Source organism: Pelobates fuscus, chromosome 8 (genome assembly GCF_036172605.1).
Source record: "Pelobates fuscus isolate aPelFus1 chromosome 8, aPelFus1.pri, whole genome shotgun sequence".
Classification (NCBI taxonomy): domain Eukaryota; kingdom Metazoa; phylum Chordata; class Amphibia; order Anura; family Pelobatidae; genus Pelobates; species Pelobates fuscus.
This window is the reverse complement of record NC_086324.1, coordinates 82,042,860-82,114,948: the sequence shown is the minus strand read 5'-3', so window position 1 is coordinate 82,114,948 and position 72,089 is coordinate 82,042,860. Positions and strand designations below refer to the sequence as shown.

Sequence of the window (72,089 nt, the reverse complement as noted above, 5' to 3'; positions counted from 1 at the left end):
AAAATACGTTTTATACAGCGGACCCAGTCTGCTACTCGAGAGTACGTTTATATAACTTCAGAATAGGTACGCACAACTGAATGAGATAATACAGGGTCAACCACAATGAAAACAAACCAAAATCAAACACAAATATTCTTGTGATAATGTAAATAGTGTTCTAAGTGAAGAAAGCACACAGTAAGGTGGGGGGAGAGAGTAATCAACAATTATTCTCAAAAAAGTCTGTATTAACAGAGTCTGATTCCTTTTAACGGGACACTATGGGCACCCAGATCACTTCATCTCATTGAAGTTGTCGGGATGCAGTGCCCCTGTCCCCCTTAGTCCTGCAATGTAAAACATTGCAGTTTTTGATAAACTGCAATGTTTATATTGCAGTACTAAAGGGACACTATAGTCACCAGAACAACTACAGCTTAATGAGGATGTCAGCCAAGGAGGCAGATCAGGGACAATGGTTTCCTGTTGGAATTTCCTTGTTGTTGGATGTCCTCATGAAGAGCATTAGGATGTCCAGCATTGTTTAAGGGGCTCTGAATCCGGTAAACTTCCAGATGCACCTCTAGTTACTGCCTAGTAGACAGCCACTAGTAAAGAGACACTATAGTCACTTGAAAACTTCAGCTTAATGAGGTTGTTCAGGTGAGAACAATAGCAGCCTTTCTCATGTTTACCTTGGAAGCTAGGAACACCTCCAGTGGCAGTCACTCAGACGGCCACCAGAGGGACTTCCGAGTTCAGGGCTGCCTAACTCGCATTCATTATGTTTGACGTCTTCACTCTTGGGTTGCAAGTGATATCTGGAGACAGGAGGCACTGTGAATGCGCCTCCTGTGCCTGTCAGCAATCAGAGCCAACAGTGTGTGAGATAACGATCTCCTGCACACAGCGTGGGCTCGGGCTGACAGGCTGAAGGCAGAAGGCAGGAGACCGAGCAGGAGGATCTACTGACTTCAAACAGTAAGTACACTTATTTTCAAAATTGAGTGTGTGAGTGAGAGTGAGTGTGAGTGTGTGAGAGTGAGTGTTTGTGTGTGTGATAGAGAGTGTGTGAGTTTGAGAGAATGAGAGTGAGTGAAAGATTAAAAGAGTGAATGTGAGTGAGATTGAGAGAGAGAGTGAGTGTGTGAGAGTGAGTGAGATTGAGAGAGTGAGTGTGAGAGGGAGTGAGTGTGTGAGAGTGAGATTGAGAGAGTAAGTGTGAGAGAGTGAAAGAAGTAAATAGATAGCTAGCAATAGATAGATAGAAATAGATAGGTAGATAGAAATAGATGGAAATAGAGAGAGATAGACAGAAATAGAAAGATAGAGATAGGAGGGGGCGGGCATGGACAGCAAGCTGAGCTGTTAGTCAGCTCAGCTCGCGACTGCACACAATGCGCACATTCGCGGTAGAGCGCTCAGTTCATTCATAGAGCAGCATTCAATGCCTCTCTATGAAGAACCTGATTGGTGCAGGCGCGCATGTATACAACAGAGCGATGACGCTTCTCAAAGAGAAGCGTCTGATTGAGCCTTTCTATTTCATCATTTTGATGAAAAAGGGGGCGTGGCCTGCCGAGGAGCTCGGCGCTGGAACGGTGGTAAGTTTATATGATAAAAAAGGCTCAAATGTATTTCTTATTTCTTACCTGTCTTTCTTGATTTTAAATGTTGACTATAGTGATCCTTTAAGCTCCCCATATCACCCCAAACTAACGGTCTGTGCGAGTGCTTTAATGGCACGTTGAAGCAGATGCTCCGTACCTTTGCAGAGACTCACAAAGACTGGATGAGATTCTTGAGACCTTAGATGAGACCTTGTCCGGGAACACTGGGAGGGCTCTAGGGAACAGGGAGGGTCCCCCATCATTCCATATGTGCTGGAGTTTAGGGACCAGCTGGAGGAACTCACTCACCTGGTACGCGGTAACCTCCAGGCGGGGAGCCAGTAGACGTAGCTTTCAAGTCGGTCAGAAGGCTTTGGTTTTGAAACCCATCCAACATAATAGGCTACAGGCTGCCTGGCAAGGCCCATAACAGGTAGTTGAACAAAAGTGTGACAGAACGTTTGCACTTGCAACATAAGTGTGAAACCGCAAGGGAAGTAATTAATGTATGCTCCCCTGGGTGGCCGCCATTTCGTACAGACGGATGCCATGCATTGGGAGCATTCAAGTCCCGAAAGGAGACGCTTTCCTTGCAGGGTTTCACACCTTGCGAGCCTGGTCAAGGAAGGTACCGCCGCGAGGGTCCCTGAGATTGGTGTGGCCATTTCTGGGGCACTGGCGAGTTTGGCGGGCTTTGCGTTGCCTGCTGGGACAAAGAGATAAGCTTTTCTCCCCCGGGTGGGCTCTCTGTGCCTGGGAGACAAAGGAACAGTCTTTTTTTCCTGCGCTTGGTCTCCCAGGTACAGAGGCTCCTGGGATGAATACCCCCCGGATATGGGAAACTGTGTGTTTTAGAGACTTTTAGAGACAGAGTGACAAGGCCAGTGGCCAGTGGTGTATCCTGCTTTTGTGATGCCCTAGGCATGACAAAACTCAGGTGTCCCCCCCTCCGCGCCACCCCACCCTTCCCCCCTGCCCTGCCTTCTAAATACACACACACATTCACTGACAGACACGCATACACTAGCTAACAGACATACACACTCACTAACAGACACGCATACACTCTCACTAACAGACATACACATAGTAACACACTCCCTAACAGACACACTCCCTGACATACATGCACTCACTAACACACACACACTCACTAACAGACACACAAACACACACTAACACAGACACACACACACTAACACAGACACACACACTCACTAACAGACACACACTCACTCACTAAAAGACACACACTCACTCACTAACAGACACACACTCACTCACTAAAAGACACACACTCACTCACTAACAGACACACACACACTCACTAAAAGACACACACTCACTCACTAACAGACACACACACTCAATAACAGACACACACACACTAAGAGACACACACACTCACTCACATTAACACACACTTTTTTTTTTTTTAATCCTCCCAGCCTCCTTACCTTTGGGAATGCTGGGGGGGAGGGTTATCCCTTTCCCTAGGGTCCAGTGGGGCTGCTGGGCGGGTGGGCGGGCGGCGCTGGCGAGGGAGCACTGATTTGTGAGCTCTCTGCTCAGCTCCCTTGCGCGCTGCAGAGTGATGCCAGGAGCCGGAATATGACATTGCCCGCCCGATCGGATTTTTAGTTAGCCGCCAGGCTAACAAGACATTTGCCCTGGGCATTTGGGGCGGCTTTTTTTGGTGCCCCCTGGAAAATGCGCTCAAGGCAAATGTCTTGTTTGCCTCGCAGCTAATACGTCCCTGGACAAGGCCCTTTCCCGTGTTGGGTTCCCGGGAAGAGGGAGGGTCCTGGAGGGGATATTTGTATGCTGTGTGTTACACCCCTTGCATGGGGTTATGTTTAAAATCCGTGTGTGGGGGGGGCGGAGCTTGACTGCCGAGCAAAGCGGTCGCATGGAAGGAGAGCTCTGCGGCAAAAACGAGGAAAATCGGAAAAATATCCAGACTGCAAACCCCCAAACTACAAAAACGACATTACATACCCCCCTGCATATCATGGGGCGAAAAACGCGAAAAATTCCCAAGGAAAAACCCACTCTAGGACTCACAATTGGGGATATGTGGAGACAGGCCCGCGAGGCAAATGAGACCACTATGGCGACGCTTCACGGCGGCTGCTCCGATTTTTCTGATGATCTATCCGGGGAGGAATATCTGCCAGCCCCCACACGGAACAAGCCGACACAGCCGATTAACAGTGACCCAGACACCGCCCCAGTAACTATAGCGGTCCTCACGAGGCTACTGGCAGGCCACCACAAAGATTTACGTGACAATATCACGGCCTTAAGGGGTGACCTGAAGGGTCTGACAACCCGCCTAAATGCACTTGAATGCACAACCGGCACCAACACGCAGGACCTTGGGGAACTTAAACAGGCTGTCCGAGATCTCCAACGGCAGCAAAAATTACACGAACATAGGATGGCGGAACAGGAGGACGTCGGAAGGCGTGATAATTTGAAAATCAGGGGGATCTCTGAATCGATACCCGACTCGGACTTACCACAGGCGGTCCAGCGTTTACTTGCCACTATTCTACCACCCGCAAAGGCTACCAAGATGGCCCTCACCAGCATTTTTAGAATCCCAAAACCACCTAAAGCGCCAACCGAAGCCACGCGAGACGTTATACTCACATTCCAGGCCAGGAAGGACAAGATGGCGGTCCAAGCCGCCCTGCCGGGCAAGACACCACACCGATTTGAAGGGATGGCGGTGAGCTTCTTTGCCGACCTCTCGAGAGACACCCTGGCCTGGCGGCGTTCCCTCCAGCCACTCACTACACTTCTCCGCCAACGGGACCTTAAATACAGATGGCAGCCCACACACCTACTCACTGTGCAACTAGGACCAGATTCCCACAGGATCCGTGAATTGGACGACGCAGCCCCGCTCCTGCAAGCGCTAGGTCTACCGCCAGACTCCCTCAATCCGGCAGACCCTGAGAGGGTACCTCAACAACAACTCTCGTGGGACCCGGAGAGATCCATCCCATTCGTACCAGCGGGAGGCACGCCTGACCCGTATGTAGCGATCACCACCTAAAGGAATACACGGTGCCGTACGGAAGAAATACCGAACTGACACCCAGCTTGCCTCTGCGACACCGCCACCTGCTGAGGGACTTTGCTAAAGAGACTCTAGTTTTAAAGGACTCTAATAGTCACTCCGAGGGGGCCTCAAATCCGACTCCAAACCACCACCTTCATAAACATACCCCAGCTGACACATGCACCTAACCATGGCCTTCATCCCCCCCAACACTAACACTAGGACACGAGACCCCCCTCCCGCCTTACCCACCGAAGATGCACAGCAGTGCTTCCCCTCCAATTAAACCGCCTCTCCAGCGTTACCTAATACCCACACTAGCAGTATTAGAGAAATCCACTTTCCCACAAGGTATGATGTCTCCATACAGGCCCCGCTACTATTAAGCTTGACTATACCAACCTATTCCCTTACATATTCAGGGCTCTCTTAATCAGATGTTTTCCCACATTAACATGACATTTCTGTCATCTAGAGTTATACGAAAGTGACACACAGTGCTACTATTTTAACATAATGCACGCTACCCTAGACTCATGCTCGGTTTAGCTAAAAAGTACCCATGACCACCACTTTTAATGCGCCTGCTATAGCTGTTGTGGCTCCGCAGGATAATATGACATGTACATTCATATGCACAAGAAAAATAAAGAATGGAAAAAAAAAAAAAAAAGTACCCATGACCAAGCAGCGTAAGCAATGCCGACCTACTCAACAGCGTTTTCTTTGCTTTTTGTTTTTTTAACTATGATACCGAAGGTTTGTCATCCTATGTTTTTTTTTATGTTCCACCTAACCACACACTATGCCTTGCTACTGTAATGCTAACTCATATAACAAATGTTTAATGATACAAGATTGTTGACCTAACCATGCCACACTGCATTAGACAGACTAATTCAGCTTGCACGGTGCCTACATCTCGTATAGCATGCTTATTTTACTATAATTCCCGTGTGAGAAGCAGTTTACGTATTTTTTCACCTTTACTTTGTTAATTTCACGTAAAAGATCAACCTAGCCTGTATTAAATTGCCCACATATTATAAAACTGAGGCAGTCTCTCCTAGGAGTCAACTCCAAACATTGCTGATACCGTTCTTTTGTTTTAACCATGTAATAACGCTCCTTTTAACTTTGCTCTTTTGTACTTTGTGACGCAAATGCCATTCATTACGAATAACATACTCCTGTAACATAAGCGTACTATAACAACAGTTTAGCTTTCCATGTAATGTTAAATTTGACTAAATACTCTCCATGTATACAATCTATAGACTTCTAATGTTGAACCTGTTATACCTGTTAAAAAATGTGCAAGGAAAATATGCCACTACCTAATATGTATACTCAAGCATATATGTACGCTGTTGTGGCGTCCCGACAACGATACTGTACTCACCTGCACGAAAAATTAAAAATAAAGAATTTAAAAAATCCGTGTGTAGCAAATAAAGTGGTTGTTTTACCTCCATAACTGTGTTTCGTCCAGATACTGGGGGGGGGGGGGGGGGTCTCTTTGTATTCCCCCGCTACATCCCTGTAGACTTTTTAGTGTAAACACTGCCTTTTCAGCGAGAATTACGTTTTTATATTACTGCCTAGTGGCATTTACTCAGACCATAACTTGAGGTGCTTCCTGGGTCAGTGCTGAATAATGTGAAGCACTGATGTAAAGCATCTCCATGCTTTGCATGAAGACACGGAACGTTCCTCATAGAGTTGTATTGATTCAGTGCATCTCTATAAGGAGATGCATCCTCTATGAGGAGATGTCGATTGGCGCAGCACAGAGTTTTGCTGCGCTTTTGCAATAGCCTCTTAATGCTTATCTATAGGAAAGCATTGGATTGGCTGAGATCATCAAATTTGATTATCTCCGCCAAGGAGGCAGCCACAAGGAGATCCATAAGGTGCTGCAAAAAAAGTGAGCAAATCATCTTTTTAACGGGGAGGTAAGGGGTGCTGGTGAACTAAATGGCTATTTTAAACATACAGTGTCAGTAATACGTTTGTATTCCTGACACCATAGTGTTCCTTTAATTATATCAGATTCCAGTCAATTCTTTATAGTTGTGAGCACTGGCAGTGATTGAGAAATGTGTCTGTTTTAAATTGATGTGTAGTGTTTAATTAACATACCTAGAGTTGCACTGTATCAGTTGATATCTCCCTTGCCATTTTAGACTCACTGACTTGAAAGAAGAAAAGGACAAGAGGATTTGAAATGTTAGGTAAACCAAAGGTAGTGGAAGTAAAGAAGTTTTTCAATTTAGCAAGAACTTAGCTTTTACTAACTAAAAAGGTAATATATACCTGTACAATATCAAACAAAATCAGACTACAAAAGACAAAGGTAACTGCAAAAATCCATGGTAGACAGCCTGTCAAAAAATAATAGATAAAACATTAATGATAAAAGGACTTCTCTTTTTGTATTTGTATTTACTTTGTATCACACAGCCTGGTTACAATGCTGCCGCCCATCCCATGTGTTCCCTATTTAGGCTTAATAAGTATATAGGGTGTATATAAAAAATACCCCTCTCTGTCTCATTAGAGATATATTTGCCAGAAGCTCAAGGAAGCAGGCTGAAGGGTCACTGTTAGGACCCGCTTAGGGGGGTCTGCCTTAACATTGGCAGGCAGGCATTTCCTCCAATGGCCATTGGAGCAACTAAATGACCTCCATTTGTCTAAATATACATAGGGATTAAAGAGAGAGCGCAGGTAACTTTTTCTTTTCTTTGGTTTTTACTATAAAAAAGGTAATATATACCTGTACAATATCAAACAAAATCAGACTACAAAAGACAAAGATAACTGCGAAAATCCATGGTAGACAGCCTGCCAAAAAATAATAGATAAAACATTAATGATAAAAAAGAGGTAAGAGAACCTCTACCTAATCTCATAGTTCACTCCATACAGCAGACAATCTCTTACTGCAGGCAGTATGATACAGCTTCTATTGTGAACCGATACTATAGTTAGAAAATATGAAACAATGTGTCAGGCTGGACAAAAGTGGTAAGTGGTGTCCCTCAGGGTTCTGTTTTGGGACTGCTTCTATTTAACATGTTTATAAATGATCTTGAAATAGGCATTGAAAGCCATGTATCAGTGTTTGCAGATCACACAAAACTTTGTAAAGTAATAAAATCTGAGCAGGATATTGCTTTGCTGCAGAGGGATTTGGATAGATTGGGGGACTGGGCACTAAAATGGCAGATGAAATTTAACGTAGAGAAATGCAAAGTTATGCACTTCGGGGTCAAAAATGCAGAAACAACTTACACCCGAAACGGTAGTGAATTAGGGATAACCACACATGAGAAGGATTTGGGAATTGTTATAGACAACAAATTAGGCAGCAATATGCAATGTCAATCTGCAGTTGCTAATGCCATTAAGGTTTTGTCATGTATAAAATTCTTGGGATGAAAATATAATTTTGCCTCTTTAAAAATCGCTGGTAAGACCACACCTTGAATATGCTGTGCAATTTTGGGCACCTGTTCTAAAGAAGGATATCATGGCACTATAAAAAGTGCAGAGACGAGCTACAAAATTGATAAAAGGAATGGAGCATTTTAGTTACGAAGAAAGGTTAAAAAATGTAAATCTCTTTAGTTTAGAAAAACGTCGCCTGAGAGGGGATATGATAACATTATACAAACATATTCGGGGCCAGTACAAACCATTATCTGGAAATCTATTCATAAACAGGGCTATACATAGGACACGAGGTCACACATTTAGGCTGGAAGAAAGGAGATTTCATCTAAGGCAAAGAAAAGGTTTTTTTTACAGTAAGGATATGGAATGCTCTACCTGAAGAGGTGGTTTTATCAGAGTCCATACAGATGTTTAAACTGCAATTGGATAAATACTTGCAAAAACAAAACATACAGGGATATAATTTCTAATTAGTGGGTTAATAGCTGCTTGATCCAAGGAGACATCTGACTGCTATTTTGGGGTCAAGAAGGAATTTTTTTCCTAGTGTGTTGCAAAATTGGAAGCGCTTCAGACTAGGTTTGTTGCCTTCTTTTGGATCAACAGCAAAAACATATGTGAGGGATCGCAAGTCTCTTTTCAGCTATGTAACTATGTAACTATATGTGTCTATCCAAATACCTAGTATCAGTTCAGAAATGTGCTCTGGTAATTAACGGAAGAGGAAGCAATGAGGCAATGGTTCAAACAGTGATACCTTTTATCTGAGAGACCGTTTTGGTCCACAGTTCAGGAGAAAATTGCATATCCAGTCCCTTTTCCTGTTGAGACTTGTAGTTCAGTTTTGGGCCAATAAAGGTGGTGAAAAGCACCAGCACCCAGGCCTTTATGCATGATTTCTATAAGGTCCAAGTTGCTTCCCCACTTGACACCGGAACACACCCTCCTTGTTTCGCAAACAACTATAAGGTAAGTAAGGGTTTTAGACGATTAACAATCACTTTAGCATAGAATTTCATGCCTGGCGTTGTGGAAGTTTAGATGGGTCTCTCATTCATATATGGTGGTATTGTAACTTAGTTAAATGCCTTTGGAATTGGTGTTTTGATATGTTGAATTCTTTGTTTAATATTTCAATTGGAAAGGGCCCAGATATTGCTCTTTTGCACTTAAATTGGAATGTTTCCTCTCCTGTATCCAAATGTCTAATAATTCACTGCTTTTTAGCTGTTAGAATTATAATTGCAAGACAATGGAAGTCCCGTTCACTATTTTAAAGGAGACAATTTAATGACCAATTATAATCCGGCTGCGTATGGAAAAAGATCTGATGGGTTCCTCATCCCATTTTATAGATAAACATCAACATTTTATTAAATGGATTGAGATGCTAGAAAATATATGATTATTGTTTATTGACCTATGATATAATCTAACTCCATATGTATTAGAACCATGTTTATATCTGGATTATTTTATTGTAACTCAACACATTAGTCGATCTTGTATAGAATCTCTAATGCTAATAACTTAACTTTTGATGTAATAGTAATGTTACCACATATGGTTATAATTAACAACATTGTGAAATTTATGTAAGCACTGTCTTTTCAATGTTTGATTTTATGTTGTCCATTTTTGTCTAATTTTAAGAAAAAACTAATAAAAAATATTTGTGTAAAAAAAAAAAAAGAGAGATATAGGTCTATAGTTTGTGCAGCAGTCTGGAGTTTTACCTGGTTTCTGGAGAATGATAATGTTGGCTTCTTAGAATTCCAGATGTACATTCCCAATGTCACTGCTGTGATTAAAGAGATTTGTTAAATGGGACAGTAAGATGTCTGCAAATGTATAAAATAAAACGTTCGATAATCCATCAGTTATTTTACATTGACAATTGGTATCTGGAGAGGGATCTAGCACACAATTAAAATCATGATAAATCGAATGTGGTGAGGCACATTAGAGTAATAATTTTAAAACATAACTTTTATTTAATATGGTTAAAAATATCCTAAAAATGGATATACAACTACAATCCAAATATTGTGTATTCCCAAATAATAGGAGGACATGAAGGTATAAACTAGAATAGATATTGGAAATGTTGAGAAGGAAAAATAGATATATAAGAAATATGGAGTAAAAAAAGACTATAGTAGCAGAATACTTTGTCCCAAAACAGGGTGGTATATACTGGGACTTAGTATAAGTGCTTGCTTGTTTCTCCTAAGGGGTGGTGTACTCCAAATCGCTAGAGTCAATTGATACAAAATATATAAAGTAAAAATTCAATTGGAGTGTGTTAGTATTCCAAAGAAAGTATCCATAAATTGGACAGTTGGTGATGATGTACCAAATCCACCACTGGATACCTATGCGCAACACAATCTAAGGAAACCCTATAGGGAATAGATAATATACCATGTAGGTTAAAATGTTATCCCCAAAAAATAAATCAGTTATTGCAGGTATTGGAACAGTTCAAAATTACAGCCAAACATCTATCAGCTCGTATGTGGGATAACAGGGAAGGTGCATGTGCCGGTTGATCCCTGTACTAATCTAAGTGTTAAAAAGGAGATTTCTAAACCCTACATATTTGACAACCGGCACATGTCCCTTCCATGTCAGAAGCCCAAAATAAAAAGTTGCCTGAAGTTGATCAATTGATAATACCCCAATGCCCAAATGTAATTTGTTCAGGAGACAAAAAGTTCATTAGGTCCATGTAGAGTCCCGAGCTGAAGGAGTGAAGTTACACTATATTTGAGTCATAAGTAAAAAAAAAAACCTCTAACCCAAGAGACACCAAAGTGTGCCCTCGATGCGCGTTTCACCCGGCAACCGTTGCTGGGATCATCAGGATAATTAAAATCACCACACAGATAAAGATGACCTTCCTTCACTTATCTATCTTGCTAAATCTTTCTGTAAGACATCAATTTAACAGGAGTTAGGCAGGTAAAGATTTGCTATAGTTATCGAGTATCATTTAAGGCTTCTCTTAGAATCAAGAGTCTGCTCTCCTCATTTGCAAAGTGTGACTTACATCAGAAAACTCAGTGTTATGAATCAATACAGCCACCCCTCTTGCTTTATTCAAGGCATAAGCAGGGCTGGATTTCCCATTAGGCAGAGTAGACACCACTAGGGGGCACTGGTTTCAGCAGTAGTATTGTGGCTTTTTGAGCTTAATATGATGGTGGAGAGATAGGCAGGGCCAGATTAAGAACCCAGTAGGCCTGGTGCTGACAATTACTCCCAAGCATCATGTATCTTATGGAGATGGTGCTGGAGGGAAAGAAAACAGCAGCTATAAGAAAACACATACCCTATGCTAATCCATACCCCCTAACAGCAGTGTCCAGTGAAGCAGGAAGTCAATGGGCAAGGTAAAAGGGTGTGCCACTGACGCAAATCACGTAACCTGCCAAAAGCGGCAAACATGCCCAAAAAAGGGAAATGTCTGCCCAAAGAATTTGAAGGCCAGCCTGGCATGAATGCATGTCAGGCTGCCTGCCAATCATGCAAGCTGGGCAACTAAGGGCATAATGCAGACAGCACCCTGAGCTTGGCATAAATGTGTCTAATGATGCATCTAATGATCCACTTGTCTCCTTACTTTCTTACTAGCAGGCAGAAGCTCCTGGTATATAGTTTGGGACAGAGAAAAACTGTATGTAGTGAGTGTAGAAGAAAGGGAACATGTCACAGTGTTAGAGAGACCAAAGTCAGCATTACCTTAACTAATGTAATTGTCAGCCAGTCCACACACTTTTCGTTTCGATACTTAAGCAAGAATATGTGAAAAGTTAGAGTTAGAGTTGACACCCTTCTTGGAAAAACATACAGGCCTACCTAATTTGCATAATTAATTATGAATGGGTGAGATCGCAATAAGGTAAATCACAAGGAGTGACATAAGAAAAAATGCTGTAAAATCACCAAAAAGCTACTTACAGTTTGATTCTGCTATATAGATGGATTGCTCCAAGTGTCTCCCTGCCCCCCCCCAGTGTCTCAAGTCTCCCACTGTCTCAGTGTCCCCATGTCGCCCAGTGTCTTAGTATCCACTAGTCTCCCAGTGCCCCCATGTCTCTCAGTGCCCTCATGACTCAGTGTCCCCATGTGTCGATTACCCCAGGTCTCACAGTGTCCCTATGTATGACAGTGTCTCAGTGCCCCATGTGTCCCCATGTGTCGTGTCCCCATATCTCCAAGTGACCCTATGTGTCAGTGTCCCTATGTATCACAGTGTCTCAATGTCCCATGTCTCCCAGTGTCCTCTTGTGTCACCATGAGACCCAGGGTCCCCATGTCTCTCAGTGTCCCCTATTGTCTATGTCCCCATGTCACCCAGTGTCCCCTAGTGTATGTGTCCCCATGTCACTAGGACACTAGGAGCACAGAGAAATGAGGACACTGTGAGGTATGGGGACACTGAGACAGGGGACATTGGGAGACCTGGGGGCACTGAGAGAAATGGGGACATTGAGACATTTGGGACACTGGGAAACATGGTAACACAGACACTAGGGACATTGGAAGACATGGGGACTCTGAGGCACTTGGGGATACTGGGAGACATGGAGACACTGTGACACCAGTGACACTGGGAGACTAAGGGACACTGGGAAAATAGGGGACACTTGAATACATGGGGACAGAGACACCAGGGACATAGCCACTAGGGACACTGGCTGGGAGACATGGAGACATTTAGACACTTGGGGCACTGGGAGACATGGGGACCCTTGGAGACATGGGGACAGTGAGCCACTTGAGGACAGTGAGACATCAAGGACACTTGGAGACATGGGTACATTGAGACACTAGGGACACTGGCTGGGAGACATGGGGACACTGTGTCCCTAGTGTCTCAGTGTCCCCATGTCTTCCAGTGTTCCCAAGTGTCTCTGTGTCATAATGTCTCCCAATGTCCCTTAGTGTCTTAGTGTCACCATATCTCCCAGTGCCCCCATGTCTCCTTGCAGCCTTTCCCCGATCCCTCACTTCCCTGAGCTGTAGGCTGTCTCTGCAGGGGCTACACTATATATACATTGCAATGTGCTTTTTCCTTGATGCTTGTCATTAAGCTCAGTCTGATTTTGTCTCCATCTAGTAACATTTGAGATTGTTTCCACTTTTATATTTCCTTATCTCTCCCCATTTTTTGTACATATTAAAAGTTACATTTTACTTATTCTTTCACCATACTCTTGGGCCAAGAGCTAGTTCCTTTCGCCTCTCAATATCCTATCCAGGTTGTCAATATCTTGTTTTGCGCAGCCATAGATCCCTTGACTGTGGTCATCACTTTGTCCGTCAGACAAGTGCCACATAATATACAAATGACACTGGACCATAGAGGGGGATCCTGATTTTGCAAAGCTTCTGCAATTGCTCTCCCTGCAGGGAGAGTAATATTACTTACTAATTTGTTCTCACATCAGGAGTCCTCCAGTTTAGACATTTTTCTTTTAATATTAAATGATAATACAACAAAATTGGATGGGTGTGTCACTGCACTGTTTTGGATAGGGTGCCCTGAGCAGCATTCTCCACTGATTGCTTTGTAGTGATGTCGCGAACATAGCATTTTCTGTTTGCGAATGGTGAATGCAAACTTCCACAAATGTACGCGAACGGGCGAACCGGGCAAACCGCCATAGACTTCAATGGGCAGGCGAATTTTAAAACCCACAGGGACTCTTTCTGGCCACAATAGTGATGGAAAAGTAGTTTCAAGGGGACTAACACCTGGACTGTGGCATGCCGGAGGGGGATCCATGGCAAAACTCCCATGGAAAATTACATGCAGAGTCTGGTTTTAATCCATAAAGGGCATAAATCACCTAACATTCCTAAATTGTTTGGAATAACGTGCTTTAAAACATCAGGTATGATGTTGTATCTAACAGGTAGTGTAAGGGTTACACCCGCTTCACAGTGACAGACCAAACTCCCCGTTTAACGCACCTCAAACAACCGCGAACAGTCCATTTGCACAAACACAAACTCCCCATTTGCACAAGGTTGGATACCAAGCTAGCCATGTCCCGTTCCTTGTCCTCATGTGTACACTACTGTTACACCAGATATGAGTTGCACTGGTGTGACACTGTGCCCTGGCAGGCCCTGAAGCGCACACTCGTGAAGGAAACTGACTGCTATTATATTACAGTCCAAAGAGTTTTTCTTTTGTTAAATGCAAGCTATTGTGACACCAGTGAGTGAGTGGTGGCACTGGGCAAGTGGGCACAGTATATGCTGTGAGCCTGACACACAGGCTGGCAAGCAGGCAACTGCAATTACATTACACAGAAGAAAAAAAAAAGCAGACTGATGTTCTAGCCCTAAAAAAGGCTTTTTGGGGTGCTGTCCTTACAGCAGAGATCAGATGAGTACTTCAGGACTGTAGTGGACACTGAATACACTAGCCTAGCTATCAATTTCCCTATCAAATCAGCAGCAGCTACACTGTCCCTACTCTCACTAAGAATGCAGCTTCACAATTAATGTAAAATAGATGCTGTCCAGGAGGTGGGAGGGTCTGGGAGGGAGGGTCTGCTGCTAATTGGATGGAATGTGTCTGCTGACTGTGAGGTACAGGCAGGGTCAAAGTTTACTCAATGATGACGAATAGGGGGCGGACCGAACAACGCATGTGTTCGCCATCCGTGGCGAACACGAACAAGCGATGTTCGCCAGGAACTATGCGCCAGCGAACAGTTCGGGACATCACTATTGCTTTGTCAATTCAGATATCTGTGATGACTATACTTCTCGGTCAGAAGAAACTCATTCACCATGAATATCATTGATATTATGCATCACTTAGCGTGGGATGGCTTTTAATTCATTTGAAATTTATTTGCAATTAAAAAATAAACATGAGAAAATAGGGGATTTGTTTCAAGTAAATGTCAATCTTTGGCAAAGGGCAAAGTTTCTGCTGCCATTTCCATCAGCCATTAGAAAACTACAGGTATCATCTCAGGCAATGTGCGATTTATAATAGACAAAAAAAAAAAAGAATAGGTCACGCCACAATAAACTGTAATGTAATATAAACTGCAGTAATGTACTTACATATAACAGACAAAGCAAGGAAATGTATATTACATAGGTCCTGATATAGAATGGTCAGGAAGAGGACCAGGTGGGCTTGCAAGCGCTTGAGTTTGATGCAAATCTGAATGGATTGTAGGTCTTCAGATAGTCAAATTTTCTCTGTGCAGGTTTGGATATGCGGACACAAAAAAAGAGATTCCAATAGTGCAGATGGCAAGTGACCGAAACAGGAAAAACTTCACAACAGGGTGATATTTCCACTTACCTATTTGAGAGCTAGGACTAGCTCAGGTATAACTGGCAGTCAGTGGTGTCGATCCCCCACTGGTAGGATATGGGTGTTATTGGTCAAAGGAGATCCTTGGTGTTGAGAAGAAATAAAATAAAATATAGTGCTCACTGTATTACTTATAAAGTGGGTTTATAAGGGGCGTGTCCTAGCGGCGGACGAGAACGGACGCGTGAGGAAGGAGCTCCTCCGATCCACGGTGTTCACAGCGTGACACACAGCGACTGACCGGCTCAAAACCGGCATAATTACCAGCAGTACACCGGGTATCACCCGAAGACACGCATGGCAGCAAAAACCTGCAAGAAAATGAAGCAGCGAATGCTTCAACTGCAGGCAACACCAGCTCACTCACAGGATAGAGAAGGTCAAAATGGCGCCGAAGCCCAAGCTCTCCAGCCTCCTTCTCAGATGTAAGTGACAGCGTCCACAGCATGTCAGACCCCACTCATCCAGTCACTAACGCTACACTCAAAGCCTTACTAACTGACCTTAAAGCTACTTTCCACACTGACTTGCTGCAGCTGACATACGGTCAGACATACAACAGGTGGGAGAAAGGACAGCTAAACTAGAGGAGAGGGCATATGAAATAGTAGATGCCCATAACAATCTAGCTGAAGCCTACTCTAAAGTGGGTTTATATAGAAAAGTAAAGTACTCACATATGGGTGAGCAGGAAAATACTGCTCACTGTAATAGTGTAGGTGTTACAATCCCCACCTGGGATTCTTGAGCAGGTAACTTCTCCAAAACAGCTGATGACCAGGTTAAAATAAAATAAAATAGTACTAAAAAATAAACTATTTTTAAAATGGTAATTAAGAAAAAGGTATATGGCACATGTAAATTTAAAAGGCCAATATTCCTTTACTAATACACATAGAATAATGTTAAAAACAGCCAAAACGCATTTCGCAACACAGGGTTTTATCAACTGGCAATCAACCCTCTTTTGATTTTTTCAACTCGTTTAGTGTATCTTGTCTCCAATTTTTCTCCTTTGTGTCTCTTTGTAGCGGTACTTACCTTATCCGGGGGCCGGCAGAGGTCCTCAGTGCCGGCTAAGACGTATCTCTGCTCTATATTGTCATTGTTGGACTAAATCTTGCGAGTTGGGGTAAACTACTGTGACACTCTTACAACCCCCTTGTGTGTTTTTCAACTCCCCTTGTGTATCTTTTACTTCATCCCAGCCCCTGTGTGTCTCTTTTTACCCTTCTCCAGCCCTCTGTATGTCTCTTCCCCAGCCCCTTTTGTGTGTGTCTATGTCCCCCCCCAGCAAATCTTCTGTGTGTCTCTTTGTCTCCCCCAGTAACCTTGCGTGCATCTTTCTACCCCAGTCCAACTTTGCCCCCCACAAACCTTTTGTGTGACACTTTGTCCCCTTCCCTTCTGTATGTCTCTTTGTCCCCCAGCAAACCTTCTGTGTGTCTCTTTTCTTCCCCCCCAGTCCCTCTGTTGCCTCTTTCTTCCCGCAGACCCTCTGTGTGCCTCTCTTCCCCCTCTGTCTCATTCTCCCCCCCTCCTCCTGTCTCTCTCTCTTCCTCCTCTGTCTCCCTCTCCCCCTTTGTCCATTTCTCCCCTCCCCCTTCTCTCTCTCTTCCCCCTCTGTCTCTTTCTCGCCCCCTCTACCTGTCTCTCTCTCTTCCTCCTCTGTCTCTTTCTCTCCACTATTTCTCCCCTTCACCCCCTGAGGCTGACCTTGTCTGAAATCGGGTCTGGAGGTCTGCTAGAACGGCAGGGGCAGCAATGTGCTGTTGTCTCTCTCTTTCCATCATGCTCCCACAATTCCCTGCATGCAGTGGCGTACATACCGGGGGCGACCCTCTTCTCCTGGGGGGCTCTGGCATCAGTAAGCGGCACGCAAGGGAGCTGAACAGAAGGATCTCAGTACTCCCTCTCGCGCCCGCAGGACCGGCCGCCCAGCAACACCACTGGACCCCAGGGAATCCCCACAGCACTCCCAAAGGTAGGGAGGCTGGGGGATCACTATTTAAAAAAACATGTGTATGTATGTTAGTGTTAGTTTTTGTGTCAGTGTGTGTGTTACTGTGTGTGTGTCTGCTAGTGAGTGTTACTGAGTGTGTTAGTTTTTGTGTGTGTTAGTTTGTGTGTCTGTTATTGAGTGTGTGTTAGTGAGTGTGTTACTGTGTGTGTCTGTTACTGAGTGTGTTAGTTTGTGTGTGTCTGTTAGTGAGTCTGTTTGTCTGTTAGTGAGTGTGTGTTTGTCAGTGAGAGTGTATGTTTTTTAAGTGAGTGTGTATGTGTGTCTGTCCGTCAGTGAGTGTGTATATATGTATGTCGCTGAGTGTGTCTCTGTCAGTAAATGTGTCTGTTAGCTAGTGTGTATGTGTATGCGTCTGTTCGTGAGAGTGTGTGTGTTTAAAACCCCTTCAGCACTTAACTTTCTCCAGCGCCGGACTCCCTTGGAGTGACTGGTGGCACACTCACTGATACTGACAGCCGTGCCGCTGTCAGAAAGCATAGAAGGACTGAGGATGGGGGCAGAGCTGACTATCATGCTCCCATGCGGTACCCACAATTCCCAGCACAGCCACATCATAGAGTAGTGATTACTCTATAATGTGTCCATGCAGGCAGTGGCGTACACACGACCCATGGGGAAAATTGGGTGCGAAAATTGATCTGTGGTCCCCCCCCCTGTGATTTTCACAGTGAGAATCGAGGAAGCGCCTCTAGCGGCTGTCAGTGAGACAGCCACTAGAGGCTGGATTAACCCTCAGTGAAACATAGCAGTTTATCTGAAACTGCAATGTTTTCAACTGCAGGGTTAAAACTAGAGGGACCTGGCACCCAGACCACTTCATTGAGCTGATGAGATCTGGGTGTTTGCAGTGGTCCTTTAAGTGTGTGTATCTGCATGTACCGGCGACCGACAACCGTCATGTGTTGCGGCCCCGGCCCACGCAGAGTAAGCACGGGGGGAGGGGGGCACAGATCAATTTTCGCACCGGGGCCCCATGGGTCGTGTGTACGCTACTGCCTGCATGGACACATTGTAGAGTAATCACTACTCTATGATGTGACTGTGCTGGGAATTGTGGGTACTGCATGGGAGCATGATAGTCAGCTCTGCCCCCATCCTCAGTCCTTCTATGCTTTCTGACAGCTGCACGGCTGTCAGTATCAGTGAGTGTGCCGCCAGTCACTACAGGCCGGCCGCAAGGTAACTATTAAATGCAGCTGGCCCCCTCAGAGTGTGCCAACCCGACGGCACCTACATAAGGCCAGCGGCCGCCGCCGCTTTGATACTCAAGCTGGCCGCAGGACTACCTCTCTATAAGAGGGAAGAATTAGAGCTGTGCGGCCCACTGGAAATTTTCCGGTATCCCGGTGGGCCAGTCCGGCTCTGTCTGTCTTCAAAACTGTTCAGTCTATTTCCTCCAGTGAAACCCTTGGAAAATACTGGCATCATTTAGCCACCATTTTAAATCTGTCTTCACATCCACGTCTACTGGCTTCCTGACAGCTACTAGAATTGCTTCCACTGCACTGACCGAGTAAATCTCAGTTGCCTGACATGGAAGTTCACAGGAAAGTATTAAAAACAATGCTTTTCTACGGGGAAGCTTGGACGTGGGCACACTGCTCACAGTGAATGCACACCAAGTCCCCAATGCCCTGAGGAACATTGATAGAACCCCCAATGGAGGAAGCCATGAATCCATGACAATGTCACAGGATGTGGAGAGGTGAGTAGCACTGAGGAAGTCTCAACGCTGGAAAATAGGATTGAGGGGAAGCTGAATACAGCAAAATACCAGAGATGTCCTTAATGAAAACCTGGTCCTGAGTTCTCTGCACCTCAGACTGGGTCAAAGGCAGTGGTGTATCCTGGTTTTGTGCTGCCCTAGGCAGGACAAAACTCAGGCGCCCCCTTCTCCCCCCACCCAACCCTTCCCGCCCCGCCTTTTAATACACACACACACACACATTCACTGACAGATACGCATACATTAGCTAACAGACACACACACTCACTAACAGACACACTCACACTCACTAACAGACATACACACACACTCACACACTAACAGACACACTCACACTCACTGACATACATACACACACTCACACTCACTAACAGACACACTCACACTCACTAACAGACATACACACTCACACACTAACAGACACACTCACACTCACTGACATACATACACACACTCACACTAACAGACACACTCACACTCACTAACAGACATACACACACTCATACACTAACAGACACTCACTAACAGACATACACACACTCACACACTAACAGACTGACACACACACACACTAACAGACACTCACACTCACTAACAGACATACACACACTCACTAACAGATATACACACACACTCACTAACAGACATACACACACACACTCACACACTAACAGACTGACACACACTAACAGACACACTCACACTCACTAACAGACAGACAGACATATACACACACACAGACACACACACACTCACTCACTAACAGACACACTCACACACTCACTCACTAACAGACACACTCACACACTAACAGGCTGACACACACTAACAGACACACACTAATAGGCTGACACACACTAACAGACACACTCACTAACAGACAGATATATACACACACACACACTCACATTAACACATTTTTATTTATTTTTTTATTTACCCCCCCCAGCCTCTTTACCTTGCTGGGTGGAATGCTGGGTGGGTTCTCTATCTCCCTGGGGTCTAGTGGGGCTGCCGGTCGGGCTGCTGGGCTGTCTGCTGGGCGGGCGGGCGGCTGGCGAGGGAGCACTTCCCCATAGCTGTCTGCTCAGCTCCCTCACGCGTCGCAGATTGAGGCTTTGAGCCGGAAGATGACATCATATGACATCAGGCTGGGGCCTCACTCTGCGGCGCACGAGGGAGCTGAGCAGGCAGCTCAGAGGAAGTGCTCCCTCGCCAGCCACCCACCAGCGCCGCCCGCCTGGCATGTCAGTTAGCCGCAAGGCTAACAAGACATTTGCCCTGGGCATTTGGGGGCGGCTTTTTTTGCCGCCCCCTGGAAAATGCCGCCCAAGGCAAATGCCTTGTTTGCCTCGCGGCTAAAACGTCCCTGGTCAAAGGTTTACCTTTCAACAGGAGAATGACCCTAAGCACACACTGAAGACAACAATAGAGTGGTGTAGGGACAACTATGTGAATGTCCATGAGTTGCCCAGTCAGAGCCCAGACTTAACCCAATTGAACATCTCTAGAGAGAGAGAGAAATGTAAATGTCTGTCTAGTGATATTCCCTATTCAGGGCTGACAGGTGCCCTGTGCGAAAAATCTTCACAGTGCCCTACTCTGGCCACACCCCCTCCCAGGTCACACCCTCTCATTACTACTTCTGACCATTTAAAACCTCCTTATTACTCCCCCAAAAGAAAAATTTAAAAGCTGTATCAAAATACAAATTTTAAATAGTTGCAATGTAAATATAGCTCTATATAGGTGTCCCCAGTTAAAATTAGAAAATAATAAAGATTTATTCACCTTTTTCCAGCACATCCCACAATGTCATGGAGGAGACATTGCCTACCGCGCCAATGTCCAATCCATTGCTTCTCATACAGGAGAAGCAAGCCATGTGCACCCAGTAAAACGTTCCTATAGAAAAGCATTGAATCAATGCTTTCCTATGGGGCTCCTGCATCACGTGACTGAGTTTTACTCAATCAGTGTAGCGGAAGCACCTCTAGTGAAATAATTATAATTTAAAACAAAAGGACAGCACTGTTATTTAACCTGCACCTTCACAAACCCTGGCAGAGACATGCAAGGGAGGGTTATTGCTGTAAATGTCTCATTTTCTAAGCAGTCCGGGAGCAAAGCCCTGCATTGCTAAATTCCTAAGTAATGTGCTCTGAGTCTACCAGTATAATATCCATGCTCCTCTATGTGCCTAGACACACTTCACCTCCCAGCATGCCAATCTGCTATTCCTTTGACAGTCAGCGCTCTTGCAAATAAAGCTGGTGTTCTATCAAATTTCCCTACCCGAACACCGGTACCCCGGCACAAATCACTTCACGAGCACAGGACGCCACGCCCAGCCAATGCCCACGGGGTGCCCCTTGTTGAAGCCACGCCCATCTCCTCAGGTCCGCCAGCCGCTCCCGATCCTCGAGCTGTCAGAAACCGAACCATGGCGCATCAGACCGGGATCCACCATACAACCCGCGCTCTCTGTATGCTCTGTGTCCCCTCCTCCCTGACTGCCGGCCATAGCTAGCTCAACATAGGGATAGGGATAGATTGCTGAACTGCTACAAGCATTGCTCTCCCAACAGCCACCTAGAGTTTTATACACAGTGCTCTCCATGTATAGATTCCTATATATACAGCTACAGACTGCACAATGTACATGATCATCTATAAAGAGCTGTCTGTATATAGACTCCTACTGACTGAGCCCTCTCCCAGAGCCTGCTCACTGTATTTCTAAAGGTAGGTGTACATAGAGAGCTGTCTGAAAACATAGAAACATAGAATTTGACGGCAGATAAGAATCATTCGGCCCATCAAGTCTGTATATGTAAATCTTTTCTCTCATCTATAGGTAGCTGTCCATATTTAGGAAGTTATCTCTCTCTACATATGTACATCTACAGACACCCTCTGCCAGACTGCTCAGTGTACAGCTGTAAGTAGCAATCTGTCACGACTCTCAGCTCTTCTGCCTGCATGGCTGCACATAAACTAGACAGCCACGCCGACAGAAAGGTTTCTAACTTACCTTGGTCGCGGCAGGCAGCTGCCTGGTTGCCCTCCGTTCCGATCCCCATCGGTTGCGACGTTCTTAGGAACGCCGGCCGCTGCGGTTCAGGATTTTATAATAAACTTACCTCTGCCCAAATTAAAGATGGCGCCAACGTGCATGCGACTTCACGTCATTGATGTGCACGCACATTTTGGGGTCAGAGGTCGGAGACAGCCAATTACAGCCTAAAGAGGGTTATTTAAATCCAAATGACCTTTTTGCCAGTGCCCTGTTGTGGTTTCCACTAGCTGGTTATCTGAGAGTGTGTTCCTGATCGTGTGTTCCTGATCGATTTTTTCTGGTATTTGAGAGTGTGTTCCTGATCGATTTTTTCTGGTATTTGACTTTGGCTTTGTTTTGACTTCCTTGACTTTTGTCTTTCTTCATCGTTGCGTCTCATTCTGTGTCCCTGACTTCGGCGAGTATTCTAAGGTCCGGTTAGACGTTATCCTTAGTCTTTAGGTGTGATGCAATTCTGCGTGCTGGATCAACTATAATCCTGACACAGTCCCTATATAGACAGCTCTCTCTATATTTATCTACTGACCCCCACTGCCAGAATCTGCTCAGTATACATCTATAGGTATCTGGCCATATACTGGAAGTTCTCTCTCTGTCTCTCTCTATATATATATTCTATATATATTTCTTGTGTAATGTCCTTTGGGCCATCTTCACCTCTTGTCTTTTAATTTTATATGTCAAATGTCTCCATTTTATAAAGCGCTGTGTAATATGTTGGCACTATATAAATGCTAATAGTAATAGCTAACATATATGTATCTACAGAGACTTGTCATTGTACACCTACAGGTAGCTGTCTAAATATGTACAATGTTTTTCTCTCTACACACACACTTTATTTTTCACATATATGCATCTACAGAGACTTATTGTACACTTTTAGGAAGCTATATCAAGTTTTCTATACATATGAAGGTGTCTCAAAGCCTCACTTTCACCGCAAGATCACAAGATCCTACATAGATCATGTTTATTTCTCTTCAGCCGGCGGAAATGACAAAACTTGACAGAGGTAGGTCTGTCTTTTGTCAATTTTTGTCAGGCATAGATAACATACTAATGCGTAGTCCCCTTTTTTGTCTTAGTATATCTGTTGACTGTGTATACAGTCTACGTGAGTATTTGGTAAATATTTTATCTTTATGAATTCATTATTCTGCAGGGGTAGGGTGTTACAGAGCAGTTTTAAATAGGTGCCATAGCTATGTTAGCATAGATTTATGGTAGGTCCTCCTGCCTGTACTGAAATATGTAGTGCGTGTGTATGTATATGTAATATTGTAAAATCATTTTCGGTTTCGGTTTTTGGCCAAGGGCATTCTAAATTTTCGGTTTGGGCCCAGAATTTTTATTTCGCTGCATCCCTAGTCTCGTGCATGCGTGCAAGCACATCACTGGCATGGCTCCTGGAAGTTGAAGGAGTCAAGGGACAGTTGAAGGTAAGCCAAGCTCACCTCCCCTACACCCAGGGGCGGCGCAACCATAAGGCCGCAATGTCAGGCTGTCCAGCTGGAGGGGAGCGCTCCCCTCCAGCCGGTTACTTTATTAAGCCGAGTGCAAGCGCCTCCCCTCAGCGCAGCCTCTTACCACCCGCCCACCTTACTGCCGCCCAAGGAGCCTCCTTCACTGGTGTCTGCCGCAAGCTGTGTGGAGGGGGCGGGGATATGAATGACATCATATCCCTGCTCCCTGTGTACCACACAGCGCGGCTGGTGCCCGGTGATAAGGCTGGGCTGCAGGACAGGACTCCATGATGCCGGTCACCTGTCAGCATGCACCTCAAGGACATGTATGTAATTGTGACTGTCTGTGTGTGCATGTATGTATGTCTCTGTGTGCATGTATGCATGTATTGTATGTATGTCTCTGTGCGCATGTATGCATGTATTGTATGTATGTCTCTGTGTGCATGTATGTATGTATTGTATGTATGTCTCTGTGTGCATGTATGTCTGTGTGCCTGTATGCATGTATGTATGTCTCTGTAAGCCTGTATGTAAGTATGTCTCTGTATGTCTGTTCCAGTACGCATGTGTTTATGCCTCTGTAGGCATGTATGTCTGTATCTCTCTGTATATATGTATGTATGCCTGTATGTCTCTGTCTGTATGTATGTATGTGTCTGCATGCCTTTACGTCTTTGTATGTATTTTTCTGTCTGTATGTATGTATGTGTCTGCATGACTTTACGTCTTTGTATGTATGTTTCTATATGCATGTGTCTGTATGACTGCATGCCTCTGTATGTGTGCATGTCTCTGCCTGTATATCTCCTTGTGACTGTGTCTGTATGTCTCTTTGTGACTGTCTGTATGTCTCTGTGTGACTGTTTCTGTATGTCTGTATGTCTCTGCCTGTGTCTCTCTGTGTTTGTCTCTGTATGATTATGTCTGTGTTTGTATGACAATGTACCTGTATGACGTTGTTTGATTGTGTGCCTGAAAAATGTCTGTTTGCCTCTATGATTGTGTAAGTATGTATGTATTTTTGCCTAAATATCTATGTCTACATGGCTTGGAAGAAAAGACACACAAAGGAATCTGGAGGGGAGGGACACACAAAACGGACCAAGGGGAGAAATAGCCACATAGAGGGACTGTGGAGTGGTGGAGAAAAAAAAACCAAAGAAAGTGGCTGGGGGTAAGAGACACAAAAAGGGGATGAGTGTAAGTAAGAGACATACAAAGGAGGTTGTACAATACACTAAAGAGGGAATAAAATACACTAAAGCACAAAAGGGGTAATACATTCAAAAGAGGGGATATGAAACACTAAAGAGGGTAAGAATGTAAGAAATTCAAAAGGGGGGGTTTTACAAGACACACAGGTGAAGAGTCACTTTTTTTGCGGGTGGGGGGGGAAGGGGGCGGGAAAATGCATCTTCGCCTGTGTAGCTTAAAATCCTGGCACCGGCCCTGCCTACACCCACCAGACCCACACCCGATTTGTCAGTTTCGGGGGTCTTTGCAAAATATATAAAAAGGACTCTGGGGGGGGCGTGGTTTGCAGCCGGAGCAAGATGGACGTCTCCATGTGAAGCTCCGCTGGGACCACACAGCCAATAGCTTATTTTAGCACATAAACACACAAAGAAATCTGGGGTGCTATCGGGGGGACAGACATGGAGAAGCGGGCCCTGAAGAAACAACCCAAAAAGCAGACGGAACAGGGCACCACTGTCTCTGAAATGTTCGCGGCCTCCCGCGCCATGAGATCCACGCCTCAAGATGGCGGACGGGAGAGCCCGCGAGTGTCCCACTCACCTTCCAGCCCTGGAGTGGCGGCGACATCGGAGGTCTCAGACACTAGTGCCGCACAGATCTTGGCAAATCTGGCGGAGGTACGTAGCTACCTAGCCACCGAAATCGCCAGAAACACGAAGGAAATAAAAGCGGAAATACATGCCCTGGGCGCGAGAACGACCGAGCTGGAAAAGCGGGTGGAGTCCACAGTACTGGCTCACAACACTGCTACAGCTCACATCAACACACTGACCTCGCGACTGACTATGGTAGAAGCTGCCCTGGACGATATGGGGAATAGATCCCGCAGGAATAATATCCGACTGCGGGGTCTGCCAAAGAAGGAAGGTGAAGGCCCCCTCATGGAGGTCGTAACGGAGATACTGAAGCCGCTTCTCCCCGGGATCCCTGACTCCCAATGGCATATCGAGCGGGCACATAGGGCACTTCGGCAACAACGTGCTGACGATAAACGTCCCAGAGACATCATCATTAAGTTCATGTTCTTTCAAACGAAAGAAGCCCTTATGAGACGCGGCCGTGAGGGCCCTATCAGACATGGCGGTGTTGAACTCACCCTCTACCAGGATTTGACGCCGGAGACCCTGCAAAAACGGAGGCGGTGGCGGCCGGTGACAGAACTCCTCCAAAAACATAAAGTGCGGTACGCTTGGGGCTTCCCTTTTCGGCTGCTTGCGTTCCGGGACAGGCGCACCAGAACCCTGTACCTGGAAGGAGATCCGGTTACCTTCTTGCGGAGCGTGGGGATCCAGGATGACCTTGAGGCAGCAGCGTTACCCCCGTCGGCAGAGGAGCTCCGACCCCTCCCGCGTGAATGGTACGCGGCAGGTGACTGAGGCCAGATGGGTTAGCGGTCGGCGGAGAGATCCCGACTGCATCATTGGCTGGGCAGGGTAGGTGAATATCCGTTGGGGGGGGGCTCCTGCGGGTGACAGGCCTGTCCTGGGGGGCCCCAACGAGTAGGGAGCCGATTTCTTTCTTTTTTCTCTCTTTTTTTTTGCTATTTTTAGGAGGGGCATTTGGTAGAGCTCCTGGGGCCAACGGGTGGGGTGTACCAGGGCCACCGGATGGGCTAGGGTTGAGAGCTTAGGCTACCTGCTGGGGGGCAGCCCCCCCATCGTTTAGGTCGGAGGGTCTTTGGCCGGAGCCGTGACCTCTTTCATCTTTTTGGGGGGGAAGGCCTCGGAGGGGGGGGGTCCCTCCACCCGCTGGTATCATTCCCGCCGGGCTGCCCCCACATTTGGAGGTCTGAGGGGTCTTTTGTGGACTGAGACTTCAAAGTCCTTAATCCCTTGCGATGTATGTACCATGCTTATGCTTATGCTCGTTCAATATTTAAACGTATGTGTCTTTTGTTTTTTTTTTTCTCCCTTTCATCGGGTGGGTGGGGGCGGAATAGTAACCGAGCGGAAGTTGGGGTTCTCACGCTCGGTACTCCGCAGTTTTTACGGTCATTTAGCAGGCCCAGACCTCATGGGATACACTGGGGTTTTCCCAACGTTGCTTGGTTCTTGAGGAGGGGGCATGTGGGTTTCGAGTCGATGGGGTCACGGGCTGGGGGTGGGGGAGCGGGGGCGGGGGCCCGACACCCCGGGCTATATGTCTTAGAGCGGGTTTTCTACGATGTTTGGGATGTTTGCTTTGCTGGTCAAGGGGGGGGGTCCAGGCTTTTTGGGCCCGGATTATTATCATTATTATTATAATGATTATAATTTTAACGCGGGAGCCCGCTAGGGGGCGGCTGCTTTCTCCGGGTCGCGAGGAGGGCTGGGTGGCAGGCTGGTCCAGGGGGGTCACAGCGGATGGGGCTGATGCGTCTCCCCTCCATCACGGATCGACACGTTGTCACCGGATATTACCGTGTCCCCCTGAATCGCCTAATAACACAACAGAGCGGACTGCTACCACCGCCGTGGCGAGAGGTCTGTCACCCCGATCGGGGACCTACATATAATTGTTAGTGGGAATGCATAACATAGGGTGTATTGCTGATGGTATCCGGACATGCTGGTCCTTGGGCGGCTGGGCCGGCGACAGGCTTCTCGCATGCTAATTTACATGGTTGAGGATTGTGGCCGGCTTGGCTGCATTCCATGGGATTGCGCTCCTAAGCGGCGGCTCCTCCTCCACGCTAGCGAATTACCGGCAGCACAACCAATATAGTGTGACTTCCCATCTGGTCCAGCCCCTTCAGGACTGAACATTGAATGTTTTCTCCCTATTTCGGTTATAGATTCTGTTTGCCTCCGGCACTGTAGGTCTGGCTAGAGTACTGCTGTTAAAACCGAATCTCTAAATGTGCAACAGTTTTAGTGAATGCCATGCCTTATCGTTTCGCTGAAATAAAAATGTAGACTGTTGAGGCGTTTGGTATGTGTTTGGTGCAATAATGTGGATGACTGATGCTTTATGAAACCTCTCCTACATGCCCTAAAGTATCGCACATGGTTGTAGGTCGTATGCCTCTATCTTATATGTTTTTCTACTTTATGAATAATTGCATTTTGTTCGGCTGAGGCCTCGGGCATGGGCTCTTGTTACCCAGGTTGTGGAGTTTATCTCTTTAGATGATAGCTGGCACTGGAAAGTGCCCGCATTGGCTGGTCCATGTCCCTTCTGCTCCAGGGCTTTCTTTTCAGGCGCTGGGGGGAATGGGACATCTACCCCAAAGTGGTCTGGCTGCAGGTAAGACCAGGCGATTTCTGTACAAAGTTCTCCTATCTCTTTCTCTAACCCTCTTCTATTTTTCCTTTACCCTATTCTCCTTCCCCTTGACCTTTCTCTCTCTTTTATCTCTTAGGGGGAGGCGGGAGGAGGCGGTCCAAAATCATAGACAAGACACGGGGAAGAGGAACGGCCTATACATAGCGGTTCACCATAGACTGACACATGCCCATTAAACTGGTTTCACTTAATGTTAAGGGCCTAAACGCACCCAAAAAAAGGTGGCTCTTATTTAGGGAACTTAAACGTCTAGACCCGGATATAGCTTTTATACAGGAGACACATCTCCCCAGATCAGCCAAATTTGCACTTTAAGACCACACTTATAACACCACTTTTGAATCGAGAGCCCTCAACAAGAGGAATGGCGTAGCCATCCTAGTATATCGTAGATGCCCGATTAGCATTCATAGGGTGAGTACAGACTCAGCAGGACGTAGCGTACACCTGTCAGGCTCCCTGTTTTCCCACACGATTCACATCTTCAATGTTTACGCTCCCAACGACCCTTCCAAAGAGTTTTGGGCAGACCTCGCCAACGTTGTTAATACACTCCCGAACGGTATGGTGATAGTGGGCGGAGATTTTAATGCAGCTCCATCCCCGGCGGTAGACAGAGGGCCATGCAGGGGACTCCCACGGTCCCATAGAAGAGGAGGCCAGGACAAGCTGCTTCATACATTTATACAACAGTCGGGCCTTATCGACATCTGGAGAGCCCAGCACCCGGACACGAACGACTACACGTTTTATTCGCAGCCCCATGATACGTATTCCAGGATCGGTGGTCTCGGCGGTCCTTTTATGAGAAGGCCAACAAAATGGACACCTTGTTGGCGAGATCCCTCAGGCCGCGTCCGCGGAACACGCATATTACAAGGATTAAGGATGCTACGGGAGTTTACCGGACGGATCCCGATGATATCGCCAAAATATTCTCTGAATTTTACTCTGACCTATATAACCACTCAAGAGGTGAAGACACGGAACCTCAAAAACGAATGGAAGAGATCCGAGGTTTCCTATCGGGGATCCATCTCCCGACACTGAGCGAAGCCGATGCGACCACCCTTAGTAGCCAGATATCGGCGGAGGAAATAGATGCGGCAATATCGACTCTGAAGAGCAATAAGGCACCTGGTCCGGACGGCTTCGACGGAAGCTACTATAAGACGTTCCGGGAAGAACTGGTACCCCACCTCGAATCATGGTTCAACGATCTCCAGGACGGGGGGATCACAGATCGAGACATGTCCCTTGCGAATATTGTCTTACTGCCAAAACCGGGAAAGGATGACTCCCTCCCGGAGAATTTCCGCCCGATATCATTAATTAATCATGACTCCAAGATCCTAGCGAAGGTGTTAGCGATCAGACTGAACCCGATTCTCACTAGCCTGGTCCATCCAGACCAGGTGGGTTTCGTGCCGGGGAGGCAGTTGTTCGAGAATACGAGACGAAACATCGATCTTATAGAGAGACAAGCTCGACTACAAATCCCGACGTTGATGCTATCACTGGACGCTGAAAAGGCGTTTGACAGAGTCAAATGGCCGTTCCTATTCGAAACACTGCGCCAATTCGGGATTCCGGATAGTTTTATAACGACAATCCAAGCCTTATACACTAATGTCAGGGCACAGGTTAGGATAACAGGAGCGAGGTCGATCCCATTCCCGCTGAGCAATGGCACGAGACAGGGCTGTCCCCTGTCGCCGCTGCTATTCGTCCTGTCATTGGAACCTCTCATGCAAAAGATACGCACCACCCCAGAGATCAGGGGCATCGCGATACGGGGACAGGAATACATAATCTCGGGTTTCGCCGATGATGTATTACTGTCGTTGACAGCTCCGCTGAAGTCAATGACAGCCCTGCGGAGGATATTGGCAGATTACGGCATAGTGGCCGGTTACAAGGTTAACCTCCACAAGTCGTACGTGCTCCCCATAGGGATGAGCGACGCCGAGATTACGCACATCGGGAGGGCATTTAACGTTCAAGTGGTGAAGGATCATATTAAATACTTGGGCATCTGGCTAACAGCTGATCCCTCCCTGTTACACCAACGGAACTATGTGCCCCTAACTAGACAATTAATGCGTGACTTGGAGGAGTGGGTAGATAAACCAATTTCGTGGATCGGGAGGATTCATTCGGTAAAAATGAATATCTTGCCTCGGATACTTTTCCTCTTTCAAGCCCTCCCGATACACTTGACCAAATCCAGCTTGGGGCCGCTCCAACAGGCGATCGGTAGGTTTATCTGGCAAAACAGGAAACAGAGGACGTCGCAAAATATACTATACAGGGCGAAAGAGAGGGGGGGCCTGGGGCTACCAAATCTTTATTATTACTATGTGGCGGCCCAATTAGCCCAGATAGCGTTGTGGCATACACCCCCTGACGAGAGGCGGTGGGTGGACTTAGAATCCTCTTTGTTGAACCCGGACCTCCCCAATTCCTCATATGGACCCCAAAAGAATTTAGACCCCTAGACAGAGTCCCGTGCCAAGCGGTTCAGACCTCTTTGAAGGTCTGGGACACGATCGCCCTTAAACATGATCTGACAGCCGCTTTATCCCCGATGACTCCGTATTTGAGAAATAGAGATTTCCCCCCAGGTATGCAGGCCCGAGACTTTAAAGGTTTGGAAACCGTGGGACTGCAGAGACTGCATCATTTATATGTTAACCAGTCTATGGTCTCTTTCGAGGATTTGAATGGCAGGACCCCGCTGAAGCCTTTCGACTACTTCCGTTATATTCAACTTCGGGATTATGCCCGAGCTGTCAGGATCAAACAAGCGGCACAGATGCCCTTTACGTTCTTCGAGAAGATATGCTCCAGGGAACAGTTTCCGAGTGGACTCATCTCCTGTATATACGCTCACCTGAGTACGCACACCTCGGAATGGGGGACCATAAAATACACAGATCAATGGGAAGCGGACTTAAAAGAAGTGTTGGAACGAGTCGAGTGGCAAGAAATATGGGAAGTAGCCGCGACCTCTTCAGTGTGCATAACCCTGCAGGAACAATCGTATAAGACCCTTTTCCGATGGTATACCACCCCGGCGACACTTTTCCGCATGGGAAAGGTTCCGACGGACGTATGCTGGAGAGGCTGCGGCCACAAGGGTACGTATATTCATTTGTGGTGGGAATGCTCGATAGCGCAGACATATTGGAAGAAGATAGCGACATTATTAGGAGATGTATTTGACAGGGTAGTAGAGCTAGACCCGTGGGTGTTCCTGTTATCGAGATCCCTGGAGAATTGGTCACGAACAGAACAAACCCTCCTCCACAAAATAACCCTTGCCGCAAGGCGAGCATTAGCGCAAACGTGGCTACAGAGTGACGCCCCTACCATGGCATTCACAAAACATAAAATAAAGGACACTTATCTGATGGATAAACTGACGGCTCAGGTTAGGGGGACTATCAGGAAATTTGAAAAGATTTGGGATCCGTGGGTTAATAGCATAGCTAACGACTGAGACGCAACCAGACAAGATCGTACTTGATCTAAACCTCGCCACACTAACGAAGTCGGGGGGATTGGACTCCCACCGCCCCACATGTCTCCCATGCCGCAGAGCGATTGATAACAGCGACGCCTAGGACGGGTAGTTGGTGGAGGGGGATCTCTCCCCTCCCCCTAGTATCGCTACTGGAATAGAGGTGCTGCTCGGACCGACCTCCCTCCCATAATCCGCCCCATTCCCATTCGCCTTCCCTCCCTTTTTCCTTCCCTTTCTCCTCCCTCTTTCCTCCCCTCTCTTTTTCTGCATATCTCCTTTTCCTCGAATCTTCGAGGAAACTCACCTTCTTTCTTTCTCTTGAATTTCCGATATTTTGAACTATCTTACGTAGCCAGCATAAGGGATTGCTTGCAACTGCCGGGGTTATGAGGGGCTTGCCGTACAGCTAGTGATGCAAATGCGATTATTCATGACTCCCTTAGTTGTATGGAATTGTGACTAAGTCATGATAGTTCTTTGTTATATTTTGTTGTTTCAAGATTATAAAAAAAAAACTAAAAACACTTTGCGAGATGTACAGCGATACTTAAAAACGCTTTAGCATGACTGGAAATTACGGGCAACATCATATTGTACGAGCATGGACATTGGACTGTTACACACTCGCACAGTGCGTCTTCACGGAAGCGGTTTTCACGGAATACCATTACATAGCTGTATATCAACATGCCGTATTTCTGTTCTGTTTTGTTGTTTTTTATGTATGATATGTATCTGCTGTCTCGCAAAGCAAAAAATAAAGAATATATAAAAAAAAAGGACTCTGGGGGGCGGTGCCAGCGCTTAAACTGAACGGTCGCACACTCACAGTGCTCCGTCAAGCGAGAACCCTAAAGCCCCAAATTCAGCCTGAACCGGCAGCCAACGGCACTGCAAAAAGCCCGACGACACCCCAATACCAATGGGGAAGAAAACTAAAAAACTAAGACCTGATCGGCCCAGGCAATCTGCCGATCTTTTGAGAAGGCCGCATGGCGCGGCGGGACCTAAAATGGCGGCCGACATCAAAGACTACTCCGACAGCTCACACTGCGCAGCACTACTCGGCGACTCTGGGATTTCAAGGGCTGGCAAAGCCAGCACAGCCACCAATGGATCACCCGATCACTACAGAAATACTCACAGCTCTCCTTTCCGACCTACGCCAGTCGCTGTCCGCGGAGATATCCCAAGTAAGGGAAGATGTCAGAGAGTTCACAGCCCGCCTCACCACTGTAGAACATCTCACTCACACGCACTCAGCACAGGTGCTTGACCTCCAGACACAGGTGAGAGACCTCACCATGGCCCACACTGCAATGTCCCACCAAATAGCTGCCATGGAAGATAAACGCAGGTGGAAACATATCAAAATCCGCTGCATTTCTGACACTGTGTCCCAAGCTGAAATGCCCCATCTCCTCCGCAGGCTATTCTCAACCCTGCTGCCCCCCAGACAAGCGAAGGGGATACAGTTGGATGGCATGTTCCGCCTACCCAAACCACCACAACTCACAGGCGCCCCAACTGGCGATCTCCTGATCAAACTCCAAAACGGGCAAGATAAAGAAGCACTTATGAGTGCCATCAAGGGGAAGACACCACTCAGCTTTGAGGGCATGGACATAGCATTTTATTCCGACCTGTCACGCACTACCCTGCGTTGGCGACAAACCCTCCGTCCGCTGACAACGCTACTAATGGCCAGCGGAGTGACCTACCGCTGGGGACCGGCACATGTGCTTATCATACAGCATCAGGGCACTGAACAACGAGTCAAGGACATAGCTGAGATGGACACTGTGGTGGCCAACCTAGGACTTGCAACCCCCCCGAAAACAACGGCCTGGGACCCAGCCAATGTCGTCCCGTTTGTCCCGAACAGCGAGGGTGCATCCGGGAAAAAGACCTCATGAACCGCCGGCTCCCGGCTCGTACCTCATATGTTTCATATGTTATTGTTTACCTTCTCTACCTATCTAACATGTTTAATATGTTTCGATTACATATTCATAGGGCTCATGGGCACCCCTATAGACACCGGAATAACTAGGGCAACTGGCTCCAATATACCACCTAACCCCCCCAGCTACAAACAGCTCCCAGCATACCTCAGCCTCACTACACGGAGCTGGCTCTCCAGCCATACAGACACCACATCGAAACCCTCTATTTAAAATGACTTGTTTTGTTTGTTCGCCAGGTTTCGTTATGTTTCCCTTCTTTTTATTGTTTTTCTTTTCTATTGCAAGCCTACGCAAATCTGGGCCACACTCCTCGCCCCACTACATACACAGTAACTGACCACACCAGATGGCCTACTCAAGTTGTTTCCCCACACCTTAACAGCTTAGGTACATCTGTCCCAACTGAAGAAAGCAGGCCAGGCAAAGACCGCACCATAAGGCACACAAGGGACGCCCACTAGGCCCACTACCACTGGCCTACGGTATTAACCACTGTACCTTGCCCCTGGAAGGGAGCCACTGTCCACACGGAAACTAATCTACTTTTAAGATAATGAGCTGCTGTTATACACTAAGTTTTTTCATGTTCTCATTTTAAAAAATGTGCAGTAACTCTAAATGCCATACTGATGTTTTCAACTGTTTCAATGGAGCTTGATACGGCTGTCGTGGCTAATCAAGTATGATGTAATGCTCGCACAACAAAAATAAAAAATTTAATAAAAAGGACTCTGAAATTGACATATGTGCTGTAAGTTGTCAAACCATACTAAAGCGTTTTCACTACAACACTCTTGGTTCCAAAACCACTACATCATGCGGTGATTATGGTGCTTGAAGTGTTTCTTTAATACCCTGATTACTGATAAAATAAAATGTTAAGAATATAAAAAGGGAGGTTTTTGAACACATTATCGTATGTATGTCAGCCATTTTTCTGTGTGAAGAGACCAGCAGATTTCAGAATAAAGCATAACTCTGAGGAAACGTTCTATAAATTAAGAAATTACCATGGAAACCAATGGAGTGTTATTATGTTATTAAGGATTGCTCCACTTCTAGAACGTAGACCCAGCATTACTGACTTTAGTGACTGGTTCAGCTACCTACACCTCCAGGAGTGGGAGTTACCCCTGTCAGAGAAGAGCTGAGTGCTGCCTAACCCTAAACTACTGATCCCCCATGTGACCACACCCTCCTCCCCTCACAGCATGAGCCAAGCCCTCTAACCGACTCCACAGCAACCTCGTGGCCCCGCCCACACTGGCTGGCTTCAGCTTTGACTTTGGTGCAGGCGTGCGTGGGTTGCTCCAATTGGCTGTAACGCATCTTTTGGCTGACTGCCATTGGCTGCAGGAGGATCAGCTGGGGAAAGGGGCGTGGCCTATGAAGGTTGCTGTTGAGGGTTCTCATTGTGTGCAGTCAGTGCCTCTTTGCTAGGCTGCAGCGCACCCACAGGTCTGATCCAGCTACAACCTTCAACTGCCAGGTAACCAGAGCAGGCTGACTGCAGGCATATAAGGCTGTGCAATATGTATATAATCAGCTGTAACTATGATCTATAGTTTAATTATCTTCATATGGCTCTGTAATATTTGTCTATTAGTGATCATATTTTATATTGATTAACAGTAAGTAAGCAATATATGGCTCACTGCAGATCAATTTGTGTGCTATAAGGTGGATTTTATATGTATTATAATAAAGGTTAATATCAATGTTTGAACAGATTATGCATTTATCCCAGTTTTTTATCATTCATGTCAAGCCCAGTAACAAGCTTACTATTTTTTAACATAGTAACTAAGTAAGCACTGCAGTAAATGTGATTTATTATGTAACCAATGAATCTAATGTGTGCACCCTCTTTAAAAAAACGGGTGATTGTTAGAAATGCTTCCAGGTTAGTTGGTTTAGAACAGGAAGATCCCCGGTGCATCATTGCTACAGGCTCGTTTTTTTTTTTTTTTTTTTTTGTTTTTTTTTTCCCTTTAATTTTATTATTACTGCAGTGCTAAGGATCACACCCTAAAAAGGGACAATGGCTTCAGAATTGTCTTCCTTTGTTTTGAATCCTTTGAACTGACGCTTGGAAATTTTAATGCAGTACTACTTTGCTTAAGTCACAAGATCATATGCTGTTTTCTCACCCGAAGCAATGTTTATATGACAGTCGACAAATGGGCATTATTTACTAAACTGTGTATTGTCTTGAATTCATTTGCACAATTGAGGTCACAGAAGCTTAGAGTGTTAGACACATTTTGTGCTCCTTTTTTTGCCTGTCCATGGCCTGTAGAGTGGGGATTTATGCATATCGTGCCCCTTTAAATACTCTGGGAGTATTCTCAGTCTCCTTAGCACCAGTATGCTAGTCCTTCCCTTTCTAAGTACTTTGCAAATGGAATGCAGATACATGCATAACTCTCTGTATGGTTGTAGGTGACAAAGAGGTACTTGGGAAAAGGTAGCAAACCCTTGTAAACCCTCTGTTAAAAGTAAATATATACCAATTTAAAAAAGGAAAAACTCTCAAACTCAAATATCCTGATGAAGTTATTAATAATGCTGACTTTGTCTAATTCACTGCTTCTCACAGAGAAGTGTTGATGATATAGGGCAGAGATTTATGGCCATCAAAATGCTCTGTCAATTTAACACCAAAAAAGCATTGAATCCAATGCTTCTCTTTGAGACGTATTGGACGCATTTGGTGTCACAATTGAATAAAATCGTTTGAATTGCAAATGCACTTTGATCCTTGTAACTTTACTCATTTATCTTATTTTGTAATCTATAACAAAATCATCAGGAGAAAAAAAAGCGCAAAAAATCAGAGGAATAAAAGGTGGCAGAAATGTGAAAAGGCAAAAACAGAAGCCAATGCATAAAGGGTAGAGCCGCAATTTTATAAAGAAGAAAACGGGGCATGCGCACAAAAGTGGCGCAAATGTGACTGCGAACAACAGTTTTTTTTTTTTTGCATAATCTCTAGTAACTCTCTCTGTTTAAGTGGTGGGGATCCTTTTGGCTCCTACTCCTAGTTTTATTTATATTGCGCCAACATATTCCACAGCACTTTACAATGTGATAAAGAGGGTCATTTAACAATAGATGAGGCAGATACAAAATGTTACAGGAACAATACATTGATGAGGACTCTGCTCAAAAGAAGTAACCACTTGCAGAAATATATTGGGGTACCTGGGCCCCAGATTAGTATACTTGTATTTTTTAACTATGCAATCAGAACTATCTATGTGTTTCAATTCTAAACCATAAGAGTCGTCTTGGGGGAGCAATTCATGATTTAGTTAATAAGAAATATCCAAATGAACAATCTCCTATAGCTCTTTGGCATTTTTTTTTTTATAATTTAGTGATGATGATTATTATTATTATTAAACCAGCCCAACTATTGTACTTCTAAATTGCCACCTGTAGCTCAATTTTCAGACGTTTCTAAATAACTGTCTTCATTGAGAAACATTCTTTATATTTTACCATACTACCAAATTACTTCTTTAAACCAACTGGATAAAAGCTTTAAAATTGCTTTATTGAGGGGGGCGGGGCCTGACCGCCATGCTGACCGGTCGCAGGCCAGAGAGGCTCCCGATAAATCTGGTCCACTATTGGTAAAAAGACAAGCAATAAAGCAATTTGAGTGACCTGAAGTTATATCGAGCATCCGGGCAGCAGCTGGAGCCACCGCGGACCCTGAGATCGGGAGTGCCGGAGCCCCCCGTGGGCGATATGGGACTTCGGGGTCTGCGGCCTATGAGGGTGGAGAGCGGGACGGACGGCCGCCGTCCTGTTTGCGAACCTGGCCGCCATGCAACAGCCTTGTGATGCACCTCACAGGCCCCGCTCCCCCCCCCCCATGGACCGGGGGGGTTATCCCGGCCCCCACCGGAGGAAATCATCACCCTCCAAAGCCCAGCATCGGACCTACCTGAAGGCGAGCACCACGAGCCAGGCCTCTAAAATGGCGGCACTGCGATCTACACTATGCCACACAATCTCGCATGCCTGCAGGCGAAAACAAAATAAGTTTGCACACACCTTCTGATTGCATGGAGAACGGGCCGGGGCAGGAGATAGAGGTATCATCGTTGAACGGAGCCCACAGAAGCACCATTCACCTGACATCCCTGAGGCTGGGCCTGGACAAAGGCCGACGGAAGCGACACAGTAGCGGCACCTACAGAAAACCTAAGCCGACGCCACAGCAATAAAGCCCATCAGCTACCCTCATCACTCGCATATAACTAGGCGCCACTAACCAACGAGCGGCTCGCCCACACCAGGAGACTCAAGCACAGACCTCCATACCTCATCACCTAATGAAGATGGCTGAACCCAGCCTCGGACTTGCCGACCACGCAGTGCCCCCCTATGTTACCTCAGAACACTGATGGAACAAGCAGCACTCTGGGGACAGGGACATGCTTAAGGACAGGTCTAACACCGGTGGCTTTCATCTTTACTTTTTAATTGCTAAAGATTCATGCTTGCTATTTCTCGCTATATTGTAATGCTAATTATCATATCCAATAGGCAGCATATGGCAGTACATTAGTTTCCCTTTATAAGCGGTGAATATAACCATCTCGTTACCATTTCTTGTCTTATATAAAAAAACAAATGTGCAGCAATCTTAACATGTATAACATTATTACTCATGATACTCTGTAACACAATCTAATAACATGTTCATGCCAAGCTATGTACTGAATAATGCACTACCAAAAATAAAGAATTAAAAAAAAAAAAAAAAAAAAAAAAAAAAAATTGCTTTATTGAATTTAAACTGGATTTCTTTTAATAAAATGCTTTTGGAGAAACAATCTAAGATAGTTTTCTGTATTATAATTATGCTTTAAATCAAATATTACTGATTTAAAATCAAATCCACCCTGGTATTGGCAAAACTTTATTTTTTATTATTAATATAATTTTCTGATACATTAACCCACTGGTAATAAACTCTCAGGCCTTGCATTCACCCATCTGCAATAGCCAATATTCTGCAAACAGCCGAGTCATGGTGATCTATGGAAAGTAAACTGTATTCCCTTACAGATTATTTGAATCGGACCTCGGAAAATAAATTAATATTAGAGGATCCTGCACTCTAGGTGCTAATTTAGGTATTTTTCTGCAGTGTATTACATAGGGGGGGGGGGGGGGGGGGGAGGGTAAAAGTGATATACTTCTCTGAACCTATCCCTTGTGGGCGCTGTCCTATTCCTCTGGCTGGTTTCATTTAGCTCCTGAAGCAGCCAATGTCACTGCTGTACTTTCGCGCATGCACAAGAGTACAACATTGAGGTCAATGGAGGATCCCGCAGGAGCCCTGGATCCTCCATAGCCCGAGCCAATTCTCTGCAGCTGTCACTAATGACGGATGAGGGTATTGGCAGTTCAAGACCGCAGTAGCTCTGCCCAGTGTCTAGAAGTATCAGGCGCAGGAGAAATACAGAAATACTGCGATAAAGTAGCCCCTACTTTAGTGAAATTCCAACACAGTCATTCTGAGTATTTCATAAAGATTCTATCTTTATGAAATACAATTTTGGGGGGAGGAAAGGGAAAGGGGCAGAGCCAATTTAAATCTTTATTATATGCAACAAGACAATGATTAGAAAGTTAGTTGCCTCCAATGCAGTGTACTCACAAGAAGAATGACAATACACATATGGTGACACGATTATAGTACTCCTAAATCACTCCGATTCGGATGTAGTTAAAGCTCCAAAATTTTCTCCAGGCTGTGCACCATGCCGGTATAAGGATGTGGGTTACGGAAATTTGTGCAAGGCAAATCTGAAAAATCATTGATCGTTCTGCTCCTATGTGTTTTGTGAGTTTTTTGCTCACTTACTCAGGGAGCATGGATGATCACCAGCATAGATTTAGTTAAAGGGAAACTATAGTGCCAGGAAAACAGCTTCTCCCCTGCCAGCGGGGGAGATCTAGTGTGCATGCGCAGCAATGGCCACACTTGCATTAATGCTTTCCTTTGGGGATTCCGCTGACGCTGGAAGTCCTCATGCATAGCGTGAGGACGTCAAGCATCGTTTAGGCGACCAGAAGTCGCCTTCAAGCGCGGAAGTCATTCTAGTGGCTGTCTGGTAGACAGCCACTAGAGTAGGAGTTAACCCTAGCAGGTAATTATTGCAATTTATAGAAACTGCAATAATTACATGCTCAGGATTAAGGGTGATGGGAGTTTGCACCCATACTACTTCAATGAGCTGAAGTGGTCTGGGTGCCCACAGTGTCCCTTTAAAACTGGTAAAAAAAAACAATAGCAGTAAAATTATAACAAAGTGGACCTATTATAATTAAAACTCGTAAATATTATATGGAAACTAAAATACAAATATGACAAAGCTTAAAAGAAGATAAATCTACATTGCATCTAATTAAATAATAAAGTTTATTCTTAGGAGTGTCAAATTGTGCTATTTATTCTATACCACTACTGTTTTTAACAAATAAAATAATGCTCTTATACCAGGCTGCTCAATAAATAAAACCTTATAAACTAATATATAAATGCAAATACTAAAAAAAGATAAAATAAGCTGGACTATCATTTCCCAACAAAAGAAAAGGAAAATAAATATATTACCTTGATGAAATATACTTATATGGATGTCTAGAAGAATATGGAAATGTAGAGATATAAGGGAGTGCACACTCATGAAACACATAGGGGCAGAACGATTACAGATTTATAATTTTTTCCCCAAATTTTGCATTATGCAAGTCTCTGTACTGACATTCCTATACCAGTGAGGCACGCAGCCTAGGAGGAACATGGGAGCTTGAACAACATCTAAATTGCAACGCTTTTAGGCGTACTATATCGCATTAAAGTTAACCTAAACTGTTAGGAATACAAATCTGTATTCCTAACAATATACAGCCCTCTGGTCTCCCCCCCCCCCCTCCCTCCCGTGGGTCATAGAGGGTAAAACCCCTTTTTTTTTTTTATTTTAATCATCCATTGGTGCTGGGTTGCGCTCAGTCCTCTTTGCGAATCTGTGGAAAACGCTGCATGTGCATTAGACCCTCCCCATAGGAAAGCATTGCTTCAATACTTTCTTCTGGGAATTTCATTGACGCTGGATGTCCTTATGCAGACCGTGAGGATGTCCAGCGTCAGTTACAGCCACTAGTGGCAGGCTTAGCATTGCAGTTTCTCTAAAACTGCAATGATTTACATTGCAGAACTAAGAGGGATAGCTAGGGACATCACACAGACCACTTCAATGAGCTGAAGTGGTCTTGGTGCCTATGGTGTCTCTTATGTGTATTGTTAACTTTGCCAGCACCCTTCTCGTGAGTACACGCTTGGGAGGGGGGGTTTTTTAATTGTCTTTTGTTGCATAACACTATATAAGCATATCTCTGTCTTGCACAATGTAGGCAAATCTACTAAATGTTTTTTTGTGGGAGTGTGAAGGACATTGACATTAACAAACAGCATCCAGTTTTTGGCTTTCTACAGGATTCATTAAACATACTTTGTGTGTGTGGCCGTTATTTTGTGTTGCACAATACTATTTTTAACTAGAAGACCATCTGTTTTTGAGGTACTTACATTTTTAGTTCCTAGTGTAGGCATGTGAATAGTGACAGTGGTGGTCATTCATTAGACAGTGACTATCTGACAAACTGCATTGAATGAGAATCTAAACTATTTGGCTCAGGAATTCTGTATTGCCATCGTATATATATCCCCTACATACATAACATGTATAGCTTGGAGGAAAGACGAGACGGGGGGATATGATAGAAACATTTAAATACCTAAAGGGAACCCACACAGTAAAGGAGGAGACCATATTTAAAAGAAGAAAAACTACCACAACAAGAGGACATAAGGTCTTAAATTAGAGGGGCAAAGGTTTAAAAATATCAGGAAGTATTACTTTACTGAGAGGGTAGTGGATGCATGGAATAGCCTTCCAGTTGAAGTGGTAGATGTTAACACAGTGAAGGAGTTTAAGCATGCGTGGGATAGGCATAAAGCTAGCCTAGCTATAAGAGAAGGCAGGGACTAATGAAAGTATTTAGAGAATTGGGCAGACTAGATGGGATGAACAGTTCTTACCTGCCGTCACATTCTATGTTTCTATTCCAAATCAAGCATAACCTAAAGTATCCATTATTACCACATAATTTCAAAGAGCCTTATAGAAATTAAATGTACTCCACCTTTTACATGACCATTTGTTGCCTACAAACAAAAACATTTTTTTTTTTTTTAATTTTAGTTCAAACCATGCATATTTAATAAAATGTTAACAGGCACTTCAGCTAATTTAAAGCTTGCAAGAGTAATTTGTGCTTGACCTGAAAGTTACAGGATCAATACTCACTTGTGTGTTTCATCCTACCAAGGCTGCAGGAATGAGTGGGCACTGTAATGAACATGGTGTATAGGCACCATCTATTAGTATTCATTTTCCCTTGATTATAATAATAATAATAATTTGCCATTTTTATAGAGACTTAAAGCACTTTACAAGTATACAAACATAAAGACATAAAAGTTAGGAGTTTCTAAAGGTCAGATGAGGGGACTGAATGCCTGATGGAAGAGGTGGGTCTTTAGCTTTTTTTTTTTTTTAAAAGGTTGTAAGGATGGTGCCTCTCTGATTGCGCACGGTAAAGAGTTCCAGAAGGTAGGGGCAGCATAGCTGAATGCCTGTCTTTATTATTGGCACTGATAGGATTTGCTGGCTGACCGAAGTGAACGGGATGGAATGTAGGGTGTCTGGATCTCTTTCAGGTACTGTTGTTTAAAGCACTGAAGGTTAGCAGGCCTATTTTAAAATATGTTTGCCATTTAAGTGGAAGCCAATGCATGGAGTGGAGAACAGGTGTTATGTGGCAGGAGCGAGTTTGATTGGCTGCTGCATTTGGTACAGTATGAAGGTGATATAGTTCTTATTCTGGGAAGCCCAAGAATAATCTAGCTGAGAGGATACAAATGCATGGATTAATGTTGGCATATCATCAGGTGGAATTAAGTGTTGTATCCTGGCTATGTTTTTCAGATGAAAGTAGGCAGATTTTATTACAGAGGTAATGTGCTGTTTAAATGATAGTCCAGAGTCAATCAGCACTCCGAGGTTCCCTACCTTTGACGAACTAAAGAGTTAATAGCCTCTAAGCTCCAGGCCAGTTGGGTGATCATGGGATATTTTTGTTGCCCGGGGTCCCCACACCAAGAGTAACTCTGTTTTGTCCGGGTTCCCTTTAGCCGACTAGCATTCATCCATTCTATGAGGTCTGCTAAGCAACTGTTGATGCGGCATGTTGGGTCTGTGGTATCTGGAGCAAAGGAGAAGTAGAGTTGTGTGTCATCAGCATAACAATGATACCTTAGGGCATTGGCTCATTGGCCCAAGAAGAATTGGCTAGGAACAGTGATGGGCATCACTGAAGCTGTAGAAGAGGAAACCTCTGATTTATTGAGACTGGCATTCCTATAAATATGTATCCATCTAAACTGTTATTTCCAGGAATCTTTAGACTTAAATGATGGCCATTTGATATTTATTTTTCCCTGTGTAGCCAATAGCACTGCACATGCATCACGAAACTGGTAATTAAAGTGAACAAACATGAGATTATTGTCAGAGAGCAAATCACAGTCAATCTCTCATTATCATCTCTATATTTTATTTAATGGCTTTGTGGGGTTTTTTTTTTTTTTTACTTGTGACCTCTCCAACACACCGTATATATTATTTTACTCTCTGAATTTCTGGAACAATGGAGAGGAGAGGGTTAAACGTCACCAAGGCATCAACGAATACTAGCCATTCTAAGACCCTTGTAAGAATGATAAATCAGTTGGAGAATTCAAGGGTTACTATAATTTTTTATTTTATTTTAAACTTTATTATTCCACATCGGGTACTATTGATCTTGTCCACCGCCTTATTTATTTAAATAAACCTATTAAATAGATTAACACTTACTTTGAATCCAGCACCGGGTGAGGTCCTTCTTGCATTGTTGCTTTAATCTGCTGTAATCTTGCACCACCCTGTATCCAGTTAAATGTTTTGTGATAGAGAAAAACAACAATAAGTATAAATTAACACCACAAAATATAGTGTAGCACTTCCTTCTAAATCTTGGTGATCTTGGTTTTGTAATTGCACGTGAAACTACATTGTATCATTGTTCCTCTGAATTGCAGATCTAAACTGTACAGAGTTTAGCTAAGCCTTTATAACAGGCTGCTCTATACATTTTGTAAGTTTTTTGTTTGATACATTGAGGTGGTTATCATTTTTTTAATTTTTTTTTCACCATATAGAAGTACCCCTCTTTTATTGTTTTCAATATAGATTCTCATATAGAAGCATTTTATTGGCCGGTGAGGGAATAAGGTATTTCATTGTTAAAAAAATATAAGGAAGTGGTTAGCAGAGAGAGGATTGGGACACTGAACCTTCCCTTTGCTGCCTACAAGGTAGAGAAGTTCATTATGTTGGCAGCACAGAATTTATATCCAGTAGCCTGGATTGGCATTCTGGGCTTCCTAAGTCACGTGTGCAGGGGTTGCACATACTGCCTTCTGCCACCATGACTATTGCTAAAAGCAGAAGAGATCATGGTGGTTGGAGTAACCCTTTAAACCTAGTTTACTAGAGGCATTATGTGTAACATATATACCTATTTGTGTAGCTAAATACTATATTTGTATTTCTAATTGTCTCATAAATGCACTCGAGGTTAGGGATTCTTTATGCTAGCCTTTTTGTGCATTGTAATATTCTAAGCTAAATGAATGGCTCAGCTTTAGTGTGTACACATGGACAGCTGTGTGACCTTCTACATAATCCTATTGGGCATTTGCTTTGTCTTTCAAGAAAACTGCAGAGTCATACACCGCTATTGCATAACCCTTTGAGTGATTGCATTCCTCAACTGTAACAACATTTAATCGTTTACATTTTTTTTTTTGAAGACTCACGAAAAGTGGCTATTGACTTCAACATTGTTGCTCACCAACCACTGTGATTTTAAAGGAACACTCCCAGCACCATAACCACTACATATTACATAAGTGCTCCGGCACCCCCCAAGACTATGCAGTCAAACCGCTTTAAGAATGGTTTGAAAACTTACCTAGGGTCTGGTGGTCACCTGCCACTGCCTGTTTTGCAAATAAACCCATCCTGGCTGTGCAGGGCTGCACTCAGCTCTTGCTTTCAGCCAGTGAGCCGGGCCTACACTGCAGGTATTAGCTAAGTGGAGCTAGTGGAAGCTTCTGCAAACAGGAGAGGTGGTGATGGGTGGCCTGTTTTCTTAACTCTTTAATTCTTAAATGGTTTGAATAATTACTCCAAGAGTGCACCAGGGCACACTTGGCACCATAACCATTGCTGCAAGTTGTAGTAGTTATGGTGCTTGGAGAGTTCTTTTAATTTGTAAAACCAAACTCTCAAAATGGAAACTTGCATTTATATTTATTATAACCATTGTTTCTATAAAGGCAATAATGTACTTTTAAGGTTAATACATTTTGGATTTTAGAAAAATTTCCTCCATATTGATATTAGCCAGTCATATAGGTGGACAAATTATTTGTTTACAGTACTGGGGTGGTCCAGATTAGACAAAATTGACAATGAAAGTAAACGTATCTCTGTCACAAAAAAAACAACTTTATCTAATCTGCTTCTAAATCGCTCCTTGTGTATGAATATATCTCTCTGTATTGATATTAAAGGGACCACTAAAGGCACCCAGACCACTTCACCCCAATGAAGTTGTCTGGGTGCAGTGATTCTTTAGTTTTAACCTTGTAGTGTGAAACATTGCAGTTTTGGTGAACATCTACATGGATACACCGTAGCATTAGGAATACATTTTTGCTGATAGGAAGATTTGTTCCAGATCTGCCACTTTTGCCTCGATTTTTCTACTTTGATTTTAAATTGCTCCGATTTGAAATTTTGTGAATGACCCATGTAGTCTGATTTATGATGAGTACACCGAAAATGTACATTTTACCCAGGGATGGAGGACACAACTGCCATTTTCTCTGCATTACTTATTTAGAACATCTCAATAGCAATGGAAATACTTGGCAAAAATAGGAGCTTTCCTGACACAAGATTCAGATTTTCTTGTTTTCAATTCTGCAGAATGTCTAAGAAAATTCAGGGTGGCTCTGTGGTGGAGATGCAAGGAGACGAGATGACTCGAGTCATCTGGGACCTCATTAAAGATAAGCTCATTTTGCCCTACGTAGAGCTGGATCTACATAGGTAAGTTGTTCCTTCATTAAAGGAAATCGCTTTTATTTGCTCGTATTTGGCAATATTCTGACTCTGATAATTGTCCAGTTAAGAGAGAGAGAAAAATATAACAACCTATTTATTGCTTCCTGAAACTTTTATCACGTATCATAACTATAGACTGTAAGCTCGTTTGAGCAAGGCCCTCTTCAACCTATTGTTCCTGTAAGTTTTTGTAATTGTCTCATTTATTGTAAAATCTCCCCCTTTGATAATATTGTAAAGCGCCACAGAATATGCTGCCGCTATATAAAGTTTCTGAATGTTCTGGATTCTTCAAAAGTTAATACATGTAAGAACACACGTAAAGTGTACTTAAGCTTACTAGTAGGGCAAATGTTGTTTAATCTGAGATCACACACACTTTCTTAGTAACATAAACACAATGGTGATTTTAAGTTGCGATGTTGTTCAGAAGGCATTACCCTTTACTCCATCTAACCTGTTCCCTTATCATGCTTACCAGACTTTGAACAGAACTAGAGTTTCAGATAGATCACATTAGCTCCTTTACTGCAGGGACTGACATATCCTTGGATATGGAGGAAAGGTCACACATTGTAAAGACTGCCAGTTCTTACAAGCTTGGAAAACATGCAAGCACACAGACCGTATAATCACTGGAAGCTCTGTATTCTTGCAGTCTTTTTTTTTTTTTTTTTTTTTTTTCTTCTCACCCTTGCCTGTAATGAATTATTTCAGTGTACTCCATCTAGATTTTTCTGTAGAATTAGATCACCATTTGTCCTACAGAGAAATATACATCACATAACACAAGGGGCCATGTATTATTTTACCATCATCATTATTATTTTTTATTTATGGCATTTGTGAATATGTTTATTGCCTAGGGCTAGGCTATCGTATGTTTAGCAAATTACATAACAATGATTTATAAAAAGAAAAGTATTGTGGATCTTGCAATATGAACCTAGTTAGCAAATTTTAATGCATAACGAACCTAGTCGTTAAATCTGATTTGCAACCTGAACCCGTAAAACCAGAGTGACCGAGATGAATATCAATCCTGCTACAGTGTCAATTAAACTGTTAAGCGAGTCTTTTTGCTAACTTGCCAGCTGAGGTCACTAGGCCTTTTTAAAGTTTTATAATGGTATAGATCTGATTGATTTGTTTTTAGGAAAATGTATTTTTACAGTTATGGAAAACAATTTTAAGTTATGCAAAGATTCATACAGGTATTTATTGTTCAGGATGTGCTAGTTTTCGACTTGACTTTTATTTATTTTAAGTATTTACATATATTTAGCTCTATGGAGTTTGCATAATTGTTATTTCTGACAATTCTTTAAATGATTACTCCAAGCGTCATAAACACATTAGTGTCTGGAGTCTGTTTGTGTATATTTTCGGTTTCAAACACTTCACATACAGAGATATTCAGGTAAGTTGCTAGACGTGTAATTCCACCTCCGGCAGCGTCGTCAGGACTTCATTCACCCACTTAAAACAAGACTTCGATTGAGATGCCACCCTGGGACCCAGCTAAGAAGGCAATCAGTTGCAAAACGGTTTACCCCATTACTGGGGAACATTGCCTAGATACTCCTAGTGTCCTTAGCACTACATCGGCTATTGCTGCTTCACTTGAAGTTTATGGTGTAAATCCCAAGAATGTAAAAATGATTACGTATGTAAATTTCACGTAGAATGGCACTGTGATTTATGGGTCTTCGCATAAAAATAACTACTTGATGTGCACCAGTCCAAGAAAGAAGTTAAAGGAAGATCTGATTTATATGAAGCTCTACCTAGCTTTATGATCAATTTAAAGCCTAGACTAAATCTCAGTTTGTTGATGAGATGCCCTTATCTTCACCATTCTCTATTGATCAGATGTAGGTTCAACCTGAAGATGGACCCGTTCCATTTTTACAGTAATATTTAGTTCAGGGGTGCTCAAAATGTAAATACCCAGATGTTGTAGAACTGCAACTCACATGATCCTTTGCATACCTTTTTAAAATGACAAAGCATCATGGAAGTCGTAATTTTAAAACATTTAGAGATCTACCTTTTGGGCACACCTGATTTAGATAATATATTAAAATATTCAAAAATAAAAATTATACTCTTTGAAGATCAAAAAATCCTTGGGTTTTGCAGCATCTGCAGTAAGCCTAGCAAAAACCTGGGAATGGCTCACCTAGTCTGCATTACACATATATTAAGATCTAACAGTAGCCATAAATCACATAAGAATATAATTCCTACCTAATGGCAGCTTCACTGCAACTGGATCAGCTTTTTGACTGTTCTGATCCCCATTTTGTGAGTGCAGCTGTAAGTTATGATGGTATGACTGTGAGTTTAGCACCTTTACAGTAAGCTTGAGATTTGTAAAATATGTGACCCGTCTTACAAATGAGGAAGTATAGCTTTCTTATATGGCTTCTCTCACTGACAGGTGGGGGATGTGGAGCATGGAGATGCAACTATTTTTGCAAGTCTGGACCTTTATGCATGGAGACAGGGGACATCTTTGCAACTAGCATATGTTGTGGTGGTGCTTGGAGTGTACTTTTTAATGGGAAAAATAGCTTCCATCTTCCCAGTCCCTCTTCCTTTTTTTAATTTACATATATAATAATATATACATATGATATAACTTGGTTGAGTCTTAAACTTGGTGAAAAATATATTTCCCGCTATTTTATTATTGACATACAAACATTGACTTCATAGATCATTTTGGAATTGTTCTGAAAAGTGTATTAGAAGATATTCTACTTATTGACTTACATACTGAATTATTTCTCTAAAGCTATGATTTGGGAATTGAAAACCGTGATGCCACCAATGATAAGGTCACAGTGGAAGCAGCAGAGGCTATCAAGAAGTATAATGTTGGCATCAAGTGTGCCACTATTACTCCGGATGAGAATAGAGTGGAGGAATTCAACTTGAAAGAGATGTGGAAATCTCCAAATGGAACCATTAGAAATATCCTTGGAGGCACAGTGTTCAGAGAGGCTATCATATGCAAGAACATTCCTAGACTTGTTTCCGGATGGGTGAAGCCCATCATCATTGGACGTCATGCCTATGGTGACCAGGTAAGATGTTTCATCTCTTCAGACAGTACTACTACAGCTATAGTAAAGACAATGTGAGCAATTTACTGGATCAGATTGTGAACATTCCTGTTTATTTGTGCCAGTAGTACAACCATGATTGGGAACTATAATAAATATATTTACTGTTACTATATTATTATTAATAATAATAATAATAATAATAATAATAATAATAATAATAATAATAATAATATTATTATTTATATAACAAATTCTGCAGCGCTGTACAATGGGTACGATATGACATATTATAGAAAATAAAATTTATAACTCAGGAGTTTCGAGGGGAAAGGGAGCAAATGCCAAATGGTCCCAAAACACAAAGTGGAAATACATTTGTTTAAGGGCAAAGGCACAGTTTAGGAAACCTCTAGAATTCTCCTTTTATCAAACTATTTAATCTACTGTTTTCTAACACTTAACTTAAATCTACAGACCCTCTCTTCACTGAACATGCGTTCATCTAAATTATGGTTAAAGTGTAATTTATCAAGTAACTAAAAGATTCATTTTACAAATAGATACAATAACTTTAGGTAAATTGTATTGAGTTCAATAGTCCACATGCTGCTACATTCCTTCTAACAGTTTATCATGATTTGGTTTGAGGCTTCATAGCCAGTTACTGAGCCTTCTACATTGCTTTTCAATTTAACCCTTAGTGAGCCACAGAGTTTCTCACATATTTGTATTGCATTTAAACTCTGTCTAGTTGAATTTTACTAATATTACATTATCACATTCTGACAGATTAAGAAATTAACTTATCAACGTCTATTGAATCATTGTTTTATTTAACTCTATACTGCTCTGCCAGATTTGATAAATACCGCACCATCAAAATCTGAGCAGATCAACAATTACATTTATTTGTTAATTAAAGGGACACTCCAGGCACCCAGACCACTTCTGCTCATTGGAGTGGTCTGGGTGCCAACTCCCACTACTCCTAATCTTGCAAGTGTAATTATTGCAGTTTTTTATAAACTGCAATAATTACCTTGCAGGGTTAACTCCACCTCTAGTGGCTGTCTACTAGACAGCCACTAGAGGTCACTTCCTGATTTCTAGCAAGGATTTTCCTTGCTAGAGCGTCGCTGGACGTCCTCACGCTGTGTGAGGACCTCCATTGTCGCTCATTTCCCCATAGGAAAGCATTGAAAGTCTTTTTCAATGCTTTCCTATGGGGAGTGCTAATGCGCATGCGCGGCATTTCCGCGCATGCGCATTAGGTCTCCTCGTCCGGTGGGCGGGATCAGTCTTGCCCACCGGCCGACGGAATCACAGGGAGGAGCGGTGAGGAGGAGGAGGAGGCAGCGACGAGGGACATCGCCGCTGCCTCCGGTAAGTGACTGAAGGGGTTTTCACCCATTCAGTAACTGGGGATTGGTGGGTGCGAGGGAGAGGGAACCTGCAGTGCCAGGAAAACGGATTGTTTTCCTGGCACTGGAGTTTCCCTTTCAGGCTCAACAGCTAAAAACTAAGTTGGATTATCAACAACGTGATATTAAGTTTTATCCAGGGCTGGTGCAAGGATTTTTGCCGCCCTAGGCAAACAAAAATTTGCACCCATCCATATGTTCTGCCCACCATGTGACATCACAATGCCCTACCCATATGATCTGCCATATGGGCCAACGCCAGTGCTGCACACAGTGTCTTTTCTCTGAAAAAGCAGTGTGTTTACATTAAAAAGCCTGCAGGGATAGGCTATAGACACCAGAACCACTACATTAAGCTGTAGTGGTTCTGGTGACTATAGTGTCCCTTTAATGTGAGGTAAATTAGAGATTAGTGCCACTAATAATATAATGGACTTCCTACTTACCACCAGATGAGAACAAGATGATGGACTCAGGCTGCAGTCTGGCTCCACTGGTCTAGTGTAGAACAGGCTCTTTAGAGGCTGTTTGTATCACTGCTCACAAAAATCAACGAACAGGAAGCAGCTCCATTTTTTTTTTTGGCCCCTTACACAGCTCAAGGTCTGGGCCCCCAGGGCCTGACTGTGAGTATGCCTACAAGGCTTGCCCATATGTCCACCTACATGGCCCACACATGAGTTCACTAACAGGGAGTGGAGTGTATGTGTGTAGGGGATATGTTATGTGTTGTTGTAGAGGATGTAGTGTGTGTGTTCTTATGGAATGTAGTGTATAGGAATACCAGTTTGTGTATGGGATGTAGTGTGTGTGTGTATAGGGGATGCAGTGTATGTGTGTGTGTGTGTAAGGGATGCTTTGTGTAAATCTGTGTTTCTGTGTGTATGTTTGGGTTGAATTGTGTATCTGATGGATGCATTATGTGTAAGGGTGAGTTTGTGTCTTACTTTTTACCTTACCTTTTAGTGTATCTCTTACAAGCCCCTTGTGTGTCTCTTATCCCACTCCTCTGTTTGTATGTGTCTAACTCCCCCCAGCCCCTTTGTGTTTTTTACTCTTACCAGCTCCTATTGTGTGTCTCTTTTACCCCCAGGCCCCCCTGTGTGTCTTTCCCCTCCCACCCCCAGGTCCCTCTTTGTGTATCCCTCTTGAGCCCCTTTGTGTTTCTCTGTCACCCCTTCCTCAGTCTCTCTTTGTCTTACACCTCCCCCCCATCCCTTAATGATCTCTTTCACTCCCCCCTGTCCCTTAGAGGTCTCCCATCCTGTCCCTGAGAACTATCCCATCCCCTCCTGTCCCTTCGTGAACTCCCATCCATTAGTGATCTACCCTGCATTCATAGATGCTAATGAGGGTATAGGCTATCAGAGCCCAGGAGATCCCTGTTTTTGCCATACTGCTCCAAAATGGTTTGACAAAAAATGGCGGCTGGTGCCTATAGATTTATAGCATCATAACCACTACATTGACCTGTAGTGTATATTGTGCTTTGAGTGATGTGGTTACTGCTTAATTGTGTAAAATGGTTAACATGTTTGTTGCTTTTTGAAAATCTTATTTAAGGAGTAATCTCTGTACACATATGGTTGACTGATTGTAGACCATGAAAATGGAAAGGTTTGCATAAGTCAAACTAACCACTTTGTAAAACATAAATAAATTAACAGGCTAAACATTAACCATTCTCATAAAAGACCATGTTTTTCAATTTGGTTTCCACAAAGATTTAAAGTAAAGATTTTTTTACATTTTTTGTAGTCATTGTTAGTAATGGAGTGCAAGCCTAGAATTGGTATAAAAAAGCAATCCAAAAAAAAAACCACAACTTTTTATTATTTGTGTGCTTATGTTTATATTATGTATTCAAATGTATGATTGTACAAAAAGTATTTGATATAGATAGATATTCTCAATCTTACTGGAGTATTTGCATTTTTGTTGTGATTTATATAAAATATATAACACAACCAGCTCGCTTGTAGCTCCTAAAGTCTAGAGGAGCAAAACAACATATTAAACAAAAATTGTCATTACATGGAGCGGTCTTATGTTTTTTATTTTTACAGTATAGAGCAACAGATTTTGTGGTTCCTGGGCCAGGCACTGTAGAAATCTCATTCACACCTAAAGATGGAGGTGAACCTATTAAATATGTGGTCAATAAATTTGAAGGTAAGCTTCCCGTAAAGTTTTATTTATTTATTTATTTATTTTTGTTGAATTCATTTTTTTTTTCTTCTTCCTTTCCCAATCTTTTCTTTTCTTAAAGACATGCCAGGCTGGAACCGATCCCATTAGTGTTCCATTTTGGTTGTTGACATTTATAAAATATCTAAAAGTAAGGTTTAACCACCTTTTGAATGACATTTGTTTAATGCAAATACACACAGGATTTGCTGTTTCTGCAAATTCATTAATTTCAATGTGGCTGCCATACCATCTCAAGTTGCTTAACATACAGAAGCCATAATGATGTTAGATAATGCTATATTTATAGAGCAGCACATGTACATCTATACTTGTCAAGAAGTTGCTACTGATTCATATAAAAGATGTGCAAGACAATGTTAATAGGGGGTTCACTTTATTTGTGAGAGTCCTCATTTATTTATATGCAAATAAGAAAGCAGCCAAGGAGACCATTTACATGAGTAAGTGCAAGATAATCTAGCATATGTAGCTGAAGCTGATCTTTTAAATTTAGGCCCCAATTTATTTTAAATTTTTTTTTTTTTTTTTTTTTTTTAATGAAAAACATTTTTTATCCTACGATATTGAATAATTTGAAAAGCATACCCCAAAAAATATTAAATTCAGGCCTATGTTCCTTACATTTGTTGAACAGAAAAAAATACATGGCATAATAAACTGTTAAAGGGGTTACTCCAAGCATCATAAACATTACAGCTTGCAGTAGTGGTTCTGATGTCCGGTACCATGGCCTGGATCCCCGGTTTATCAATGGTTTACTCCTTAAGGGACCACTATAGTGCCAGGAAAACATACTAGTTTTCCGGGCACTATAGTTGTCAGGATCGGGTCAGGGATCCAACACGCAGAGTACAAAGAGTAGCAGATACGTATACCGGTCCTTAGAATGGCCGGACTTAACGTAAAACTACGATAGAATGGTCAGAGACAAGCCGAGGTCGAGGGAACGAGAAGACAGGTAAGCGAGAGACAAGCCGGGTCAAGGATAACAGAAAGACAGGAGAGTAAATACCAAAGCCGGGTCAGAACCAAAAGGCAAGAGAATAACAGAGCACTGTGTGACTAGGCAGACTAGAACCACGACAGGGCAATGAGTAAATGAGAGAGCCACTGTTAAGTATCCTGGTTAGGGAGAGAAGACACGCCTCCGGCGAGTCCTGATTCGTTTCCAGAGATTTGAGTGACAGGACGTTCCGGGTTGGCGTCATGACGTCGACCTCCGGTCCTCCTGCTATAAAAGGAAGTGACTCCCTCGCGGCCGGCGTTTGCAAGACCGGGTGAACCGCGAGGAACCGAGGAGACATGCCGTCCGGACGGATAAACTTCTAAGTCTCTACCTCTCTCAGAGGTAGAGGCTTCAGGTACCCTGACAGTACCCCCCTCTCAGATACGCCCACCGGGCGGAAGGAGCCGGGGCGAGATGGAAAGCGGGAGTGAAATGCCCTGCGAAGGCGAGGAGCATGAACATCCTCTTGTGGTACCCAACTCCTCTCCTCAGGACCATAACCCTTCCAGTCAACCAAATATTGTACTCTCCCCCGGGAGACACGAGAATCAATAATGGAGTTAACCTCATACTCTTCCTGACCCTCCACCTGAACAGGGAGCGGAGGGGCGATTGTGGAGGAGAATCTGTTACAGATTAGAGGTTTCAGCAATGACACGTGAAAGGAGTTCGGGATGCGTAAAGTAGCTGGGAGAGCTAGACGATACGCCACTGGGTTAATTCGAGTCAAGATCCTGTAGGGACCAATATAACGAGGAGCGAATTTCATGGAAGGAACTTTAAGGCGAATATTCCTAGTACTCAACCAAACTCTATCGCCTGGAACGAAATTCGGAGCCGCCCTTCTACGTTTGTCAGCATGTTTCTTAACCAGCATAGAATTGTGTAGAAGAATCTGTCGAGTCTGATCCCACAACTTCCTCAAATTGGCCACATGGACATCAACCGACGGCACTCCCTGGGAAGGAGAAACCGAGGGAAGAATAGATGGATGAAAGCCATAGTTCATGAAGAAGGGGCTTGAATGCGTAGAGTCACAAACGAGATTGTTGTGCGCAAACTCCGCCCAAGGAATCAAACCGACCCAATCGTCCTGGTGTTCGGAAACAAAACAACGTAAGTACTGCTCAATCTTCTGGTTGGTTCGTTCGGCAGCTCCGTTAGACTGAGGATGATAGGCGGAAGAAAAATTCAATTTGATGCCTAATTGAGAACAGAATGATCTCCAAAAACGTGAAACAAATTGGGAGCCTCTATCAGAAGTGATCTCCGAAGGAATCCCATGCAAGCGAAAAATCTCTTTAGCAAATATCTCCGCCAATTCAGGAGAAGTCGGAAGTTTAGGCAAAGGTACGAAATGTGCCATCTTGGTAAACCTATCGACTACGGTGAGGATAACAGTGTGCCTTTTAGAAACAGGCAAATCCACAATAAAGTCCATTGCCACACAGGACCAAGGTTTATCAGGAATTTCCAGAGGTTGTAGAAGGCCACAAGGAAGCGAATGCGGTAGTTTAGTTTTAGTACAGACCTCACAAACTCCGATAAAATCCTTAATATCCTTCCGTAACGAAGGCCACCAGAAATCTTTGGAGATCAAAGAATACGTCTTGCGAACACCCGGATGACCAGCCACCTTACTCTCGTGAAGACACTGTAAGAGCTCCAGTTGGAGTTCAGGAGGAACGAAATGTCTGGAAGCAGGAGTCAATCTAGGTGCCAGATGCTGCAAGCTCCTTATCTGCTCAAGTAGCGGAGAGTGGACTTTGAGAGTAGTGTTAGCGATAATGTTACACTTGGGTACTATAGAAGACAAAACCGGCTCAGATATGGCAGCAGGTTCATATTGGCGAGACAAGGCATCGGCTTTAGAATTCTTAGAACCTGGCCTATATGTGAGTACGTAGTTGAAGTGAGTGAGGAATATGGACCAACGAGCCTGTCTAGATGATAGTCGTTTAGCCTCTCCAATATAGGATAAGTTTTTATGATCTGTCAAAATAGTAACAGGATGTAAAGTACCCTCCAATAAATGTCTCCACTCCTTTAAGGCCATTATAACCGCTAGGAGTTCCCTGTCACCAATGTCATATCTGCTTTCAGTACCTGACAATTTTTTGGAAAAGTATCCACAAGGATGTAATGGTTTATCTACACCCAACCTTTGGGACAGAACGGCACCTATACCTGTCTCAGAAGCATCAACTTCGAGTAGGAAAGGTAGTGTAGTATCAGGGTGAACTAAAATTGGTGCGGAAGCAAACAGCTCCTTGAGTGTCTTAAAAGCCAGAAGTGCTTCAGTAGACCAATTCTTAGTATCAGCCCCTTGTTTGGTCATGTTGGTGATGGGAGCAATGATAGAGGAGTATCCCTTAATGAAACGTCTGTAGTAATTGGAGAAACCAATAAATCTCTGGATAGCCTTGAGACCCTTAGGTAAAGGCCAATCTAATATGGATTGGAGCTTCTCCGGATCCATTTCAAACCCCTCTCCAGAAATCACGTAACCAAGAAAGGTAGTTTGGGATTGGTCAAAGCTGCATTTCTCTAATTTGCAGTATAAGCCATGCTGAAGAAGTTTGTGTAAAACCCTTCTGACTTGTCCGTGGTGAGTTTCAATATCCCTGGAATGTATAAGTATATCATCAAGGTATACAATCACACAGTCATCTTGAAACTCCCTAAGAACCTCATTAATAAGATCCTGAAATACCGCCGGGGCATTGCAGAGACCAAAAGGCATTACAGTATACTCATAGTGCCCATATCGAGTATTGAATGCAGTTTTCCACTCGTCTCCGTCGTGAATTCTCACCAAATTATAAGCACCTCTAAGGTCTAACTTAGTGAAAATCTTAGAACTTTTTAATCGATCAAAAAGCTCGGTGATCAAGGGAATCGGATATACATTTCTAATGGTTATCTTGTTAAGACCTCGGTAGTCAATGCAGGGTCTTAAAGTACCATCCTTCTTTTTAACAAAAAAAAATCCAGCCCCAGCAGGGGAGGAGGATCTTCTAATGAACCCCTTGTCTAGGTTTTCACAAATATACTCCTCTAGAACTAAGTTCTCATTCGTAGACAAAGGGTATACATGACCCCTGGGGGGCATAGTACCAGAAAGTAAATTAATTTTGCAATCAAAAGGCCTATGTGGTGGTAAGGTATCAGCCTTTCCTTTGTCAAATACTGCCTTTAAATCTTGATACAAGGACGGTATCTGTACTTTGGTAGAGTCGGTAGCGTTATTAAGTGCGTTGACACTACAGAGAGGTGACACTTTCTTTAAACAATTCTCTTGACAATCCTGACCCCACGAAACTATTTCCCCTGATCTCCAATCTATAACGGGGTTATGTCTCTTAAGCCAGGAGTATCCCAGGACTATGGGAACAGAAGGAGATGAAATGAGTAGTAGGGATATTTCCTCCTTGTGTAGAATACCAGTAGTTAAGTTAAGAGGTGTAGTCTCCCGGAAAATCACAGGCTCAACTAAAGGTCTACCATCAATGGCCTTAACAGCCAAGGGTGTCTTCCTTAACTGGGATGGGATAGTGTGTTTGGTGAGAAACTTTTGGTCGATAAAACTCTCAGCAGCGCCGGAGTCTATCAATGCCATAGTCTCTAAGGTTCCCTTTTCCCAAGTTAAAGAGACCGGTAATAGGAGTCTATGTTCTTTGTAGTTATGAGTAGAGGACAAAATCGAAACACCCAAGGTCTGTCCTCTAGAGAAACTTAGGTGCGAGCGTTTCCCGGATGACTGGGACAGCTCAAACGTACATGACCTCTGGCTCCACAATACATACACAGTCCCTCCCTTCTCCTGTACTGTCTCTCCTCCTCTGACAGACGAGTAAGGCCTAACTGCATAGGTTCTGAAACCTGTGGAGTTTTGGTTTCAGAAATTTGAAATGATGGTGCTAGTCTAAAGGAAGACCCACCAGTTCTATCTCGAGTATTCTGCCTCTCCCTTAGACGTTCGTCAATACGAGAGATAAAGGAAATTAAGTCTTCCAGGTTCTCGGGAAGCTCTCTTGTCGCTACCTCATCAAGTATTACATCGGATAATCCATTTAAAAATACGTCTATATAGGCCTGTTCATTCCATTTTACTTCTGCCGCCAAAGACCTGAACTCTAGTGCGTAATCCACAAGTGTTTGGTTGTCTTGTCTAAGGCGCAACAGTAATCTGGCTGCATTGACCCTCCTGCCAGGGGGATCAAAAGTTCTTTTAAAAGCAGCTACAAAGGCATTATAGTTATAGACTAATGGATTATCATTTTCCCACAACGGATTAGCCCATCTCAGAGCTTTCTCAATGAGTAAGGTAATAATAAATCCCACTTTTGCCCTATCAGTAGGGTATGAACGGGGCTGTAGCTCGAAATGGATACTGATCTGGTTCAAAAACCCACGACACTTCTCAGGAGAACCAGCATAACGTACAGGTGGGGTAACTCGGGAAGAAGCACCTACAGTAGCTACCTCTAGCCCTGAACCCACAGAAGAAGCAGACGTATTACGCATCTCCTCGGGTGGATTAATAGGACGTGATAGCAGCGCCTGTAGTGCTAGAGCCATCTGATCCATCCTATGATCCATGGCGTCAAACCTAGGATCAGGAGAACCAAGCTGACAATTTGTACCTGCAGGATCCATGGCCCTGTCGTAATGTCAGGATCGGGTCAGGGATCCAACACGCAGAGTACAAAGAGTAGCAGATACGTATACCGGTCCTTAGAATGGCCGGACTTAACGTAAAACTACGATAGAATGGTCAGAGACAAGCCGAGGTCGAGGGAACGAGAAGACAGGTAAGCGAGAGACAAGCCGGGTCAATGATAACAGAAAGACAGGAGAGTAAATACCAAAGCCGGGTCAGAACCAAAAGGCAAGAGAATAACAGAGCACTGTGTGACTAGGCAGACTAGAACCACGACAGGGCAATGAGTAAATGAGAGAGCCACTGTTAAGTATCCTGGTTAGGGAGAGAAGACACGCCTCCGGCGAGTCCTGATTCGTCTCCAGAGATTTGAGTGACAGGACGTTCCGGGTTGGCGTCATGACGTCGACCTCCGGTCCTCCTGCTATAAAAGGAAGTGACTCCCTCGCGGCCGGCGTTTGCAAGACCGGGTGAACCGCGAGGAACCGAGGAGACATGCCGTCCGGACGGATAAACTTCTAAGTCTCTACCTCTCTCAGAGGTAGAGGCTTCAGGTACCCTGACAATAGTGCCCTGAGGGTGCCCCCACCCTCAGGGTCCCCCTCCCGCCCGGCTCTGGAAAGGGGAAAAGGGGTAAAACTTACCTTTTTACAGCACTGGGCGGGGAGCTCTCTGCCTCCGATCCTTCTCCGTTCCGCCCCGTTGGCTGAATGCGCACGTGCGGCAAGAGCTGCGTGCGCATTCAGCCGGTCTCATAGGAAAGCATTAACAATGCTTTCCTATGGACGCTTGCGTGCTCTCACTGTGATTTTCACAGTGAGAATCACGCAAGCGCCTCTAGCGGCTGTCAATGAGACAGCCACTAGAGGATTTGGGGGAAGGCTTAACCCATTTTTAAACATAGCAGTTTCTCTGAAACTGCTGTGTTTATAAAAAAATGGGTTAACCCTTGCTGGACCTGGCACCCAGACCACTTCATTGAGCTGAAGTGGTCTGGGTGCCTATAGTGGTCCTTTAACTAGGTCCCCACCAAGCTCTAATGCTCCCTGGTGGTCCGGTGGCAGGCTTCTGGTTTCTGCAGATTCTAGTTCAGAGCTGGCTGATTATGCTGCCAGAATTGGATTAACACTTCCATCAGCTAAACAGTTAAAACTCTTGAGAGCCCAACAATCTCAGCCTAACCCCATTCAACTCAGAAGGAACCTGAATTCTATTGACCTCCTGCAGCTCTCAGATGATGTCCAGTCTTAATTATTGTCCATCCCTACCTTTTGTCCCTCACTGGCTATCTCTTTATACAATATTACCTTTACCACTGCCCTGGATGCTGCAGCCATGCTCCAAACATACACCTCAAAGGGGGCATTCCTTCAACCATGGTACACTTAACCCCTTAAGGACACATGACGTGTGTGTGACACGTCATGATTCCCTTTTATTCCAGAAGTTTGGTCCTTAAGGGGTTAAAGGACCACTCTAGGCACCCAGACCACTTCAGCTTAATGAAGTGGTCTGGGTGCCAGGTCCCTCTAGGATTAACCCTTTTTTTTATAAACTGCTATGTTTATAATAGGGTTAATCCAGCCTCCAAATCCTCTAGTGGCTGTCTCACTGACAGCCGCTAGAGGCGCTTGCGTGATTCTCACTGTGAAAATCACAGTGAGAGCACGCAAGCGTCCATAGGAAAGCATTGTAAATGCTTTCCTATGAGACCGGCTGAATGCGTGCGCAGCTCTTGCCGCGCATGCGCATTCAGCCGAAAGGGAGGATCGGAGGCGGAGAGGAGATTGGCGCTGGAATAAAGGTACATTTTAACCCTTTACTCTCCCCAGAGCCCGGCGGGAGGGCGTCCCTGAGGGTGGGGGCACCAAACGAGTGTGTTTTCCTGGCACTATAGTGGTCCTTTAAGTCAACACAATACCAGATGCTTCCTTTCTGCTGAACACTACTGGAGGAAGTCTTGCACCTTGTCAGACTTCCCTATTATAAATTCATCTTGCATTCGTACAGAGCAGCCCTCACTCTTGCTAAACAGTTATACTATTCCTTCTTAATAGTTTATGCTCCCGCACAGATTATAGCTTTACATGCTACTTCACTGACTAACTTGAACCATTATTGAAAGAATTCTCATTTGCTTCTCTCCCTCTCAACCTCACTTGGACAGTGCCTTTCCTACCCTTCAGAGATTCTCCCTGGCTACAGAACAAGAAGTGACTGCACTGCTCTATTCCTCTTGATCCTGTCCCACCTCACCTTATCAAATCTCTCCCCCCCCCCCCTTTTTTTTTTTATTACTCGCATTTATAAAGTGCCAACAAATTCCGCAGTGTTGTACAATTGGGGAAAAAGACAAAACAAAGAACAGACCAATACAACAGGTAGAGGGCCCTGCCCGTGAGCTTACAATCAAAAGGTCTTATTCCTTTCTTAACACATATCTTCAACTGCTCTCTTTCTCCTGGCATTGCCTTTGCTCTCCTTAAACATGATACTGTCTTACCAATCTTAAAAAAGCCATCTCTTGACCCAGCTTCCCCTTCCAACTATCGTCCCATATCCCTACTTCCTTTTTGCTCAAAGCTTCTAGAATGACTTATTTTTACCCATCTGGCTTGCTTCCTCAATTCCAACTCTCTTCTTGACACTCTTCAATCTGGCTTCCTCCACCTCCACTCTGGCTTCCTCCACCTCCACTCTGAGATCATTCTAATTAAAATTACAAATGATCTAATCGTGGCTAAATCCAAAGACCACTACTCTATACTAATTCTTATTGACCTTCTGCCTTTAAAATGATTGATCATGTCCTCCTTCTCCATGCTCCTCAATTCCTCTGTCTCTGACACTGTGCTCTCGTGGTTCTCCTCGTATTTCTCCCAATCTTCATTCAGTGTCTCCTTTTCTAATAATATCTCCTCCCCTCATCCTGCCTCGGTTGGAGTCCCCATGTCTTTTTTGGTCAACTTCTGTTGGTCAACTTCGCTCCTTTCCTTTGAACAGCTGCCTACCTACATTAGTGTCTCCCCTAGTCTTTAATCATTTAAGAAGTCCCTCAAAACCATCTTTTTTGCTTTCAAAGCTTATAGCCTCCCAGCGTAACCTCCATATCACAAACCTGCTCTTGCTCTCTCCTAAAGGCTGCACCTTACTATCACCTCCAGTTCTGCTTGATTCCCACTTTGTTGTTTGGTTGCTACACCCAATGCCATTCCTGTTGTAATCTTGTTTGAGCAGGGTCCTCAACCTGTTGATCCTATAACATTTTGTAATTCTCTCATTCATTGTTAAATTTCCCCCTTTTTCTAATATTGTAAAGCACTGCAAAATTAGTTGGTTCTATATAAATGCCAAAAATAATAATAATGTTTTGTATGTATGTAAAATCTTATCAATGTCAAGATTAGATGCCATTTAAGTAGTGTGGTTGTCCTCTGTCTTGATACTGAAGTCTCTTCCTTCTTATATATTTCAGACTGTGGAGGTGTTGCTCTTGGAATGTTCAACACTGATCAATCGATCAGAGACTTTGCTCATAGCTCCTTCCAGATGGCTTTGGCTAAAAGCTGGCCTCTTTATATGAGCACTAAGAACACCATTCTCAAGAGATATGATGGACGCTTCAAGGATATTTTCCAGGAAATCTATGAAAGGTATGCAGATTGTATTCTTGCCAGCTGCATTTTTACCTGGATACAGGAGGATGGAGGGTGGATGGATGACCCTTGTTTCTCATCTTTACTCTAGTCCTTGATAATGATTTGATCTTATCACAGCATGTATGTCTTCGTGTATTCTAGTGTCAGTTGGAAACCCCTCTTTAATAGACTAATAGATGTTTTATACTTGTTAAACCATATTGATTTAAGACACAGTAGCTATCCAGTCCTATTTCACAATACTGTTTGAAGTGGTAAAGTGAAGCTGTTCTGCTGTATTTAGTAAAATTTCTTGCTGCGTACAGTCCAGATTAAGTTCTAATTTCAAAACTCAACGGTGAAATGGCAGTAAATTCCACATAGTTTATTGCTGCAGGAAGTACTAATTGGTATTGAAAAAACCTAGTTTATTTATTATCTTACAAATTAATCTCCACCCGATTGTGAGAGCCTGCATGTCGTGCATATGGGATGGAGTCCCTACTAAATTAAAGAGGAAAAACACCCATAAGGCAATGCATCAGCACTCTACCCTCTTTCTATCCCCTAATTTAAAATCCACAGTACTACATATAGTCTGGCAAAAGAGGTGAAAAAACCGAGCAGACAAACAAAGCGGGCAGGGCAGTCTCAGCTCCAGCCAATGCACTGCCAGACGGGGCCTTGTGGGTTCTCTCCACCTACAAGGAAATCAATTTACCATAATTTGTCCCATCATCTTTTCCTCATTTGAATGGTGCTATATGGGATCTTCTATCCAAACAGTGGAATACGAGGCCACCTCAAAACATAGGATTGATAATGATGGCGAGTAAAGAGGAACAACCTTTTTTCGTTTTGAACAGGGAATACAAGTCTGCCTTTGAAGATAAAAAGATCTGGTATGAACACAGGCTCATTGATGACATGGTAGCCCAGGCTATGAAATCTGAGGGAGGCTTTATCTGGGCATGTAAAAACTACGACGGTGATGTACAGTCGGACTCTGTTGCACAAGGTGAGCATCTGCTGCGTGGGTTACAGAGAAAAATAAAAAGGTGTGTTTGTTTTTTTTTTTTATTAGAATACAAACTTGTAATGACTTGGTGCACACAATTAGTTTATTATTATTTTATATTGACTCTCTTGATATTATTTTTACTATATATTGCTTTATTTACAAAATCATCACTGTATAAGAATCACCATTTTGAAATGAGTTTTGTTTTTAGGTGGAGTGGCAAGGGTATTGCTTTTACCGTGTGTTTCCCCCTTTCTCCTTACTGCCGTTTGCATGTCATCGCTGTGTCGTGGCTGTAGCAGGCCACGTGTAGAGATACTGAGCTTCTCCGCCATCTTGGGCGCCTCCATTCTGCTTGGAAGGTCAGTGGCGTCTGCTATGCTGGCTTGCCTTGCAGTGTCCCGTGTTGGTGGGGACCGGGATATCCCCCACCGGTCCAAAGGGGGGGGGGGGGGGGAAGTGGCGTGTAAGTGTCTCCTCTTCAGCCTGAGAACCGGGAGAGCGGCCGTCTCTCCACGGCTCCCACCCGTGCAGGCCGCGGGTTGAGAAAGTGGCTTTTCCGCGGCGGGGAGCCCCGGGACGGGTGTCTCCGTGTTCAGCATTCCCTCCTGAATGCGAGGGTGATTGTCCGCTGCCGGCACGATCCGGTGGTCGGGCGCAATGCCCCGAATCAAGGCTTCAGTGTCGGGAGCTCCCGCCATGAGCGTCCGGCTTGCTCGGCTGGTAAGCTCCGCCCCTGAGTTTTGTTTTTAAATTGTGGGAGGAGAACATTGGTACACATAAACATCCAATACCCCAGCACATGATGTGCTTATTTTTATGTCTCTGTTTAAAGCTGGTTAATTATAAGGGTTAGTATTTTTAATTGGCTCTTTTAAAAAAAAAAACCTGTCTTGCCCATAATATTATACTTGTATACTTATATACTGATTATATTGTGTGTGTGTGTGTGTGTGATATGTACATTATATACACACACAGTCGTGCCTCAGTTTACATACGCCTCAGTTAACATATTTTCCGGTTTACATATGAAAATTCATTGAAAATAATGCCTCGGTTAACAATTTGTTTTCGCAATACAAAGCAAGTTTCCCCAGGATGCATTGCGCCTGGGAGGTTTATATCACCGCCCCCTGCATGTTGGAGTCTGTGGGTAGTGTGACAGACCCTCTGTCCCTGATTTTTATACTTTAAAAAAATCTTTGTATTTAAAAAAAATAAAAAAAATAAAAATACAAATAGAGTTTGAATAAAAATCAGGGACAGAAAGTCTGTCACAGGTAGCACGTGGCTTCGAGTGTGGAGGTGTTGGAGTGGCTTTTGCATCAAATTTTGGAGCCATTCTGGAAACTTTTTGCAGTGGTCCTGGAGAACACATTGAATTTGTAAACCGAGGTACCTGTGTGTGTGTGTGTGTGTGTGTTTGTGCGTGCGTGTGTATTTTTATTTATATTTATATATATTTATTTTGCAGTGCAGAGTTAGATGGCTTGCATGGACATTGTAAAAGTTCAGCTGCAGTATAAATCACTGTGATATTACATACATTATCTAGAGAAAAAAAATGCACTGTTTTTTTGTATATATAAATGACATAGCAGAGCAGTGTGTGGCAAACGATAAGCCAAACAATCGAATAAGAACTATGCTAGTGACAACACAATAACAGCTTGTGAAGGTGTGCCCACCAAGAAACGTTTTCTTAAGGGTTTAATCAGGCTAGGTAACTGGCGGCTACCAAAAACAAAATAAAATAACGTAAAATAAAAATGGAACCACTGGTCTCGGTTGTCTTAAGCACTACCATACCATCCAGAGCGGGAACTTATAAGTGTACCAAACGTAATAATATAATAGCTCTATTCTAAGCATTTACATACGAAGCTAATATGTGTGTAATGGTCAAGTGGGGAAATTACGATAAAGTAATCCGCCATTGGGAGAGTCCAAACATTCAGCCTATTACAGATGGTGAGAAATGTGAGTATTGCATGCAAAGTATTTTATAAGCTGCGATTCCCTGATAGCGACGTGGGGCGTCACTCCAGGTGGGTTTACAGACCTGCATCTTTGAGCCACGGACTTGAGTTTCTAGAGTCCAAGTCCTTGCCACTGATAGTGATAGGTCCTCCGTCTGTGTGGACAATGCTGTTGGCCCTCGGCCCAGGCAGGCCAGTGATAGAAGGTGCATGCAAATGGGGTCTGTTAATGGTCAAATGAGACCCGCTCGCCAAGCAGCCAGTATGGCTGCTTGGCGTGCCTCCAAAGAGGCTCAGAATCGGTCAAAGATTTCATCTAACCGCCACATAGTTTGCTTGACAGGGTCAAGACACTCTCTTGTGCTGCTGAGTGTGGACAATCTGCTGGAGAATCTGAGCCGCCATCTTGTGTGTTTAAGCTCTTATTGTAGCCTGGCAGGTTTATAAGCATGCATCCACATTGGTGCGCACAACAAGCCAGTGGGGACCGGAATAACCCCCACCGGTCCAGAGGTTTTAAGGTAAGTCGGGGAAGGTGCATCGTCGCACGGAGCGGGGGATTGGCGGCCTCACCCGTCCGGCGATTTTGCTAGGCCCAGCTGCAAACCTCCATCCGATACACTGTGCACAGTCAGGCCGACATCTGTGGTAACCCGACCGGCTTCAGGAACAGGTAAGTCGTAAATAGTATTGATATGGCTGGTAGTCGATAATGTGGCTGAATATGAAAATTTGGCACTGAACTTGCAGGAGGCACAAACATTCGCCATGGAGCTCAGACCCCACCCCCTATTATACATATTTTTTATTTTGCAGGATACGGCTCTCTGGGCATGATGACCAGTGTGTTAATTTGCCCTGATGGGAAAACTGTAGAGGCTGAAGCTGCCCATGGTACTGTAACTCGTCACTACAGGATGCATCAGAAAGGACAGGAAACCTCCACTAATCCCATTGGTAAGTAGACACGTAAAAGATTCTACTAACCTGGCGTCTTCAATATATTACAAATCGTTATAACCCAAATTTTTTATTCATTTTTACCAGCTTCCATCTTTGCATGGACTCGAGGATTAGACCACAGAGCAAAGCTGGACAACAACCCTGAACTTAAGAACTTTGCTACAGCCTTAGAGGAGGTCTGTGTGGAGACCATTGAGGCTGGATTTATGACCAAGGACCTTGCAGCTTGCATTAAAAGCTTACCAAAGTAAGTTACTGCAGTTGTCCATTGTCGGTGTAGGGGTTCCATTGGTAAACCCTTTACGAGTAGCAAAACATCACAGGAGCTGTACACTGCTGTCCCCTAAGGTTTACTAATGTAAATTGACTTAATATACATGAATACGATCTGGACCTTACACTCAGTATAAAGTATAGTACCTTCCCATTTCAGTGTATGATACCGTCTCCTTTTATCTACATAAAACAATCTTCATTAACATTTCAATCCTCACACCATTCCCGTGCTACTAATCCTATGCTGTTTTATACTGCCATCCCCCCATAAGCTTCTGCAGTGCATAACTGTCACAGACAAACTGTGATTAATAGAAATATACTGCTAAGTATTACTTAAAAGATTATTGCAATATAAAATCTTGCAGGTTCATTTTTATTTCACTGAAATTGTATTTATAAAGAAAATGAATACAGCTATGTTGAAAATGATTTCATGTTTTTGTTTCCCTTTTATAGTGTACAAAGATCGGATTACTTGAACACATTTGAATTCCTGGACAAACTGGCAGACAATTTGAAGCTGAAACTTGCCGCTCAACCCAAGCTGTAAACAAAGTGTTTTTAGAAAAGAAAAATAAATAATCTCAGGTTTTCTGCTATTACTTTTGGTTTACAGAGTCCAAACGGACATTTTATTCCCAAGTCATGATACAATGCACTAGTTCTGCTTTGTATTTAGTTATTTTTTTTATTTTTGGTTTTATCCAAACTTCATCTTGATTTCCATGCCTAGCGATTGTAAAATGAGAAGTTGGTCAGTAATCACTGTGAATTTCTTCTGACTGCATTAGTATGGATAACAGTTTAGATATGCAGTGCCCCAGGCAACATTATAGACATGTTAAAATGCAAACAGGCATTCATTTGACTAGAATTGAAAAAAAACATTAACACTAATGTTATCATCCAAAAAAGAAATTGCACTAATCATGCATTTTTTTTTTTTTTTTTGAGAACAGTGATGTATACGGTCCTATGTTTGCTACGTGCGCTCTCCCTAGAGTTTGCCATGGTTGATTATTATGGTGCTAGATGAGACGTCCCTGGATGTGAATGTGTTACATGCATTCACCTTTTATACATATATACCATATCATGTTCTTCTAACAGCAGTTTTAACTGAAGTACTGGCATAGAGCATTAGAAAAGATGCAATTAATGTCTAATGAACTGGTCTAAAAATGTTTACCAAATGTTGCATAACTTGAGGTGGATTATCTAGAAAACTTAAAAGTATTCTAAAATAACACAATTGTCATTGTGTCTCGGCTCAATAGATTTTAAATAAAGATTCTGTTCTCGTAGGAACACAGGCATTAATATGATCTTCTTTCATTGCATCACATGCCTACAAGCAAGAGTTAACCTGGTCTGACAAAAATGTGCAAAACAATGTGATTATTAAAAATAATAAGTAGAGAAGGTGGGACAGCACCTTTACACAAGGCCATACAAGCCTACCACTCCATAATGTCTTCAGCTTCAAAAACGTTGTCACTTAAGACACCACCATTCTGACTTTTGTTCGGTCCATCTGCAATGATCCTGTAATGTACTTTTACTGAGACACTATAACACACAGACAGTATGGCTATATTTCAAAACAAGTGTCTTATGGGTTGAGCTTTCAGATCTGTCCTTGATCTTGAATGGAACGCACAGAAACCATGGTCTGTAATGCTACTGTGATCTGCGGATTAGACTTTGTCTCTTCAAAACAAACCATAATTGTTTAAAACTGTACTAGTCATAACAAATTGTCTGTATTTACAGAAATCTGTTATATTTTTAATAAATCATAATTTCATGATGAATCTGTGTGTTTGTTGGGTTGTCCAAACAATAAAACGCTAAATACTGTTTTTTCCTCGAAGATTTGTACGTTTAAATTTAAACCATTCATCCCAAGTTAGTTTGTATATACTAGGACATTAACAGTGTATTGTGACTGTTAGAGGAGCACTCCAACCACCATAACTTATGGTAACTGAAGTTGTTACGGGGTGTGGGGAGGGGAGGGGAGGGGGGGGGGCAGGAGTGTCTAGGCACAAAAAAGGTGTTTCCTTTTAGGGTTAAACGTTCGTTTTCTTGGCCGACCGCATGAGGTAAGTTTGCTGGGCAGCTGGTGATAGGCTGAAGCAATCACTGGCTACCTATTGAGAAATGTATCACTATCAAACTTAGGAATAATTTACAGTTCTCAAAAGAAAACAGATGGGAAATGCTACCTGGTGTAGAACACAAAGTAACCCTGTAATGCTTAACTTGTACTAGTAAAATACATGGTCCGTGAAAAATTATTTAAAAAAAAGGCATTACTGATCTGTCTGTAGCATTGCCAACTAGCCCCTCCTATATTATTATTATTATTATTATTTACAGGTACACATATATAAAGGGAGTCAGCAAAAGGGAGATAACAGGCAAGTATCCTAAGTAACATTATATACCAGTAGCAATCAAAGTAACCAGCATTTAGTTTCCAAGATCGACAGTGATAAGGGATACAAAATAATGGCTCATATGTATACCCTTAAGTGGTATTGAAAAGGCAAACTGTAAATGTACAAAAAAACTACTGCATATAAAATTAAAACAAAACTAACATGTAGAGTAAATAGACTCAGCCTCCATGAGGTCCAATAGAAAAGTATAGCATAAGGTAGAGATATGCAAAGATCCCTCTCTCCATTTAAAACTGACTAGACCGAGAAAATGAAGTTCTAAACAAATAAATTTAAAAGTGCATAGTGGTGCAAATAAAGTGCACAGTGATATAATAAATGCCTGACACGCATTTCTGTGCAACTAAGTGTGCACCTTCGCCAGAGGTAAGTTGCCAACTGAAAGGATCTCCAATATATAGGGTTGGGTCCACAAAACCATTACGTTAGACCTTCTAAACCAGATTTGTAGTTTTCAAGGATAACCAATTCTTGAGGAGCTCTCAACTAGCTCCCATTGATTATTGGTGCCTCACCTGTAGTGGCTGGTAAACTAAACATTGGAAATTCTTAATTGAGCAAAATGTCAACATATAAAGTGAAAGATCATAGATCTATGCATGAAAGGGCATTTGATGTCCAATATATGGAGACTATCATGTAGAGCGTATTGGAAAAGATATTCACATCCTTAATCAGATTAAGAAAAAAATGATAAAATGTGTCAATGTATAAATCAATATTTTAAAAATTATTTGTGGAGATAACAAATAGATCCTATTATCACAAATTCAAGATATGCCAAGTAAAAGAAAAAAATGTTAAATAGACCATACTAATCGGTACCGTTAATTCGAGATTGTCTAAAGGTGAATGTTTCTACATTGGTGTACTACAACTAAGCAAGCGTAACAGAGTTTACAGATAAACAATCATATATTTACAAAGTTGTTATAGTCCTTAGACAAGGTAACATATAGCAGAGAAAATGAGATATTACTGAATAAATTGGGTATATGAGAAACCTTCAGTTAGACTATTTGGTGATTAGTTTTAAGTCTGTAAATCCAGTACCTCTCCCTTTGGTGTAGAATCTTATCTAGATCACCTTTCCTGGGGCCCATTTTACTGGATTCACATGTTCCAAAATGCTCATCTTAAATAGGTACCTAAAAGCAGCATACAAACGCACCCTCCTCATGGATCGGAAAAAACATCTCAAGGAAGAAAATATAAGGGAGGTAAATGATACGATACAGTGCATTGGTACTTTTGACGCTAGCTGGTACATAGTGAAGATTATTATCAAGAGATTTTGGCCCCTTCTTCACCAAGACCCTCATTTGCGTCAGATCATAACTCAGGTGTCCCTAACGGCCACATGTGGTAAAAACCTTAGACATCCTTGAACCTAGCCATCTACATGCCACAAATAAATCTTCGAATTGGCCAAAATCTCTGGTGACTTCTACCCATAAGTGTAGATGTTGTAAAGCATGCAAATATATTGCAAAAAATTCTAAACAATTTATCAACTCTGAAACCTTTTCAACTTCCTTATTTTTTAACTGTTAAACCAGTGGCATTGTCTATCTCCTCACTTGTAGTTGTTGTAGTAAATATGTTGGTAAGACCTTCTGACCTTTTAAGATTAGAGTTTTGGAACATGTGATTTCAGTGAATGAATCCATCCAGACATGTAGAAACACAAATTTCAAGACACCTTAAGTTACATCATGGGGGATCCTCGGAAGGAATTAGATTCCTTGGCATTGAGCAATACATCTGGCCCCAGGAAAGGGGATCTAGCTAAGATTCTCCACCGAAGGGAGTCGTACTGGATTTACAGACTTAAAACTCTATCACCGAATGGTCTAAATTAAGGTTTTTTTATATACCCAATTTATTCAGTAATATCTCCTTTTCTCTGCTATATGTTACCTTGTCTAAGGACTATAACGACGTTGTAAATATGTAAATAAATGATTGTTTATGTGTATATACATTCTGTAAACTCTGTTACGCTTGCTTAGTTGTAATACACCAATGTAGAAACATTCACCTTTAGACATTCTTGAATTAATGGTACAGATTAGTATATCGCCACAATTGTTTTTTAAAATATTGATTTATAATTCTCCCCTTCTTTCTTAATCACATTAATGATGTCAATATCTTTTCCAATACGCTCTACATGATAGTCTCCATATATTGAAAATCGTATGCCCTTTCGTTCATAGATCTATGATCTTTCACTTAAAATGTTGACATTTTGCTCAATTAAGAATGTTCAATGTTTAGTTTACCGGACACTACAGGTGGGGCACCAATAATATATGGGAGCTAGTTGAGAGCTACTCAAGGATTAGTTACCCTTGAAAACTACACATCTGATTTAGAAGTTCTAACGTAATTGCTTTGTGGACCCAACCCTATATATTGGAGATCCTTTCAGTCAGCTACTTGCCTCTGGCGAAGGTGCACATTTAATTGCACTGAAATGCGTGTCAGGCCATGGATTGTTAGATATATGGAGAATCTACCACCCCCAAGAAAGGGACTTTACGTGCTTTTCAAAAGTTCATTATACATATTCAAGGTTAGATCTATTCTTGGGTACAGTAGAGACATCACTTAAGATAAAGAAGGTCATAATTCAGGAAGTTACTTGGTCAGACCATAACCCGGTTATATTAGACCTTAATATAAGCCCAGATAATAAAATAAGGAACAGTTGGAGACTAAATTATCTTTTATTAAAAAATTCTCAAGAAATAGAGAAAGTGAAAGAATTAACTAAATGTTTCTTTGAAGATAACCAAAATAAAGGTACATCAGATGTAGTAGTCTGGTGCACCTATAAGGCAGTCCTGAGAGGGCACTTCATCAAAATGGGTTCAATAAGAAATAAGAGTAGAAGTTCCTCCTTGACAGACCTATATATTTCGCTAAATGCTCTAACAAGGCTTAATAAAGATAACCCCTCCAAACAAATGAGTGAGAATATAGATAAAATTAAAGAAAATATTAATGAAATTCTATGGCAGCAAACCGCCAAAAAATTGGAACGCTTAAGAATAAAATGGTATTACAGAGGCAACCGGGCAAATAAAATGCTTACAAATAAAGTTAAAGGATTTAGAATGGCCACGAGGATACAGAAAATTACAACTGAGGAAGGGCCACAACTAACCCCTGAAAAAGTTGGTAAAGCATTTAACTCTTTTTATCAAGAGCTATATAACTTGCCTAACCAACCCAACAATCCAGAAACA

The 72,089-nt window shown here is 43.3% G+C and overlaps 1 protein-coding gene across 1 annotated transcript; it reads left to right on the top strand.

Annotated features, from left to right (window-relative positions):
- Positions 1-35,223: 35,223 nt before the first annotated feature.
- Positions 35,224-68,184, top strand: IDH1 (isocitrate dehydrogenase (NADP(+)) 1). The gene is made up of 9 exons (XM_063430123.1): positions 35,224-35,275; positions 45,975-46,097; positions 48,913-49,204; positions 52,674-52,779; positions 61,963-62,140; positions 62,992-63,143; positions 65,945-66,085; positions 66,176-66,338; positions 66,827-68,184. The coding sequence occupies exons 2-9, from the start codon at positions 45,976-45,978 to the stop codon at positions 66,918-66,920; spliced, it is 1,248 nt and encodes a 415-aa protein (XP_063286193.1). The 5' UTR covers positions 35,224-35,275; position 45,975; the 3' UTR covers positions 66,921-68,184.
- The last annotated feature ends 3,905 nt before the right edge of the window (positions 68,185-72,089 follow it).

Bases quoted from the DNA above. Each gene is read 5' to 3' on its own strand.
- IDH1 (XM_063430123.1), top strand. From the start codon at position 45,976: ATGTCTAAGAAAATTCAGGGTGGCTCTGTGGTGGAGATGCAAGGAGAC. The intron at 66,086-66,175 runs GTAAGTAGACAC...CATTTTTACCAG, and splicing joins AACCTCCACTAATCCCATTG to CTTCCATCTTTGCATGGACT. The intron at 66,339-66,826 runs GTAAGTTACTGC...TCCCTTTTATAG, and splicing joins TGCATTAAAAGCTTACCAAA to TGTACAAAGATCGGATTACT.